Here is a 72,089-nt window from a genome sequence, read left to right as displayed (position 1 = left end):
TATATATATATATGCTTTCGTTGGTTAGGACAACACCAGTTACGAAATACAAACATAAAACATGTGTATAAAACAGTAAGTTTTCCAAAGATATAAATAGATCAGTGAGGTACATAAGCTTGAGAAATACATTATTCTTTTAAAACCGTCATAGGTGCACATAAAATTTTTTTTCTTCTGGTTTTTTCTCCTTTTAAAGCATGTTACACTAATTTCAAATTTTTAATGTTTACTATTATATTCTTACAAATATATTCTTTTATATATATATATATATATATATATATATATATATAAAAGAATATATTGATATATTGATTTACCTACTGACGAAACGTGTTAGAAACAGAATATTTCTAAGTAAAACAATTTTCAATCGTAATAATCAAAATTTGCCGGAATCTCGGTATTTTTTGGGTTTTAACCTCGGTGGAGAAGATTAATCTGGACGAATCAATATTTAAAACAATTTTGTTTCAACAGTAAAAGAATCCACTAAAAGTCCACTAATTGTCGTCTTATTTACCTAAAGTTGTATTTATCTTTACGTTAATACGTTCTTGGACGATTTTTTTGAAATTTGCAATAAACTTAGTATTATTATTTGTTTAAAACTTAAAACGTGTTATTTAATAAGTGTGTATGTTATCAATAGGCAGTGCTTTATAATAGCTAATAGGAAGGCTTACACGAAGATCTTAACATGATTTTTATATGAGGGATTAGAAAAACTATGTGTTTGTCTTTATTTTTTTAAGATTGTGAAACGGCTAGCTTTTACATTAAAATGATGAAGCTTTATTTATATAAAAATTAATTTTATTTTGACGATGATACAATGTTATGGGAAAGGGATGACCATTATCAAACAGTTGTACATTGGTAACCATAATGGTATTGAAAAATCGTAGATTGAATAAATTTGTATACAAACTAGTACAATCATTTGAAATGTTAATATGTGACATAGTACCATACGTATGCCAATGAAATAAACCATGTGTATATACATGCAATGAACCAATGAATCAATGCAATATTTATATCTTGCACTTAAATAAAAATTTGTCGTGGAAATGTTATGGAATTCATTTTTTACAAAACTGTGTAAGGCTTCATCGATGTTAGAGTATCCTTTGAAATGGATCCCACGTTACTGTAATCAACTGTGTGAATATGATAAATCGTGGAATCACTACGAACCTGACAGCAGTATTGTGTGTTGAATACCTTTAAGTCCCGAGGGATTATTTGATACAGCCATCAAACCCCAACGGAAACTAACACTGCCATTGTTACACTACATAAGCAATTCAATAAAAAAATAAAAATTCCAGGCTTATTATATAAATGTTTAATATTATTGACATACATTCATATTTATTTTCGTGATATTGTAGGTAGAATTCATGATAACAGAAATCAGTAAAGAATATTTTGTAGTATAAAATTAATTTGTAGTATAAATCAAATTTCAAGGTATTTACCCCGGAGTTATTAGGGACCATGAACGTATTTTATCGCACAATTCTATTCCAAAAATTGACAAGATTTTAAAAAGGAATATGTTATATAAACCTTAGAAGGAAGTGCGAGTCCCGCTCAGTTTCACGCTTCAAGATTACGTTTCATATTATAAATATACGAGAACATTTTTATTTTTATACATAAATCATTTTGCTGGGTACATGACAAAAGACTATATCCATGATGAGCATCGTTGGATAAAGCTTCCTTCCCAAACTCAAGCCTCAATCGCAGCATTCAGCTATTCTGCCCTGCACTGCGCTCACTCGCACCTTTTATATGAATTAGCTTGTTATTTAAATAATTTTGACTTCATTTGAATAGTACATTATGTGCAATCGAGACAGTTTGAGGCAGCACTCTTTAATGAAAAACTAGCAATTATGCGTTATTCTCTAATGCCGTCACACATTCTTTGGGGCGAATTAGTGAATCCTAGAGCATTGTGTGGAGCTTTTTAGGTGTATTTGTTCCGTCCAGATAAGTTATACCATAATAAACTAATGAAAGACTCACCAATATCTGGAACTTAGGCCTACCTTCCGTTGAGATCAGGTAACAACACCTCGACAAACGTGTCCCTCTTAAGATTTTAATTTAAGTTTAGAATTAAAATTTACTCCTAATTGTGTTATAAAGTACACATATTAAAAAGGTGATTAAAATGTAAGACTGATTTATGTGTGGTTTATCAACGATTTCCGCTTCCCTAACTTAGAGAAGAACTTAGAGAGAACATAGAGAAGAACATTCAATCTAAACAGAAAGTTTTTAGGGATTTAGATTAGGAGGCATGATCTTCCAACCACCGTTTAAATCCTTCAAGAACTGGTGTGATGCTTATTGAATTATTTTTTTTAAATTCCTATTATGATGTATTGCCCTCTACATGTATTGTATTTTGGTGTATTTTACTTCATATTGAATTAAATTAAATTAAATTATTTTCTTAATTACACATATTTAAAATTTATAATTTCATTATAAAATCACAAAATGGTTTATAAAACATTTTAAACACAAGAAGTATTCAGCAATACATAATATTAAGTATATAGATTGTCTGAAAAACAGATGTCTGACTAGACATATCTAGGTATTAAAAGGTTGTTAAATATAATCCAGTTTGTACATCAAATTTGAGTACTATTTATTAATATATTAAACTGATGTTATTTAAGTGTCTTTAATAACCTCGGCTTATGTTTGTTACATTCAGGCATCTGTTATACTATATGTATTATTATTATTAACGGTAGAATTTAAGGAAACATTAAAATAGAAACTTAATTTGTCGTAAGTTTTTCTTAAAGATATACGCATCAATAACTGTTTAATTTATATAAGTATGTGTGATAATACCCCTGTATATCAGTACTTTTAATACCAAACCTCAAGTGAAGTGTTACTCCAGTAAAACAAATAAAGCAGAAAACTGCAACAGTCATTACTACCTTCTCTGTTGCACCTGATACCGTATTTTCAGGGGTGAAATGGGCGGCGTTAACCGGAAGTGCTCACTCTGTTTATTTATATCCTTATTTGCGGTAAAATCTCTAACTATAAAAAAGGTTTATTGCAGGTTTATTCTGTTCCTCGCTCAATTGCACATCGGCCACATAGGAGAATCTAATAAAGATTGTTCATAAAATTAATTCGATGAGCAAAACTCCTAATGAACTGTTAATCCCTAATATTTATATCTATAAATATTAAAATACACCTAATGCCAGAACTATCAATCTAATTATAAATATTCAATGAGCAAGGTAGTTAAATGAGATTAGTGGTATTCGTGTATTGTATTGATAAATTTGTGACTATATTATATTGGTATATAAGTTTTTAACAATTGTGATCTGAGTAGCGATTCCATTTCAGTACAGTAGTTACAGTGTACCTGGTAGTTACACTAGTTACTAAATTTAAAGTTATGCATTGCAGCTACAATCTAGAGAACACTCTTGTAGACCCTAGGTATAAAACGTTATATAGTGATAAATTGATAAACTTGGAACTCACCTTGCTTGATGCTGAATACTATAATAATTACCTAATAATTATAGACAGACTAATAATTATGAAACTTAAATCGAAAAACTCCTTGACAAACTAGGAACTTTGTTAACATTTATTTATAATTACTGATATTGCGTGGTATTTAGTAGTTCCTAATTGAAAATCTATTTTTTTGTGATATATTTAACTTATTAGCAACCACTACATTAGTATTGGTTATAATATACACAGTTTAAATATAAAAAAAAACAATCAAAAATTGTTTTTAGGTTTAGTTTTAGACTTTGAAAAAGTTTGATACTAAAGGATATATATATATATATATATATATATATATATATATATATATATATATATATATATATATATATATATATTTATATATATATATATATATATATATATATATATATATATATATATTTTTTTAAGGAGAGACCGATCCTCTTTTAAGCCTTTTCTGTCCGTCCTCATCGGCCACCAGTCTGTGCGAGGATCTTATCAAACAGAATAAGGGGAAGAGTCGATACAGTACAAGATCAATTGTACTGATAAAAAGCGCAATGGTCACACACAGGATTTGAACCTGCTCTAACTATTATCTCTAACTCAGACCCAAAGTCCAACGACTTAGACCGCTCGACCATCGGCTATATTGAAGCAGTAATACCAATAGCTCCTGATATACAGATATTACACGAACCTTCAATTGTTTACACGAACTCAAATCATTGTTTTACAATCAGTTCTAAAATCTAAAAATTTTAATCAGTAAATAAATTCAGATTACTTATTTAGAAACTAGTTTCTACGTTGTATCTGGTATTAACAATTTTTGCACTGTGTGACAAAAATGTTATTTGTTATTTATGTAAATATTCAGTACTCATAATTCTGGGTATATCAAATGTACAGATGGTTGTGGAGCCAGTTTCGGGAAATATGATTTCCAGAGACGGAGAGCCGCCGAGAATTCAATGAATATTAAATACCAAGAGTGGTTGGGAGGGGGAAATTGGAGCCGTATTGGCCTAACCCAGAGGCGGTTGGTCTGTGGTGAGAATGCCAGTGGCGAAACTGTTCTACGCCCATAAACCTTTGATATAAGAGGGTTAAGCGATGGTCAAATTGAGGCCGGCTAATCGACACGGCTCTCAGGTTCATTTTGAAAGGGTAATCTAATGCGAGAGTAAACTTAGACTACATTAATTATCTTATAAACTTATTTAAACTTAAAGTAGTATAAACAAACCACTAAAATAAACATTGATTGCAAAATAAAAAATAAAACTTTGGTCTTAGCAAATAAGTTCAATTATTTTAATCCGTAAAAAGACTTTGTGAGGTTTTTGCTATAACTATTCAATTTATTCAAATATACAAATAATTTACTAAACCTGTGGCCTCTTCGATTTATAATTTATATCATTATACTAATTTAAGATTTTCCTCAGTATTGTTATGTTTTTAAAATAGAATTTATATTATATACAAATATTGCCATTCCAAATACAACAATTATTGCTTTTTCAACCAGTTACTTCCTTTAAAAAAATTAATCTTTTTCATTTAATTCGTTTACTGAGAATTACTTAAGCATAATTTTATTAAACCCTACAAATGGTAATGTAATAAAGGAAGAAGTATGTATGACGCTAAATATTGTCAAAACTTAAATATTGTACATAATTGTACGATTTTGTTTACATTAGAACTTAAACTGCGCAGTTATATCAGTGATTCAATTTACTATGATGTGATATGTATCGTATATTTGATATTTTGTATTAGAGGAGTGTGATAGAAAACGTTCATATTATAATCTATTTTAAGAATTAGCTTTTCTTTCATCGATATAAAATTAATTTGGTAAATGTATTTGCAAGGATAAATATTCTGAATAAACAATGCAAAGTCATTTTTTAATAATATATGTGTCAGTAAATACCTAGGTGTAAACTATACCGGCAACCAGCAAACATATACGTGAACGTAGTAGTTAAACATTTTTTAAGTCTATCAAAGTTCACAGTATTGCTTGAGCAAAACAATTACACTGGATATTTAAAAATAAGAATAAGAAACTCCAATGAGGAAACTATATTTCTGGATGCGTGCGTAAGAACAATAATAAAAAGAAGTCTTAAATATGTTTTTTCCAAGACATAAAGCATAAATGCTGTTTATAGTTAGGAAAATATTTTTTGCGAGTCGCATCTTAGACTATGAATAAATTCGAATAATATTGATTTGATCCTATTTAGAATTTAGTGAAGTGTGTATGTTAAAATTTGACTTTTTTAACTTTTTTTTAACACCAACCATTTGTTCTAAAATCCAATGTTTGAAAATAAATCATGATTTTAACTGTACGTTACTATCCAGATAACACATGTGATTCGCAGTCAAGACATAAATACCAATACATTATGGATATTACTTACATAATTATTAAGGTATCAATGTTTTATCTTTGTCTTACATGAAACATTTGCATGTAACCTACTGATTGTTTATTCTGACAGGTACAAGTGTTTTGCACCTTACAAAAATTTAGGTTGGCAATAAGGATAAGAATGAGAAATGAAAAAAGGATTGCCTGTCAAATATAAATATTTGAGAAGATAATGAAGGTTAGGTTTATTAATTATTTAAATAATATAGGTTATTTTAGTATTAGTCAATTTGGTTTTCGTAAAGGTAAATCTACTGAAGATGCTCTTGTAAACTACTTAACAACTATGATTTATTCTAGCTTAAATCAAGGGAAAAAATCAACTGGTCTGTTTATTGATTTTAAAAAAGCGTTTGACTTAGTTGACCATGAGATTTTGCTGTTAAAATTGGAGGCGGCGGGAGTACGGGGCGTAGCCTTGAGTTGGTTCCGTGGATTAATCACAGGCAGGGAGCAGCGGGTACGTGTCTGTCAGTCCGTCAGTGCACCACTTCCGGTCTCATCTGGGGTACCCCAGGGAAGCTTAATCTCATCTAAACTTTTCCTTATTTTTATAAATGATTTGTTAGAAATAAATTTTAATGGGAAGGTAAGTGCGTTTGCTGACGATATTGCTTTGTTCTATTCAAATAAAAAATGTGCAAGTGCTGAAAAATCTAATTTTAGTAGATTTATTATTATTAAAAAATTGGTGTACATTAAATAAAATGCAGATAAATTTTGAAAAAACACAGTATGTAAATTTTAACTTTACTGATTTTATTTTTGACCAAGACCTTAAGTATCATGTTTTAAATTGTGGAGAAATTGACTGTAATTGTAAGATAATTAAAAAACAAGACCATTTTAAATACTTAGGAGTAATTTTGGACAAGAAATTAACATGGGAAAATTACATTACAACTTTAAAAACCTAACTTAACAATCAGAAAGTTTTATTTTTTTGAAAGTTTTTGCGACCAAAATTTGTTAAGAACTTTATATTTCGCTCTGGTTAATTCAAGAATAGAATACGGTATTATTTGCTGGGGGGGAACATATAAGTACTTAATAGAGAAGTTAAGAGTAGTTCAGAACCAGTTTATGAGAATTATTTTGTACAAGCAGAGGGGAGATAGGTCTTTTCCACTTTTTTGTCGACTTAAAATATTGCCTTTGCAGAATTTATTTATCTTTAAGGTATTAAGAACTTTTTAACTCAGAAGTGGCAATTTGGGAACTACTGATCAATTTGGCAATACTGGAAATTTGGGAATATGAGACCAGAAGTATAGAAAATCGAATTTTCCGAATTCCTAAAGTAAATATGTCTGCATTTAATCATTCTTTTCCCTATTTTGGTCCTAAGTTTTTTAATAGATTGCCATACGAAATAAAGTTAGCAAACAATATAAATTCTTTCAGTTTTAAGCTAAAGACATTTTTACTATCTTTTGAAGAGTGTAATTGGTTTTATGATTAACTTCAAATTCAAAATTAGCACTAATGTACAGTAACTTTAATTTAAATAAAATAAGATGAGTATGTTTATGTTCTTAATATAAATGATTTTCAATCAGTGTACTGTATATTTGCCGGGTTTTATTTTTATTTTTACTTGTTACTGAGGAAGCATAATATTTTCTTTGTTTTATATTGTAAGCCATTTGTTATCTAGTGAGTAAGGTATAGAAGTGTATTGATAAGCCGAATGCTAGTGTTAAGACACAGATGCCATAGAGAGCGACTCGGCTGTTGAAGCACGTTAAGAAACTGGACTCTGACACAAACAGTGTATTTTATTTTGCTATGTTTATACTGGCCACAATACTTGTAAAAGCGGCCAGTTCATTCCAAGATGTTCATTTTTGAATATTAACTTTGTTGTTTTTGGAAGGAATAAAATCATTTATTTATTCATTTATTCGTCAAATGAGAAGAAGAGTAGATTTTATTCGTGAATTTCTCTTCAAATATCAATGAACACAAATACTAATAGGTTTATTTTTTAATTTATATAATGATGGCATGAAAATCCTCTAACGACTACAGTTTTGTACTTTATTCAAACTTTAGAAGTAGGTCCCACCACACCGAAAATTTTAAAAGAGTTTAAGATCAAAGCTCAATTATTTTAAATGTTTTAGGTGATAAATGTACATTTTTAAATAATAAATAAAGTATTTTTGATGTACTACTATCAGTTTCCCATAGCAACGGACTCAATGTCGTAGGCTTTGCAAGTGTATAAGCAATAGTTATAGTTCGAATTAATTATATCCCTTGAATTACAATGTTTTCTGTGTCATATTTGATTTTACATTCTTTCTCCGAAGAAAATACACGTGCCTATGAAGCATACTTTATGTATTTGAATTTATAGAACAAGTTAGATAGTTACTTCTTATTTGATATCTGAACTATGTTAATGGCCATGCATTCTATACTTAATATATAGTAAAATATAGAGTTAAAGGTAAACTTTTACCACCAAGTTTAATTTTATTTTCTGGATATTTTCTTACACTGTGCTCAGCATTATCGCAGAAATTTTTGTTATTATGAAACTTAATAATGTACTAGTTTATGTTTTCAAGACAGTACATCTTTTATGCCTTTGCTATTACAATTTTAGTTTAATCGGTTCCATTACCGATAGGGTATTATTTATCTAGTTTTTACGATTTGAAACAGAGTGCTGAATATTTTATACTTAAAGCTTAAATAATCTTTTTTCTAATTATAAACCTTTATCATTTGTGAAATAAATACAAATTACAGACAAAACTGTAATTAGTGATACTAAAAATAAGTAACGCTACGTTTCAGGATCAGCAATATGATCTCTTCCTCAGGTAAAACATTAATCTAGATCACAAGTACAATCTATGATAGTATAAAATAAATTATACTAGAACTTTGTGGCACTCTTAAGTCAAGAATCACATCAATCATTTTGTGTAAGCTCTAAGAACACTAAAAACTAATATTTGGGAAAAGAAAAACAGTACCTATTGAAAATTAAATAATAAATACACGTCACGATAGGACTGCACTCCCCGAAGATTAGCGGAGAATTGACCTGCGGCCGAATTAATAAAAGGCGATCTTGCATTCAGTTGTAATGTAATATGCATTCAAATATATTAAAGCAATATATAAATCCGTTATCCGTAAGATTTAATCATGCAAATATATCTTACTTCTGATAAATATGGTGCATTCTGTAACGTTATAAATTGCCGTCACAAATCTTCTTCAGAAACTAACAATACGAAATTACGTCACATAACTTAGATATAGTGTGAAGGGTTGATTTAATATGAACGTTGAGTTTGCCCCAGTTGATCTTCCTCCACGTGCAGCATCTGAAATATGACGATGTCAGAGACTTAGCTCCTAGAGTGTGGAGTCTTGTTCGTCTGAGGAAATAAATAAATTATGTGACGAGAAGCTCAAAACGAATTCATTGCAATGTTTGGACACGAGAAACCTAAACTACAAACTACAGGTGCAGACTAGTTGGAGAGGTAATAATATTGTTTCATGACTACACTTCAGTTTGTATACAGTGCACTACGACAAAGGTGAACTGCAGCAAAGTCAACATTGATACCATAGTGACGTTATGTGTAGAAAATCCGATTGCTCCACCATGCTTGTGGATCGAGTCTAAATCACCGTAGTGCATGCAATTATGACTCGTGGGGCTAGACAGATGTTTTCCTATTTATATGTACGCAAGTTTGTGCATGATACATGCTTCATTACAACATTAGAAGCACTGATTTATATGATGGTGCATTTACTTCATGGGATTCAGCTGAGCATTGGTGAATATTTAAAAGTAGTCTTACGAGTAACCATGAGCAAACAATATAATTTTAATTTAGATTAAGTCAATTTATAAACAAACTCAATACACATATTACAGATTCAAACATGTGAAATAAGAATAGAACATTTTATTGTGACTTATTTCGTAGACTTTTATTACTTCAACAATGGCATTCATTCCAATATAATGAAACAAAATCTGAAAGTAACATGTGGTATGATATCTCGAAAAAAATTTCATCTGATGACTTAAAATGTAGCATGAAATCACGTATTTTTACGTTAAACAAGAAGTCTATTAAAGTAGCCTACCACTAAAGGCCGAGCGTTTTTGAAGTCATCTCGTGATTGAGCTATTAATTTGAAGTTTTGTGTGCAATCTCAGGGAAGCTTTTTAAGACACATGGTGTGGTGTAAGCCTATATTGATTAATTAGATTTTTATAAGTTTTACATCCGATTTGTATCAACCAGAGGCCACTAAGTGCCAAACTTATGAAAAATTCTGTGCCTGAAGCTTTATTTATATAACATAATACTACAAAATTGTACAAACAACAAAATTATAAAATTATCTAAATAAAATTTTACTAAATACACCATTTAACTGAAAATATAACAAAAACCTAAAACTAGGATGTATTCGAATTCTAGTGTTATATGTGGACAGAATAAATTGATTGTTCAGTAATTTCAATGTAACTCGGAACTCATTGATGGTTATTGAAATTTACTATCACGTTAAATTCTATAGGTCCACAACTCCAATAATTCAAATTAGAGTGTATTTGGAAATTATTACTTAAAACGCGTTATACCATCCAAGATCATTGAACAAATCTAATTTGCTTTAACAATAAAAATACTTAAATATAACCATAAATCTTAGACATATTAATATCATAAAACCTATTTCAAAGTAGAATACTGTTTTTATGTCCTTATATTTTGATATCCGCCAACTTAAAATCTTTTAAATTTTAGCTCAAAAGCACCATTTTATACTCAATAAAAAATATTTTCAATTTCATGACCAACTTCAAAATCTTATGTGATAAAACAAATTATCTGTATTTACTGTTACCCAATAGGTAATTTAACTATGCAATGGTAAGAAGTTGCTAGATCAGGTGAGGTGCTAATCTAGCGATATACGGTATACAGACCTATTTCATTAAAAATATAGGCTGGCATATTATTTAACATTTACTTTTAAAGTATTGGATTTATTTCTGAACAATCTAAACGTGAAGAACGTTGATAATTCTGTAATCAAGCCGATTTAAACCACGTTGCAAAAATTACTTCTCTCTGTTTAAAACAGTCAAGACTTAATTAAAATATATTCTTTATGATATTGTGTGCGGAGAACCCTGTATTCAGAAGCATTTACTAGGATAGTTGCTCAGTCAATTAGAGCTTGGCTGAAATCTATCACGCCAACCGCGATTATCGAGTTGTCTAGCTGTAAATTTAATTAATAGATATTTGTAGTAAAGTTGTGTTGTAGTCTGAATATTGTTAATTGCTGTTGTCTGAATAGTTGTCTGAATATTGTTAATGTTTCTTTGACTAATGAACTATCATGACAAGTTGTTATACAAACGTGCCACATACAGGTTAGTTTGGGATATTTTCAGCAGCTACAATAGATATTTTGCTAAAATGATATACGTCTCATGCAATATTGTTATAATTGGTTATTTATATTCATTTTGTCGATATTATCACCGAGTCACTGAAAACATACAATTTCTGTTCTGATTTTTATCTGGCTGTCCGGTCCCACTACCAATGTACACCTCCCCCTGCCCAAATTTGGTGTAAAATATATTAAGTACTTAAAACTACGAAAATAAAATAATATATAATGTAGTAATACGAAGTAAAGTGTTAGTTCACAGTGAAGTGATATTTTATTTCCAGAGGAATGCAAGAAATGAAAGCCACGCGGAGAATTGTTTCTACGCTTCCTTTGTAAGCTTTTTCTGACAAAGAAAGTCTTTCTTTGTACAAAACTTTAAAATAAAAACTAATTTTAAATTAATTACTATAGTTGATAACGATTATTTATAATGCACAGAAATCAAATATAAATAATTGAATGGTTAATTTAAAATTTTACGAATTTCTAGTTAGAATAAAAAGCAACTTAAGAGAATTCTACATTATAGGAAATTTTAGTCTATAAAAACAAGTCACGTGATATTTAGTACGAGATAATTATAGATTTTTATATTTTTGAAATACATACTTCTCATTAAATTACTTCTTTAACTCGTTACACATTTGAAATTTCATCCAAGTTACAGAACTATTCAGTTAATGAAATAGCTGGAGTTTTTAAAAGGTTCAATATCAGACCGTAAAGTTGTGCCAAAATGTATCATCTAACACTATCTTCGTATTGAGGTTAGAGAAATATGGTAAATATTAAAAAATATTTCAGTTGTTAAAAACAATTATGTTGATTATATTGAATGGATTCTCACAGTATAATTTTGTTCCTTGATAAATCACCAAGCATGTGTCATTCCTAAGTGTTTTACAGGTTTAAATAAATACTTTAATATTCTTTTACAAAATTTTATACAATGAAATATTTGTACTGTAGTGGTTTTAAATTACGAATATTATATTGCAATTGGTTGAGGCAAGCATGTAGAATATATAAGATACATTTATCAATAGTTTCTGAAGATATCCTTGACGGTAACATTGGTTATGGATGAGTAAAAGATAGACTTGCCCGTTTACCTATCACTGTTACTGTAGTCCCAATTTTAAATGATTATAAAATTTATTTTTAAAGTGTAGTAAATCATTTCAACTCATGAAAAAAAGAATGTTTTCTTCTAAAACGGAAGGAAATACAAAATAAAAAAAAATATAACTTCACAAAAAATGAATAAAACCCAATTGGTTGTGTATATTAGTAAACCGAAATAATGGGTATACAAGAAAGATAAAGTTAAAATCTTGGTATAATTGACAGGTAAATTCGATAGTGTTAAAATATTAAGCAGGTAATATCCAGATGATCTCTGATGATAGTCAGAGCTGATGATTAAGTGACGAGTGTAGGTTGATAATTACTCCCTGTCAAGAACTAAGTGATAAACTTGCGGAAATTTTATTTAATCCCGTACGTGAAAATGTATTACTCTCAGTTATATTATAAAAATGTTTCGAAAATATTATCTTAATTTTCTGAATTAGAAACTGTTTTAAGAAGTTCTTTCAATAAAATCCAGTCACGGAAATCAATCAAGATTAAAGAAAAAATTTGCCGAATGCTTAATATTTACCAATGCTTGTGTGTGTATGTAGCTTAATAATGAAATATTTCGCGTGTCAGGCCAAAATATGCACTAAACAATTTTGTCAAATGTTTTATATCATGCAAATTAAGTTCATACTGTTTAAAGAAACCAATTAAAATATACTAATATGGTTGTATTAGTATGAAGGTTACATCGATGGAAAACCTAGTTTTATAAACTATAGACTCATTAAATGCGTGTTAACAAGGACAAAGAAATTAAAACTTCAGAATAATGCTCAGAAAATACTTTTATTTACATTTCAATACAGAAGTACAAATATTACAAAAATCTGTTGGCGATGTTTAAAACAATAACGTAAAACGATCCACCAGCCAAAATTATCATGTCCTTAGTCCTTAGGTAGTTTTATGGTAACACATGTTTGATACTTCGGAGTTCTCCGGAATAGATCCTGAAAAGTAATAAGTTATTTAATTAACAAGTAAAATCTATTTTTCTTATACATATGAATTTTTTTATAACTATGTCTGTTTACTGATAAACTGAAATTGGAAACGTACAATCACATCTTAGTTCCAACCATAAACATACTAACCTCAAATCTATACGACACTTTCCAGAACATTTTGTGGAGTCTGGGTCTCAGCGTGTCTCTGGGCGATGTTGGGACAGCTTCCTTCCCAGCCCACCACGCCCCAGGTCTGCATGCAAGGCACCTGCAATATAAGCAAGAACATGACATCATGCCTGGTATACATTCTGTGAGGTCTTGGTCTCAACGTTCCTGTGGGCGATTTTGGAACAGATTCCTTGTCAGCTCATCATGCACACTCTAATATTCCACCTGTCATTCGTCCTTTTCATCGTGGTTGACTTTATCTTCCCAGCATAACCATCAAGTGCTCGTATTTAAGTAGAAAGATAAACTTCTCCTCTTAAGCCCAAAATCAAGTTACCTTTGCCATATTTTAATATCTTTGTTTAATATAATCAAAACTTTATTGGAGAAAAATTAAGCAAAAATCATTACAATTATCATAAAAAAGAATATTATAATAAACCAATTATTTAATAAAACCTCATAATTTAGTAATACTTTATTTTAATAAAAATAAAACAAAGAGGCTAATGTTTGATGGATGAATAGGGGTAATTCGTAAAACTCGCTGATATTTACTGGGAAACAAAATATAATAATACGATACAATATTTACTGGATATAATGGCGCATACAACAGTTTGTTTAAATACTTTCCAAGTGAACAAACCAAACTTTGAATATAATCTACAGGTGATTGTTATATTGGTATTGATTTTAATTCAAATATACCATTCATAATTGTTAAAATAGAATCAAACAGTAAAAGTGTATTGTTCGTTATGTGAAATTTTAATAAAGTAATAATTAAAATAAATTTTAAATGAAATAAATAAAGAATTCATGGTAAATAATAAACTAACAAAATATGTTTTCGGCCACTCGCCATTATTATAACAAAAAGAATATTACGTACGTTTAAAGGACTGGTATATATTCTCTTCTTCAAAACCCATTAAAAGATTTGGTCTAGCATACAGAAAAGTAATTTATAAAACTTATCACGACATGAAGATGAACGTGTCAAGGTAGACGATAATAACAGTTCGTCAAAATACTCAAGCATTTGCGATGGGTTCCCGCGTGGTAAACCTAATCTTCAGTCAAGCCAATGTATAAAACAGGTGATCTGAACTACTCATACCACTCACGTCATCATCTATATACTATTATATACAAATCTAATGGTGTCTCTGTGTTTGTGTGTAACTCATTCACGTAATATACTACAGCACTGATTGTTCAGAAAAATTAGGTGGATATTGTTAGGGTCCTGAAAGGCCTTAAAACCTCTCATTTCGACTTAATCAGCAAACAGTAAATGTGTTTATGTCACCTCAATAAAGTCAAGAATAATAAATATAATAATTTATTCACATTTCAACGGGTGAGGGTAAATGTATGTTATTCATCTGTCACAGTCAGGTACACTTTCAAATGATATGTTACGTGCAGAACCTTTCCTTTGTCTGGGTTTGTTTTAATCTGGGTTTTTATGAACCGGGTAAATGTCATAATGTACTACCTCTTAAATGTATAAACTAAAAAGCTATTGATTTCGACTGTATTTTCTCTTCTGGTTACGCCAAATACATCAATAGCCTATAATAGATAAATTATTCCAGAAATTGTTCAAGTTGTTCAATTGAATCTCATTAAATATTGGAGAATAATTCGAGATATTTCAAAGGTGTTTCTACAACAGTTTCACTCTCCGACTTCATGATAGGGCATATTTTTAAACTTAATTCTAAATGGAATCAAGATTTAAATATACTGTCTATTAAGTTTTATAGGATTGTTTGCAATGGCACTTAAAAATTACGTGTTCATGTGATCCCGTTTTTTAACGGAATTTCCTGCAAAACGTAGGTAAATGCCAGGATAAAATAAAAGAAAAACTAGATTTTAATTTTTCTGAGGGGAAAAGACTAAAGGGTACACACTCGATTTTGTACTAATACCAGTGAGCAGTATTTTAAAAATATATAAATAAATCACTTTGGTCATGACGATATGTTTGTTATCATATTACAGTTTTATTGTTGTTCCATGACGCATATTATTATACTAATGACGTTGCAGTTTTGCTTAATCAAAAATTTCATACAATTTTTATATTTAAAATTTATAATAGTTTGATATGATATATAACTGATTTAACTTATATTTTGGCATGTGCGTCGAAAAGAGTGTTTATATGTCGGATTGAGTAAGTTGCGTATTAAACAAAAAATTGCAAAACAAAATTTAAGTATAGAATAATATATTTCACTTTGTAAACATGTTACCACAATAATTACAGAAGCGCTCTTAGGAAAGAATATGCAAGCATTCAGTGTACATTATACATTATTTCGTTCAGAAAACTCCAATAATTATGAGGCTATAACACTAAATTCAGTTCTCAAATAAATTACATATGTTTACTAAATTAAAAATACCCGTATAAAGAAAACATTAAAATATTAAATTATTAGGTAGAAGCAACGTAACGAAATAAACCGTTTATAACATATGACATATTGTGTTTTATTACGCAATCTTCTACTAATACATTCTACAATAAAATATTTTGTTAAGTCTAGCAGTATTTAATATTTCAGGATAGTTTGAATCGAATCGGATTTCGTGTAATGGCTTCCATTGCGGTTCGTAAAATTAACTTGAAAATATGTTTCAAAATATTAAGTACGATGTCCTCGTCAATGAGATATCCTCTTCACTTTTTTACCCATCTATACTAAAGAATATCATACAGCGTAGTATTTTGGCATTTGAAATGTTATAATAGTTACAGTACCATTCAAAATCATTATGTTACTAGGCACATATTCCTGCTAGATGAATTCAATAAAACTTGATGTCTGTGTGTGTTTATATTAAGGTTTGTACTATTTTTATTAATGTTAGTTAACCACGGTTAAATTAAAGGGAACAGTTGTTTTGTAGTATTTTTTTCAAATGAATTCATTATAGCACCAGTTGTTAATAGGAACAGTGTGGTAATTACTACATAACCCACAGTTTCTATATGAAACATTGTATCAAAACAACAGTATGTATTTCTGTATGATTACATTACTGAAAATATTTGAATAATCTAAATATTTCCAATGAATGAACTTACAGTTTGAGTGTTGGCGAGGTGGACTGGCACTGAGTTAAGTACGAGTTGAGATTCCCACATTAGGGTTTCCTTGAGGGGGACTTCTCCTTTTACTTCCAGAACTGTCATTTCTGCAATTTAATTAAAATATTTTAATATCCTCATATGATTTATTTTAAATATTTGAAGTTCAACACTTTATTGTGTTCTAGTTAAAAATTGTATTTATAATCATATATCTTATTACCTATTACCAATTATTAATCTGCATCCGGATTCAATACTGAGTCAAAATGCCTTATGCCTATTTACCAAACAAATCACTTCTTAATTATAACCCGTTTCATACACTGTTTTGTAAAATAAGATAGTAAATCATTCGCTTTCTTATTATCAAATGAAGAGATACTCGTACCTGTAGTAGGCATAAGAATAAAGGGATTGTAGAATAAACTTCTGAGAAAGGTGCCGAAGTAGTAAAAGAAACAAGTACGATCTGGCTTAACTTTCAAAGAACTACTAGTGTTGATTCCACACGATGTTCTGCATGTTTCCTGTTAACTTCGTACATCGTGCTAGTCTTTAAGGTGTACATGTAGAAAGAAATTATTAATTATACTGGAAATAAACGTTGAGTTTTGTACTTATTAAACGTAACTAATCCCTCTTTCGTGACATATTAATATCATAACTATAGAATACCAAAGGGTTGAATTTCGTCATATTTAATAACAGGAGAATTCCAATAGCAGAAAATTATTACCGGGAGGGATTTAAAAACAAAAACAAATTATTGTCAGTAGCCATTGTTACATAACACTTTTTTCGATACGATTATTAATTAAGTAATATGAAACTGTATGTCCTTTGAGTGGATTTTATTACATTGATTGAAATTATAATTAGTTTTTTAAATAGTTAAATAATATAAAAGGAGATAAATGTTTGTATTAACTAAGGAGACCTGAGTCTACTTAAATGTAGTTAATTAGTCTGTTTATACAACATGTATGAATTAATAGTTTCGATTCCAGTTCGATAACAGCTGAATTTGTTTCAAAGACACTAGATTAAATTTAGCATATACCGTGGCTTATCGTGTACTTAATATTTTATTAAATTACGTCATAATTTGTGATCTACGGGGATGACTGCTTAGCTATGTTCTTAATAGTTTGTAAATGTTACAACCTTATTGTTCCTTCATGTTTCATAAAAAAGGGGAATGACAAAACATATGAATGGCTTATGGCTGTAAGTGCATACATACATAAAGTCCAGGTTTAATGTATCGCTCTATCGGTTCTATATATGTATTATACACGTACCATTACTGCACGGAACAACATCAGGATTTCTGTCATCGTCTGATAAAGTGCAGGACTCGGCCACGGTCATCTGTTCTATCTTCTTCTGTTCTGGGGAAAGTTGCGGCGATCTCTGGTGTAGTCTCCTACACAGCAGGACTGCCCCAACGAGCGCTCCCACGGCCAGGATGCAGGACACGAAGGATATTATTCCCAGAAGCAGTGTTGAATCAACATTACCCGATGAAGATTCTACAAATAGTATAATTTGTACAGAATTGTACTCAATTAACTATGAGTACTTAATAAGACTTATACTTTTAACCTCTATATTTCAAGTAAGAACTGACAACGTACATAAGTTTAGCATTATACTTTTATATAATTCATATGACATGTAATACTAATTATCTAGATAATTCACCTATACAATGTATAATGTAGAATATGTTTACTTATTATTTCATTTAGACTCAAACTAAACGTTGTATCTATTTTTTATCAGATATTGTGTGTAACAAAATATCCCAGAAAATCCAATAATGTCTATATACCCATGGCTCTGTTACCAGTGAAACTTAACACATTAATAGGATTTTATTTAAAACAAGGTTGAACTTGATATTTTATTTTATGAAGTTAATTCCAAGAATTATTATACCCATTTTCATATAATTTTGTCAATTTATATCTCATATTGAATTCTACATCATGCAAATATAAAGAGAAAAATAATCTTTGCCAGTTTTAATTTTATACAATCCAGCACATCATATGCCAAGCGCAAATCAAATTCAGAAAACAAAACCAAAGTATGTCTAAAAGTAACTCCCAGAAATCTGTAAATATTTGGATCTTTTAAATAATACTGAACAATGCTTGCAAAAACTATTAGATTATGATAATAAACCTCCAATTTAATGGAGTTAAATATTTAAGGGAGCCCTCTAAGCCCTCTCTATCACAACCTGGGAACAAATGGCTTAAAGGTGACTTCCAAACCACAACCAACGGTCGGGCAGTTGATCTGCTTGGACAGCATCGCTCAGTAGTCACTTATCCAAGCAGTAGCCACGCTCGACGTTGTTTTATCCGGTTATCTTACGATAACGGTTGTAACCGCTACACTGCACCGTTGGAAATATACTTGACAGCTAAGCCATTGAATACGTAGGTATTATAATGACATATAATTTCTCATTTTCTTGTTTGTAACATCAAACATTTATGACATTGTATTGCCTATTTTCCCTTACATTCAGCTCTGAAAGTCCTTGAATAAAAGAAGATAAACATATATTGAATAAAAATATTTTATTTATTTAAAAGATTTAACTACTTTTTGGTTTAACGCAGAAAGTCGTGTCATCTGCGTAAAGAATCACCTTTCTATGCGATGGCAAAAAATTTAATTTGTTTAGGTTATTAGGAAACAATTATGCCCGAAATGGACCCCTAAGACACCATTGATATTTCTTCCACCTGATAAGACATTTAAGATCTGCACAAACTAGTCTATATATTTAAAATAGCAAAAAATAAATTTATGTGCCAGACACCAAACAACACATCTCTCAAACTGGTGCGGCAATTCTTCCTGGCTCTTATAGTAAAATGCCTAAAACGTCGAGAAAAATTATTAGTACCTTATCACTCCATTACATGTAAAACAATAATTATAGGGCAAAACTAACCTGAGGACGTTGTTCTTCTCTGGGTGATTAGTCTGCCAGTCGTGGCGGCCTGGAAGGTGACAGTCTCGCTGGAGCCTTTTTGATTGTGCGCTCGCACAGCGACGCCGTAGGTGACCCCTGGCTCCAGGCTGGTCACGGTGAACTCAGCGGTGCCGCTACGGCTTGTATTGGCAACCAACCTTCCCTCCAGCGACACTTCGGCCACAAACGTCTGAGGTAGGCCGCCGTCACTCCCAGCAAGGCACTGAATGGCAACCCAGGTTTCCCCACGGTCTGTGAGGCTGCAGTTAGACGGTGTTTCTGGGTTATCTGCGATACAAGAGTGCACACAAATTAAACCAGTGAAAACTAATAAACTAAGGGATTAAAAAAAAATAATATAGATACCGCTATATGCAACAGTACAAATGGCGTATACTTTAATTTGTGATATATTATACGTTACTCTACTAGTAACACATTTTAAGGCATATAAAATTAGTAAATCTGTATTTAGCGTGCGAAATGGGCAAGAAATCAAATTCCTGGCCAAGAAATCAAATAGCTAAATTTTTCTTATAATAAATACGACATTAAAATGTTATTGTAAAACCTTGATAATATTGAATGTCTGAAATTTTCTTTATTTATTTGTAACATTTCAGTGTTAAAATTAGTGTATGTTTTCATAAAATGTGTTTTAAATTAACTATTAAAAATAAATAAAATAGAATAAATTACATATTATTATCAGTACGGTAATAGAATATTAAAAATGTTACTAAATAATTCGGGAACTTTCAAAAACTGATATCCATTTAATGTAATGGCATGCAATACCTCGCATTAGTGGATCAAATATTTTGTAAACAAATAATTACTCTGTTATAGTTGATAGAAACAATATTCAGTACCGTTTAAAACTGTGAAACAGATCAAATTCTGAATGAATAAGAATGCTCAGCATTTCAAGCACTCAACTCTTAAGAGGCAGAGGTTATGTGATACGTCTCATTCAACATTCCACTCCAAGACTTGATGACGTCTTGAGTTTCCTTTCCTACTTAAACTTCTTGAACTGGTTGTAATCATTGTTTGAAAATGTTTTACTAAAATATATAATGTATTATACAATAGTAAAATACGTTAAACGACTAGGCATTTTCGATATCTGGCCACCCATGAAAACAAATTTATTGACAAAATTCGTTTTCAAAAATAGAATCTGTGTTTACGTTATGTCATTAATAAAATCCTGTATTTTTACATCAATTAAAATAAACTGCTCTGTTAATTATTTAATTTTAAAGCAGTTTTAAAAAATAAATCTAAATTTTTTAGAACTAACAAAATGAAAAATTGCGATATTAAGTGAGGTGGAGACCTGAGATTAGGGCACAATTCACAAGTTAAATTTACATCAAAACACTTTAGCTTTATACTATTGGATAGAGAAGAATTTTTCTTTACCATTTTTGACTTTTACGGGCAATATCTATACTTACAGTGCCATTGTTTATATTAAAAGGTGTTCAGATATATAAATATATATATATATATATATATATATATATATATATACATACACACATTAAACCCCTTATTTAAAAATCCTTTAAATAGGTCCAATTATTACTTAGTTATAGACAACGTTTTTGGTTTTCACAAATGTTTCACATTACGCTATTATGTTGTAATGTCGTTTCTCAATTAAAAGGATAAAGCCCAATCAGAAATATTTTTTAGCTCAGACCATTTAAAATGAATGACATTTTAGCTATTTTTTAATGTTAAAAACAATTTTAAAGTGATAAAAAATAAATTCATTTGATTAAAGTTATCTACAAAATAAAAAAAAAAATCATCAACAAAAAAGATAAATAAACTTGTGTAAAATACAATGCAAGTGATCACATTAATTCATTTGATACTAAATACCCCAAAATAAAACAAGTAGTTTTTAACTACAAAGATAAATACTTGTGTAGTAAAAAAAAAGTTTCTTCCTTACCTATTAATTTAAAAATACTAGAAAAACCAATGGTTACCTAAATTATAAATTCAAATATTTAACAGTTAGTAAATTTCAAGTTTGTACACATTTGTAGTATTTTATAAATCTTTGCGGTAGGATATGTTAAATCCATTTCACAGTGAACATGTAGTAGCCAACACATAACTATTACTCGTATATTTATTTGTTTCACTGATTTGTTTGTATATGCATACATCTTCTAATATCCTTATTATTATGCATTTGTCGGTCAATAAATAACATTCGCAGCAAATTTGATTTTAATATTAAATCGTTTAGAACACTATAACTGTTATGTTTAAACTCCTATAATAATATTTTCAGTACACGTACTTGCCAACACCACTCGGAAAGAACAAGGGATGCTTTGGTTGCCTACGTCGTTTTCTCCCCAACACAGGAGCGAAACCTCCCCCTCACTTCCGGACAGTGACACTCTGGTGGTGCTCACTCCCGCGCTACCGTTCGTCATGAAGACGTCGTCTCTGCCTTCGACAGACGAATTGTACCTCCACCAGAACTTCCGAGGCTGAGGGTTTCCTGTTGTCTCACAGCTCACGTTGGCCGCCTCGTGGCGGGAGGCTCCGTACAGAAGTTGTTTCGTACTTTTACACTTTGGTGTGTCTGAAACGGCATTAAATATTACAAGGATTATTCGGTACCACAATTAATTGTATGGTATTTTTTATGGGGAAAATTGCATTCCTCTTAATTGCATACTGGCCGGTGTAACTGCAATTTTAATCAGACCGTTCACATACTGTCTAGTATAACGAGGCTTACAACTACTGTTATTAGGGTACACTGTTTTGCTTATAGTATTCGATAAAACTATATTCATTACATTATTTTGTATCTATTGTAACTCATGCAATAACACTGGATATTACAAAACACCACGTAATTGCAAGCCATATTAAACTACATCGCACATTTAATCTGTCACATTTTAGAATGTTGTACGATATACCAAACTAACTGCTCGGATTTAGCAAAGGAATGAAACTAATAAGTATTTCCAGTGAAACCGTAAATATAGAATGAGAGGTCATCTGTCTAGACAGTTTCGATATTTATTCAATCATATGGGTTGACTTTTCACGTGAAGCTGCGGATCGTGAAGCGTAAAGCGTTGCGGTCGTCAGCCCAGGCTAATCCTCGTTAAATGTAACTTTCAGACAGAAAAAATAAATATAATAAAATATTTTTTCATTATTTCTTCCTCGAAACGAGTATATAAATTGTAATAACCTCCTTATGATTCGTAGAAAAAAGGGATACACAGCATATTTTTTGATAAATCTATCTTTATTTCTATACAAAAAGATGGCCACATTGTGTTTGGGAATTGAAATATTGAAGTATTAAACATGATTATTATGAGTGCATTTGAACATATGTCTCTATTAGTTAATACATTTTAATGTTAAAATTATAACAACTTAACTTTCCCAATAAGGAGGCTTTTTATCCATTTTTAACCTACTATATAATTTCCTGTGTTAGAGAAGGGAATCGAAACGTGTATAACAATTTGCTGTAAGCAGTTAATAACAACTTTTATTTGAGCATTTATAAAATATATATTTCAAGAATGTGCAGGCCTTTTTTGAATTACCAAATAAAAGGGAAGAATCTTTCTGAAGGGCATTATACGTTTTATTTACTGATTTTGCCTTGTCATATCTAAAAATGTATGGGTTTCATAAATAGTTACTGAATACCTGACCACCTATTATTGAAATACTCCCGATTAAGTGGTTAAAAAATATCAAAAATTAACCTAATGCTTTTGCATGCAATCTCACGATCTAATGAATTTAGAATATTGATACTTTATACACAACATGAAAAGAAAATATAAGACGTACTATCATAACCAGTGTCAGTAATTTAATAACCTAACAAGAAATCTGGTGTAATATATATATATATATATATATATATATATATATATATATATATATATAGATATTAATAAGCTATCTTAACAAGTCTCAAATAAATCGAGACCATTCTTAGGAAATAAATAATATACACAAATGCATGGTACCTTACATTTAACATCAAGATTGAACGGTGGGCTCCTAGCTTCGCCTTCTGTGTTCAGAGCCCAACACGTGTAGTCACCGCTATTTTTCCTGGTCACGAAGAACAGTATCAGGGAGTTGTTGGAGAACACCTGGTAGTCCATCCCAGTCTGTACTGGATTCCCCTGCAAAAGACTGTGATGACACACCTATACACACATTTACTTTTCAATTAGTGTTTTATGTTTTAATTTTGATAATGGTATTGATATTTAAATATATTCGTATTTGATACACGTTTATCGCTAATAATTGTGTTACGTGTTATCTACGCAGTACCTAAAAAACGGATACGGATAACTAGTGCTTTAAATATGGGTTCAGCAAAGTGGGCGCTCGGACGTACATATTTTTAGATACAAAGTTTACAATATGAGTCAAACATTAGTATACAAATATTTGCACGGTAAAAATTAAAGATTGTAGCGCAGCCCTATGTTCGAACTACAAAACTACCTTTAATCATCCCTTGGAACTCAGCAAACTACGTTTGAGTGCATGGTTTATCTACTATGTAACTAATACAATCAAACGTGCTAGAAAATTTTATTCGTATAATTTTTTTATTTATTTAAGATCTCGGCACTATTATTAGAGTTTCCACATTTGTCATCGGCGTTTTTTATGTACAACATTATTATTATGACAAATATTGTAAATGGGATTGAAATGTTTTATAAATTCACTTGATACGTCACCTTTCTTTATATGAAAGTTCCATGTTGAATTTTTAATTAATAATCTGCAGTTTCATCGTTTTCTAAGGGCTACTTATTACATGTAATAATATAATTATAATGTATAATATTTATATTTTGCAAGCATTTGTACAGAAAAAATATACCTATATTTTTTAATATTGGTGTTGGATAATAGCTTTGATTGCATTAGTGACAATACGGGCAAGGTTTGCTGAGGTTCTGGTGATTGTTTCAGTTTATCTGATACTCTTAATCAACAGAGACCAGTTCGAGCTCCCACTTTTCGGTGGCTCAGCTTTTATATTTGGATAAATCATATATTCTGTAACTAATAGAATGCAAGTTAATAGGACGAAGGGTCATAAACAAAATACTAATTATAAAATGGGATTAATGCTATTTAACTTACATTATGTAACCAGGTGATCTTCTCTGCAGGCGGATTGGCCCGCACCCGACACTCCAGGGACACAGCCATCCCTTCCTTGACCATGGTACTGTCTTCTGGACTCACAAGGACAACTTCAATTTCTGGAACAACTGCCGATGGAAGGTTGAGGTTATAAAATACCAACAGGAAGCCGCATATAATTACTAGTAATCAATTCATCAAACTAATATTAACACTATAGGCGGGATATGTTATTATGTCGTATATTAAAATATAAAATTATTGTAGTTAGTTTTATTTTATTTTATTTTATTGTATTTTTACTTATTCTTCAAAATTTTTCGATACCACGTATTACCCTTAACACCGATATCAAAATTTCCACTAATGCTTAGCTAAAATATTTCTTTTGGCATGTACTATCATCAACCTCGATGCAGATATGAAGCTTCATGTAAAATATCAAATCTTTAGGTCAGTTAGTGTTCAAGATATCGTAGGGACAGATACAAAGAAATTATTTTACTTCCATATTCTGGATTAAAACATAAAGCTAGCGCTAACGCTAATCCAGAAGTAGAACAATAAACGTGCTATTCTAAACAGGTCGTGTTTTCTACTCATTGCATTTGCTATTTATTTTCTGTATGTTTTTTTCAATTCAGGATTAGTATCTGTATTTCAAATTGGATTACTTTAAATTTTTATCTCCTAAAATAAATACGAAATGTCTCAATTTACCATCATTCTTTTATTAAATGTGTGTGGGATAAAATTATAAAAACGGAAGGAAGCCCTATTCCTGTGCAAAGCTTAAAATATTCTGTGCAACCAATCACCGTTACAAATTCGGCTAAAGGAAAATCTGGAATTTCTCATGCAGATTGAATTTCCAAACGAATCAAATGTGGAATAAAGATTCATTCATTCACAATTCCAGGTCTATAACGGTTGTGAGTCATTCCAGTGAAATGTGTCCAAATCTCTTAAAAAGTGTTAATTGTTTCCGTATTGCCTATAATGGTAACTTGAAATAGTATATGGTATAAAGAACACATTGTTGATAATATTAATTGTACACTATTTTAAAATTCTCTATCGGGTTAGGTACTTACTATATTTTAATATCCACAGATAAGACTGAAAACTAATAATCAGCTTAGTAGCTCGTTATCCTAATACCAGATGCGCAGCCTCAAGGGAAAACGTTTAATTCTTGCTATAATGTAATAGTTTCAGCTTCAATAAATATGCCCAATAAAAATAGAAAATTAAAAATAAATTCATCCATTACACGAGCAGCAAAAATTATATTTTACTTAAACCGATAAAGCTATAGTTAATAAAATTAAATCCAAATACATTACATACTTTCTTTTAGGGAGGAAACAGAATTAATAATAATTGTTACGTATTTTATTTAAATGATCTTTCTTATGATTTATTGTACTCTCAGATCGTGTTTGATAATATGTTACTAATTTCTAATGTCTTGTGAACTAGCCAAAACATGTCCGTACGTTTTAAAACTTACAATGAACATCCAACGTCCAGGAGGCCTCTAGTGCTTTGTTTGGAACCCGTGGGTTTGTGGCTCTGCAGCTTAGTTTGGCTCCGTGGTCCGCCTTACCCGGCCTCAATCTCACCGTACTGGTAGTTACGTTGCCTTCTATACTGGACTGAAGAAACAACACTGTCACGTATATAGGAAGGATCACTGCTATGATTACAGAGAGAAAGTTGTATGTTGTAAAAGTTCAATAATCACGTATTTAGGGAAAAGCTGTTACTTATAGATGAAGTTATATAAATCACAGCATATACACTAATGGGTTGTGCTTTAACGAAGTCTCTCGTTTCCATGGGTCAAACGTATTATTTAGGCTATTTTATCTTGTAAAAGCTTTTTCTATTTCAAGGACAATGAAGGTTATTGTTAAACTTGGTATTTTCTCTTTCTTTCATCCTTAAGTATTTGTTATTCCTATGCAACCATCTCGAAAGCTAATATGAATGCAGTAGCTAGAGGAGATTATGCAAACTAAAAATAAAATACCTCTATTGGGTAAACACAAGTCCCTGTCACAAAAATGCAGATTGCATACTCACTAAATCCGTCCGTAAATGTGATATATGGTTTGTAAGAAAATCGGTTTAGTTTCATAAATTATTTAAAAGCCAATATTATAAATATTGCTTTATATTTTAAGTAACTAAATGGAACTGAATACTTTTTACAAACTTCAGTATTATCTCCGTATTTCGTAAAATATGCAGGAACTAACACATTCATATACTATAAATATTAATTCAATGAAAGTATTGTAATTATATATTACATTAATACATTTCAATTCCAAATAATATTATTTTATTAAAAAGACCAAGATTTTTTTTTAAATTTGATTTTATAGCCTACTGCCACTTACCACTTCTTTGGCCGGCAAGTGAAGAGGGACGCCAGACTTCCACCAGGTGAGCGTGGCGGGAGGGCGGGAACCGGATGTCTGGCAGGCGACCTCGTACTCCGAGCCGGCCCCCACCGGAAGGTTGTCGCCGAGGAGTCTCACATCCAATGGTCCAACTGCAAAAGATGTTGCAGATATCAGGGAGTGAATAACGTGTATGAGAATCGTATATTAAACCCAAAGTTCAAAGTTCTTGTCTAGACCTATAAATTTTCGATGTCTTCCTTAAGTACAAACTATTATGTCACTGACTAGTTTGCTTGAACTACATCAGCCTAATTAAAAACAATATAGATCCATTTTGCTCGATATTAGACCATCAGCGAAACGAATTATTTAAGAAACAAATCCATCCAGAAAATATGTTGCCACAAGTTAATAATATTCACAAGTTTATCATTAAGTGAACTCGAATAGAAAATAATAGTAACACAGTTGTTTATTAAACTATAATAAAAATAAAAATCTCGTTGAATTGGTTGCCATTACTGCCCAATGAAGAAAAACTTATACGTACGTCAAACACTCCACGACCTTCTTTGTAGTTATAGAATTTTAAACTTCAACAGTATTCAAAAATACATTTAATAGGTCTCCAAATGCATTTTATGTTTCGCGAAATAATATTGGTTGCTTTGAAAAACTTAAACTATTCTGTAGCATAGTTCAATGACCATATTTATAGGATTATACGTTTATAATACTAAAATTTTTCTTGAGGAATTAAATTCTAGGTCTATTTACTGCATCGGGTTCTTAAATGTTGCTACAGAAACTTTGAGTTAACCATCATAGTACGTTCCATGTTCTTTGTTACGGAAATTTAGATCAGTTATTTCAAAATGCATTAAAGCTCAAGAAATATGCAAATAAAACTTTTGTTAATGTTTTATTTTCTTGACCACTGAAACCGATATATGCGTATTTTGCATCATATTAAATTTAGGCTAGTATCTAAAATGTTTTATGAACATTTCCCGTTGCGGATTCATCCATACTCAGTCAATATAGTTATTAACTAACCATTAAATTGGATGAAAAGCACAATGTAAAAATCTATATAATGTGATGCTTAATATGAGTTTTTATACTGTGATGTAGAATTAAAACAATCAAACAAAATAAAAACAAAAAAAGACAGACCTACAACAACAAAATAACGTTTAAGTTTGATCACTGGCATTATTTGTTTCAACACGAAATGCAGGAAGTATAAGCCAACTGAACATGCTTTATCGTATGTTATTTGTAAGAAAAGTTTTGCAAGGACACCCTTTTTACATGATACAGAGCGTATCTGAAGTTTCCTGTTGAATGAATTTACAAAAGTGTGCTGTTTCAATATTGAAATGGCTTCTACGATATGTTCTGGAGTTCAGGTGCATTTGCAGAAAGTGCAATGGAGACACTTTTACATAATAAATTCACAACATAAATGACCAAAGGGAGTTTTTTACGTGTATATACGAATTCAGATCCAAGCAATACTATTGGAACCAGTGCCTTACGACATTTATGTTGTAGATAATGCCAAGAATGGCTTGAAATAGTGACGTGTGTGCTGATAAGAACAGATAGGCAATTTAGTTTTTAAATCAATTGGAATTTGATACACAATCTATTCTTTTATTTTTGGAAGGTCGATTGTGATACAGACAGATCCATATTCTGAAAATTAATATTTTTTATTTGATTTTAAAATTATTAGACAATGAGGACTATATAAAAATACTAATTTAATTGTTTTAACATTCATTCTCTGATAATAACTTAGCAATACATTCCCCAACACAAATCCATCAAATTTTCTTGAAACTGAAACATAATTTATGTTGTGTTGCAAGTACATTGATTACTGAGAGGCTTTTAATCAATAATTGTTGAGAAATGATGTTACATCCCTTTCAATACTTTAATATACTTAAAATATAAAACAAAAAATACTTCATTGACTTCTTAATTAACAAATACACACATATTTACGACATAAATATATGTGGTTTATTGTAACAGTATTAATAAAAATTACAGCAACTCCTGGAACAATCATTCTTTGACTGTAGTACAGAAGAAAATATTTATTCGGAAATCAGATGCAAAAATATGGGATTTCTGAATTTTGTTTGGTTGCAAAGTACGATGTTTTTTGTCAGGATTGAGTCAGAACCAACACAGAACATTGCAATTTAGATTTTACGCAGGGTTAATACAGGTTCGGAGACCCCTTATTAATATTGTAAGGGATATATTGACTCCCAAAAGATAAACTAATATCGCTCACCTTTATGTCATATTACTACTATTACTACTCCATTCACAAACCCAAAATGTGGGATTTTGGCAAAGGAACACTCACATTGAGGGACTAATTTTAGAATTTCCTACCTATAACCTTACCTTAAGTAACCTTTCAGAGTAACTAAAATTTTGAGATTGTACACACGACTCAGTGACTTCTCATGTTTAAGTTATTAAAAGTGAAAATATAACAGCAAATAAAAGGTTAATTTAGGAACCATATCACGTAACAAAAGTGTTATAATTATTGGGAATTCATAAATTCAGGAGAACTATATTCCACAAATTATGGGATTAGACCAACCTAGTCAGTTTTTTATTCAAATCTTATAAGGTGCTTAATATTTTCAATAATATTATATAAAAAGTATAATACTCAGTAAAGTAAACATGACTTGTCTATTTCCTGAGTAAACTCTTAACAAAAGCAATATTGAACTATATTACTAGTTAATTATTAAATCAGCTGTTTTAAATGCAACAGTTGTTTATGATGGGGCAGCCGTTTATTAATGACAATACATAACAATTACCATCAGCGTATTGTCTTACCGACCTTCTACATACAGTTAATCGAACAGGGTCGTATTACATGGTTAATGATGCGTGGTTATGGTGATAGCATTCGATCATAAAATTAAGGATTTCTTAAATAAAATGTTTTCCATTAGAAACCCTATATAAAATCCCGCTGTTATAAAACAGTCACAATGAAGTACTTTTTAAATCTGGAACACCGTGATCCACAACAAAGACCATTGTCTTGAAGTGATGTTGAAAACCCACATATGTCAACTAATATTCTATTAAGGGAAATGGTGATTTCTCAGTGATTTGCTTGTAAGAAAAGATGAAAATCAATAAAAGACAAATTCATCTTGTACGAGTTGAACAATGATAACTTCAATCGAAAATTCGATGACATTTTAAGTAAAATAGATATCCAGATACTTACATGTAATGATATTGTATTTAATGTCCAAGCAACCTTCAAAAACTAAAACGAAAAATAACGTTTGGCTAGATGTTATTGGACCCTTCTTCATTAATTGTAACCTTACTGGTGATATGTACCTAAATATAAAAAAGATAATTCCAGAATGATCAAGTGTGGATCAAACAAGATAAAGTGCTTCCAAATGCAACAAGCCTGCCACTACTTAGAATTTGTTTTCCGTAACCGATAGGTTGGTATTCTTGGGTTTATAGGTGTCCTGTTAGATCACCGGACTTGTCACCACTTGACTACTTCATGTGGGTTGATAACAAGACCGAGAGTATAAATAAAAGCAAGAAGATGATGATGATCCCAGAAATTGTATAGGAAGTACAATGGGTTCCTCAACAAATATTACAGCGAGTTGTCACGTGTTTACATCACACTGGCTTCAGAATTTTTATAACCCTGTATATGCCTGTAGCTCATGAAGATTCTAAACCTAAATCTTAATAAATCATCGGTAAATAAAGAATAAAGTCAGTTCCACGAATCCTACTAAAGAATTTAATAAAGCAGATGGAAGAGTTGAAACTGTTTTTAATTAACAACGGAAACAAGTAAATAAATTATAGTAATAAATAATTATAATGCTTGCACCCAAAGCGTTATACATAATTTAAATAATCCTCTAAAAAGGTCACCAACCAAAATTAGATCTTCAATTATATGTATTAAGAGTTTTTTGTGTGTTATAAATGATAATATTATATTAAAACGTGTACATAAGTACATTAGTTAAATCTATTAAGAACATAACATGAAAATACATATTATATGGTGATGAAAGATACGAAACGTAACCGAAAGTTGATGAGGTAAAATAAACATGGTACAAACTTAAAAGTATAGTGGTGTTGGCTGTAATATAGTTGTGGTAGTCTAAAAGTACCAAAGTTAGTGTTTCCCTTTTGATACTTACTGCTATTTCCCTTTAACTTTTGCTGAGTATTAAGGAATAATAAAGATGTTATCAGAGTTAATTACGTTGTTAGTGGTTTCTCGTTTTCATATTATCATTTTTATCTCACATTCCTATTACTAATGTTTATACCATACTAATAAAGCTTACACGCCTTTACTACAAATGTAAGGTTATAAGCTTCTCCCTGAATGTTTAACAGCTAAAGTGCAAATCCAAAATTAGGGTCAATTTTGATGTTGACATGTAACATATAAGTGGTTTAATTTGTCTTTAAAAGGTCAAATGCTAAAGCCATTTTGGAGTACTTTATTTTAAGGAAGTGTTTATAACATAGTTACTGTACATATGCGTGTTGTGAGTAAACCTTAATAATTATGATCGGTTTGTCAAATATAGGTATCAATTTTGTTTTATATTACAAGAAACATAAATGTTGTTTATATAAACATACGAAAGAGCATATCTTTATATTGTGTCCTTTTGTAAGTACACCTCTCTATATAACATTATTCTCTACGTATTGCGTAACAAACAAGGAAGTCTTACGTATTAAATGCAATGATGTACTATAGCAAAAATTAATTATTATTATTTTATACTATATAAATAAAAATCACACACTTTTAATGTTTTATGTTGTTAAGTTGTGTCATCTTAGCAAAATTTCGAGAACTAATTTTGAAACTCGTTTAATATTTAGGAATTGACCATTGGAGTGATTTTAAAATCATTGTAATTACATTGAGATAATATTATACGCATTATAAATAAATTTACAAAAGACATAACAATTAATTCATAAGACCCGAGAAAGAATAGAATGCAGTTTACTATTAACACTACAAAAAAATTAAAGAATTCCGTAGAGTTATATATTTCAATATAATTAAATGTATAGTATAAATAAACTTTCCACACTTCTATGTAAGCAAATCAAACAGATTGGATTTAAATTTGATTAATAAGGTATTGAAACTTCATTCCTAGCAATATAGCAAATATCTATTACACATTTAAACTTTTTATTAGGTAGCTTTTATGTACGCCATGTTTGAAGAAAAGAACATTATGTTTATATAAAAATGAAACGCACTTCATACTACTTTGGATCATTGTTAACATTTTCCACGTTATTGTCAATAAGACAAGAGAAATACCAGGTAGGCCCAATGTTATTACATAGTTGTATTACATAAGATATCTTACATTTTGCAAGCACTACATGAGTACTACTCCCGAACCCATTTACTGCTGATATTTAATAAAACGTGAAATATCTCCGGTCCTGGTTTGCCTTTACTTTAAACGAGGTACGTGTACGTCATACCTGGCGTCACGTTATAATAATTTGATGGGGTTGCATGTAAATTACATATTTTTAGCACCGATTTTACTTTCGTAATTGCATATTTTACTCTCGTTATTTCTTACGAGAATACAAAGACTAAATGTACACACCCCAACTCAACAAAAGACAAATTGAGCCAGTTTGCTGACTGATAGGCTTTTTTGACGCAAAGCCACATTGCATGGTTGGAAATTATATACCTCTTATTCGTGACCATCTAAAACTAAGTGTTATTTAAAATTTAGACTCTAAAGAATATATATATATATATTATCCTGTGATTATATAAAGTGGTATTTTCTTTCATTAAGTTGGGTTACAAAGTAAAGTTTAAATAATAAAAGTCTACCCAACAGATCACCAATGAAGGTATTGCATGGTATATTTTGAAAAATTAACACTATACACGTTATTATAATAAATGTTAAAATCTCATAACTTGTTTCCAAGTTTAATTATTTTTGTATTCCTTAGTTGCCCTCACAGTTATTCATATGGGTAAAAGTATTTTGTAACTCTGAGCAAAATTCCATAGAATAACAAGACGCATCACCAGACTTGGTGTGGATTATAGAGAAATGAACCCATGCAAATTTCAAACCCATTGGTCAGTTAGTTTTCGAGATATCTTGTGGACAGAGAGAAATAAAATTTTGAAACCTCTACAACGGTAGGTTTCACTATTAGCAATTAAGAATCTACCTGTTAGACTTCAATGGAGGATTAAGAAAGTAATGAAAGTGAACAATAAAAGAAAGAAGTTGAGCAGATTGTCGGCGACAAAGGGTGCTTAGCTTGTAATCAGCTTACGGTACAAGTCGATGGAGACAGAAGTGGATTTCGGCACGACAAAAGGGCTGTTGAGCGCTTGACACGTGAGAACCCCATGGAGATGTTCCCGCTCAGTCTTGTCTAAAGCCAAGCTGTTCTGCACCCGGCCGTCTTGTAGCACGTCATACGAGTCATCTAGCAGCGTCAGGTTGTACCACCATGACACGCGAGGAATTGGCATTCCTACAGAGATGAAAAAGTTTTTTGTATGAATATTATGTACAAGTAAATATCAGACAAAGACGTTATAGTTATTTATTTTTTCTGACTCACCAAGAACAAGAGAAGGTATGTGAGAGGGGATTATATGGAAACAAATAAAATGTTTTCACACGAACACGTTCAATTACAGAGAAAGAATTTGAATGGAACATACACGTTTTATAATCATTCGTAGAATTTATACGGGAAATAAATATAAAATTTCCATAAAAATGCATAATACGTGTTTCAGCCTGCCTATTTTTTAATTTGTAAACTGACGGTATAAAATTGATTAAAAAAAAACTTTTAATGTTTAACTTTAAAAAAATAATATTATTTTTTATAATAGTATCTATTAAAGTTTATAAATAATATATAAACATGTATTTTTAATTTCAAGGTTCAACAGTTGGTTTTTTAACAAAAGAAACTGTTACATTCTACAAAAAAGACAATATTGGTCAACTTGAACGGCTGCAGAGTGTAAAAATACCAGTTGTATAACATTATGTTTACAGTACACAGTTGATAACACAACACAACACAACAGTATACACTTTAATGTAAAAGACGTTTTATCATTTTTCTTCATTTCCTTTTATCACACACTACTATTTTATTATAAAATATCAGTTTTGGAAAAAAGTACGAAAAGGTAAAAAAAAAAACGCAATCTACCTCCTGCGGAGATGCAGTTAATTTGCAAAGGCATCCCTTCCGGCAGCGGACCCAATGTCCTGGACGTGATGAGGTTACCTTCGGAGTCCTCCAAATGAATATCTTCAGGAGGAACTGAAATGTTCATAAGCCCCTTAGAAATAAATTTTAGGAAATAAATTATTTAGACAATCTCTCATTACTTTAGAATGTCTTTAAACAAGTGCTAATATTGTAATAATACATTAATAGAGATTGAAAATGTTTGAAGTGCATAAAAAACTATAGTTATTTATTGAAGTTATTGAACTCATTTTGCAAATTTAATGAAGTGAGTATATTGGTCGCATAACCTTAAATAACCTAAGTAGCATACAAATCAAAAGGTTGTGTTTCTATGTGTGAATAACTATTGTTAAAAGTTTAGATAATCAAGTTTTAAACTAATTGGATTTAAAATAATTTGTTGTAATTTTAAATGTTTAATCTGCAGTCGAAATTGGTCATATAAGTTCAAATTAAGTAGCGTACAAATCACATGTGTGAATAACTATTGTTAATAGTGTAGGAATTGGTTTTAAAATTAAATTCTATTGGCCAGTTTCCGATACTAGGCTATACTGTAATTTTAAATAACTAATTTTATAACGTATAGTTTTTCAATTTACAACTTAATTTATCATAATGCCATTGAATTTACAATATTTTTTTTTAATCCTTCAGGAGTATACACAAACAAATTAGATGGTTTTCGATAAATTAAGTTGTAAGTTGAAAAAATATACCTGTTATAAAATAGTTTGTTTCAACTTTTTTACCTTCAGATTAAGTAAGTTTTCATTTAAAACATCCTCTACATTTCACATCACTCATGTTATACTCACACACTATTGGTTGGTCGAAGTGTGATTAAATGTACATGTAATGAAGTTAGATATTGCAATAACTTTTTAATAGACATTTTTATCAAAACAGCCCAGATTGTTACAGATTAATCAAAGTTTAAAATTTTAAAGTCTACATATAGAATCTTTCGTGACACACTTCGCAACATGTTCCTTTTAGATTTTATTATGAAACTCTACATGTAATGTATACTAAAGTATTTGAAACACTACGTGTCGAGGATTTAAATACATCGTCAAGTTTCAAAAAATCATGACATACAAGTTTAGCATAGAACGCAATGGAAAATATGAATATTTTTGTAAGATATAACGATATATATTGAATAAAAAAGTTAAAGCAAAGTCGCTGATACGTGACTTATCAATATTTTAACATACAAACGATTAACATGTTTCTATTACTTTTCTCGTATATCAGAAAGTTATGAAAAAGTTCTTTAAATATTAAATCATAAAAAGTATTTCTTTTTGAATATTGTGTAGACTACTGTGTATGATAGACATACTTATGCTACAACTCTACCGTACATAATGTACTGTCTCGCCAATAAGTGTCAGAGAGAGGTTTTTTTTAGCCCTTACAGCCCTGTGAAATGAAAGTTTTCTTTCCTTTTTTCTCTTTCAACTAGTAAACACTAACATTTATAGAATACAGAGCGAAATCTATATGTAATACTAACTTCACTTGGTAAAGTAAAAATTCGTAAAAAATACTATTTTATTAACAATACATTCAAACTACACAACAACGACAAAAAATAATAAAACCATACAAAATCGAAATGAATAACAGTGTTGTCTTTTTGAATATAGTAAAGCATATCTCGATAAATTTGTCTTGGTTTAAATAATTAATAATATCCTATTAGCTATTTATTTCATTAAATTTACATTCTAGTATCTAACTCATTCGTACTGGTCTTTTCCACTTAGAACTTAACGAACTGGAATTAAAATTAATTGTTGTTGTGAGATTATTAACTTAGATATATTAAAATGTCTCATCCATACCGATCACTGTAACGTTGACCAAGCTGTTCCTGGTGGGAGAGTGTTTAAAATCCACCCGGCACTTGTATAGACCCGTATCCGAGCCCCTGGAGTTGGCCAGTGTGAGGGCCGCCTGGTAGAGGTCACTAGAGAACTGTGCCCGGCCCTCCAGGTCACCGTCGGCCCAGTGTATTCCTTTGTGTAGATCCCTCTCTCGCACATCCATGCTGGAACATGTCATACAAATCACGTACTGTTTTTATCCAGCTGCTTACAATGTATATTTCTTCATAGTTCTTGGTTAAAAAGTCGTTACCTGTTGAGTTAAATTATGAAAACCATTACTTATTTGTTATAGTTTCAACCTACATTACTTTATTCTTAAGAAAATTTATATAAAGTAGCCCCCGCCCCGGGGCGAAACCAGATAAAATGCTAGTGCATTTGTTAAAAGTATTATTATAATATGAACTTTCTTATTACTATCATAAAAATATAAACTATTGTGAGGATAAAATATACTAAATAAGTCACATTTGCTATAATATAACACATTATATAACCCTAAGGATAACCAGGATACCCTGATTAAAATTGATCTTGGGTTAAGGTATGAGTTGAATAGGAATTTTATTACGAAATTAGTGGCTATTCATAATAAGGCAAATTAAAAATAAACGTAACTTTAAGGATGGGACCTTGTTGTATCCACTGAGAAAAGAAATACAGATTTCAAAAGACGTAATCATAAAACTAAAGATGTTATTTGAACCGTACTATGGTTAATAACTAAACCTAGATTAGTGTTCTTTCAAATTAAGACAAGAATCTTCAACTAAGAGTTTGTTTTAGTTATTATATATCAATATATTTATCGTTAAACATCAATACACATTGATATTGTTAGATTAACTCTATTTTAATACCGTCACTTTACAATCTGTTATTTAATTATAAACTCAAACCCATATACAGAAAATAAATCTTTGTTTATAAAACTAAACATAACTACCAAACTAACAGTTATTAAAAATTATGTTATTTTTGTTACGAATAAAATATAATAGGTTGTATATGTTTCACACTGTCTAATACAAGCAGATGAATAATAAAATCTTAGTGCATTTCACAATATATATTTAAAAGTAAGAACCTACTTGCACATTACATATACACGCTCTACTTTTCATTAACATTACTTTGTCAGCAATGGAGCTTTGATAAGAATGTTCCTGTTAGCATGTAAGGATGTATATACTTTAACATTGTTTCACATGGATATCACATTGTTAAAGATATTAAAAATTGCTTTATTATGATCGTATTTTTTAAGTAATCCGTGATTAAAGGTTACCTTTCCAGAATAATGCAACCAATACCACAGCTGATTGTAATATAATCGATACCTCTAAAATCACTGTTTTCCTTATAATAGCATCATAAATCGTTTTATTTTAAAGATCTTCATCGAGATCCTTGGATAAAATTTTCGATATAATAGGTGTGTTTATTTATAAGACTGCATCCAGAAATTATAAAATGTCTAGATACTAAATAATATGGGGTTGACGATATCAAATAAATTTATAACATTTATATAAAACACATATATGATATAGTATTGAGATATATAACTTCAGTTATAATCTACCTACCCGTATAATAGAGATACGTTAAATGCTATTTTATGGTTGGAAAAGTAAATTAAATGAAAAATACATATATACAGTTTGACAAAAACTAAGAAAGTTATTTTTACTAAAACAAATATTTTCAGAATGTCCATCGTTAACGAAGGACGCCAAAAGTGACCCTTGTGTATGAGCCACTTCATGTGTATGTGGGTACTTAGCCGGCCACTTCAACTCATCCATACCTCACGCTGAAGTTCAGCACTAGCTCGTAAATCACACCTAACGATTGCTACTCCATTCAAGATACTTAGTTTGTGGATTAGTTTTTCTAGAATTTTTTTACCAAAGAATACTTATTACTTTCTAAATAAATGGTAAATAGGTTTAATGACGTTAATTTTTTAACTAATAGTGTCAATATTAGTTTTCCCTGTTAAATAATTACTGTATTTCTGTCATTGTTATTAGATAGTATGGGTTTACATCACTGCAAATAAGTAACTTCTTACAGTTGTAGCTACATAGTAGCCAATATTAATATTCATCGTATGAAAAAGTAGACCTTCGGTTGTAAAAGGCAACAGAATATTTACCTGCACATAGACCTCTTATCGTACTGTATTTGTACGAAACAAATAGTGCCACGGTATCGTCATACTCTGCAGGTACAAGGTCACATGGTAGCTTGCTAAAGGAATCCGTGTACTTACCTGTATACAGGATACTCAAAAAAGGGTATCAAAATCTTCTGTGGGTAATAGTATTAGTCATATGAAACGAAAAATGTCAAATAAACATAGGAAATATCTCGTTTAGCCGCTAGCCACTATTTTGTATTTTTTATAATTATGTAATATATTATTTTCTCTTAAACTAGTAAAACTAAAGAAACTTAATTGTTCACTTGGATTATACAGATAAGAGAACAATTAAAAACATAATTGTTTTATTTTCTTTTATATAAAAAATAGCGTTGGTTTAAACTTTTTAAGTAAAATAGCAAAATCACCGGTGCAGTAAAAAAAATGCATAATATAAAAAATAATTTATTTATTATCAAGTTTGTGACACCCTTTGGAACACCTAGTATAGGGATTTTATCGTCTTCCTTTGCCTAATAACTAGTGTATAGTCATCCTCCGGAGATACATGGTCACATAGTGGCTTGGCCATAGAACGTGAGGTACTTACCTGTATATAGGGGTCTTATCGTCGTCCTTATACCATATAACTAGGGCCACACTATCGTCATACCTCTGGAGGTACAAGGTCACATGGTAGTTTGGTCATGGAACCCGAGTACTTACCTGTATATAGGGGTCTTATCGTCGTCCTTATACCATATAACTAGGGCCACACTATCGTCATCCTCTGGAGGTACAAGGTCACATGGTAGCTTGGTCATGCAACCAAGTACTTACCTGTATATAGGGGTCTTATCGTCGTCCTTATACCATATAACTAGGGCCACACTATCGTCATCCTCTGGAGGTACAAGGTCGCATGGTAGCTTGGTCATGCAACCCGAGTACTTACCTGTATATAGGGGTCTTATCGTCGTCCTTATACCATATAACTAGGGCCACACTATCGTCATCCTCTGGAGGTACAAGGTCGCATGGTAGCTTGGCCATGGAACCCAGTACAACTTCAATTTCTTCGAATCGCACTGAAACAATGAGACGAAAATTTACAGATAAGACCATGAAAAGTGATAATATTCTGTATAACCAAGTCTATAAAATGATATAGTAGTCTCACAGTTTAAATTTAAAACATAAATCTACACATCATATAAACAAAACGTTAAGATATCAACAATTTCGTTATAAACTCAAAGTTGCTTAGTCACAAAACGATATATTTAAATTTATTTAATTTAAATGATACTAAATCCCTAGATAATGTCAAGAAAAAAGTAGCTTTGAAGAAAATGGCATACTAAATTTTATTACCAAAGACATCGTAGCTACTTATTAAAAAACTTATTATTTAACTTATTGATGTAAACTTATTAAATAAGTTTTACATCAATCATATTTTTCTTAACTATGTTTAAACAATCATGGTAAAGCTCGATACTTCCAAAATAACTCTACAGTAAATGTGTTTTATTGGGATTTTCGGTTTAACCGATTTTGACTAAAGATGGTTTTTAAAATACAGAGTAAAATAGAACCGTAAATTCTTGTTGCAATGCTATTCGTGGTTCGAGTAGAAAAAGTTATATAACATACTATAAAAAAAAATATAAAATATTCTCATGTATGATACATATGAAAAATTACTTTTAGAAGGATATTATATGATAAATACGTAATATGTACACTTAGAAGTATATGATGTGGTTTGTAGGTTTGTAACTGGCATGAGGTTATACACGAGAGATATTGATTTTACCATTATACAAACATACATATACACAATTATTAGGATCTGTGATTACTTAGAAAAAACAAATATTTAACTGAAAATGAAGAAAGGATTGATTATCGGTCCAGATCATTAGATTATCACACTTTAACTGCAACAATGTTAGTGTATTATTGATGTTAAAGTAACAAAATTGCTCAGTACAAAATCCAGTGAAAGGGTTAAAACCCAAATTTAGTCAGGCTACGAGCATTGCAAATGGATAGCATAATCAGGAAAACATTTGTAAGGCTTGTAGGAACAATAAATCTTACAGAAAGTGGAATGGAAAGTAATTAAACAGAGAGAGATACGCTGGAAAGTATATATATTGTAGAATGGACTTGATTAGAACATTTAATGAAATAGTTCAGTTTTATTTCTTGTCGGAATGAAACTAAGAAATAGAATAAGTGATAAGTATTTTGTTATTCCTCTTTATTTATAAACAACGGGTTCAACTGTATAGTAGTATTCTCAAAAGTTAGTTAAAAAGTACGATTGAGTTGTATTATTATAAAATATGGTGCAATGGTAGAAGCTTCATTACTCCGGTAGTATAACGAATATTTGCTTTTTTGTTTCGATAACTAAATCTTCAGAATGATAAAATGACTGAACTAATGCAAAAAAGATGTTTAGTGAATTTATATTAGACATTGAGTATACAACCGATCCAATGCAACTTACTGGCTTTATAACGTATGTTTTAATTTTCAAATTTATTTGAATGTTTTATAAAATAAAATGGAAACGCCCAAAATTATGGTAATTTATGCTATATTTAGTCAACATGTGATTTTAAAGATATAATTTTAGACTTACAAAAAGTACTTTTTAATTGAACTTTTATCAATTAATGAATATTTCAAATTAAAAAATACTCTAATTTATATTGCTGAGAAGAAGGTACTTGATTATTGCAGTTAATAATAACGACAGCGTTGGATTAAAAATATTGTTTTTATTTATCCTACTACACGAAGTGTAAGGAAAGATGTATTAAATGTTGTTATATTAAGCAAAGCATGATATAATAATACATAAAGATAAATTAATAATTAAACATTACGGAAGTAATAAATATTCCTTTTACTCGACTCTTATTTCCATAAGAGGGATGTAAATTCTTCTCCATACACTGAATAATACAAGTATATAAACTCAAAACATACTAAATGAAATAATAAAATGAATCTTAGTTACTAATTAAAAATAATTAGGAAGAAAACTCAGTAAGAGGTAAATGATTTGTGGCGGACGCTTTTTGAAATCGAAAATACTAACCATAAAACTTTCTCAATATATCCAGTGTAAATGACCCTGCAAAGAATAACTCAAACGTTAATGACGTCTGCAGGTAGATCGTTATAACACACTCCAGCGCTTTTTTGCCTAAGTTTATACTCTTAGCAGAATCCTCTCCTTCTGCTCTGATTGTGTAGCTTTTTTCGCTTTTGCAGTGGACATGACTTTTGATTTTTATGCAGAATATATAGGTACAAAGTTTTTTTTACATTAATACTCTTTAAAAATCATATATATTATATAGAATTAAAGAGCATATCAAATAAGTTTTTTAATGATAAGTATGTCAGAGAAATAATTTATATACAACCATATAATACTATATTGTAAGTATGAATAAAAGACTACGACATTCTAACTCTCCGTACATTTAGTAATGTAAACCTGTGTCATACTCATACAAATAATATAGGATACCCATGTTTGAGCAGAGTACAATATATTTCAAAGTTATCACATTTTAGAATGAAAAGTGTTAGTGCAATTTTAAATAATTTGAGTATTAAATACAGCACGTATTCCATGTTAATAACGTATGCACATAAAGGTTTACAAGTTGTAGAAATTTTCTTTCAAAACTACGTTTGTAATAAGTTTATTACAATGTAAAACTCAATATATATACCATATATATATATACATGTACAATGTGCAATAACAAATATTTACCACTTTTAGGTAAAATATTTTTTGCATTTTAAAAATCTAAATTTTGAGATTTTACAAAAATGCTTTGGATGGAGACACTTATTTATTTGCGATTTGTAGATGTTAATTTTAAAATACGTCTAATTTTTACATTATTTATGTTATTTTTATTTATTTATTCATGTATATGACTATATACACATACAATAATAAAGTTCTTGTAAAACATACTTTTTTCAACACATTTATCATCAAAGTTATTTTAGAATGGCCACCAAATTATTTACATTATCTTGTAACGTTGATTGGCAGTAAAATAATTGTATTTTAAAGTGGAACTTCGCCTTTTGGCATATCTGGATTATTTTGTACTAAATAGTTCTTTAGTTTATTTAGGAAATTTGCATTTTTTCACTTGTTTAAATATAATCTCACTAAATGTCGGTCTCGAACATTGTCGTATTTACTCAGTATTAGGGACTAGAGGCTAAAGGAAAGAGTTTGCGACTCGGTTAACGTCAGTATGAAAGTTCAGAGTAGGAATCTTCACAATAATATTGTAAGGAATATGTAGTTTACTAGTATACAAAACATCCCGAAAAGAATATAACTAAATATTATTAGAAGTGGGAGAAATACTAGAAGAAACTTAAATAAAGAAGGTTGTACAACCCTTGCATAATAAACAAAACCTGTTCATCCACAATTATTACTTACAGAAAACAGGAGTTAGATTTAATCTATAAACTTAAAATAATCTACCTAAAATTATTATAAACTGAACTTTCAATGTATGAAATATTGTGACTTCTCTTAACTTTCAAAATCCCACATAATATCATATTGACCTCTATGGAAATGACCTTGCAAACCAAGCATACTTCCTTCAAATCCTACCCAAAGCCATTATAATTTGCAAACAAAGTTGAAGTGTTCCACAACATCTTTTACGTAACAGCCTTTGTTCTTTGTTTAAAGGTTATTTTTGACGATGGAAGGATTGTGAAGGAAACAGGATTTTTGCGGACATTTGCCATCGTTCAGTGAAACAATAAATCAGTAACACTACGTTTCAAGATCTGCAGTCTGATCTCTCTTCAGGTAAAGAACTAACCTAATACATAATTACAAACTAGGTTAAAATAAACAAATCATACAAAAGCGTTGTTGCACGCCTAAGTCAGGAATCACAACCTACATGTTGTTTGTCAACTTCACTAACTCTATAAACATGCACTTAAAAAAAAAACTATACAAAACACTAATCATTAAAACTTAACTACGGAATACAGGTCACAATACGTCTTCACTCGTATACTAACCACCTACGATTGACCAGAGGGACTAGCCAATGGTAATCGTCACGGCTGGCTAAATTTCCATAGTTAAGTTTAATGATTAGTGTTTTGTATAGTTTTTTATTAAGTGCATGTTTATAGAGTTAGTGAAGTTAACAAACAACATGTAGGTTGTGATTCCTGACTTAGGCGTGCCACAACGCTTTGGTAAGATTTGTTTATTTTAACCTAGTTTGTAATTATGTATTAGGTTAGTTCTTTACCTGAAGAAGAGATCAGATTGCAGATCTCGAAACGTAGTTTTACTGATTTCTTGTTTCACTGAACGATGGCAAATGTCCGGGAAAATTCTGTTTCCTTCACAGCCTTTGTTCTATTACATGCAAAGTTCAAATAAGAAGCTCATTTTTTAAATAGGTTTGCTACAGGTATTACTATGTTGTATACTAAAATTGCATGTAATAGAATTCTGTTTGTTTAAAATTTGATTTACTGTACGGTTTTTTTCGTTTCCAGAATGTCAATTTAAAAATATTTGATAAAGCTCAGGCAAATCTCGTAGTGTGACGTGTACGATCATAGGCAGCAGTTTTATCCATATAGTAATGAAGCTTGATGAAGAAGTAAAGTCTATAAATCAGATAGTGTAGGCACACAGATAAATAGACAAACATTAATTTTGCCAAGACCCTAGAGTTATATTCCTTGCTGACGCTCAGCCCGTAACAATTTCGGTCTTAAAACTGAGGATGAGCTTATATAAGATATTCAGGAAGTGTATAATGTAATCCGCCGATAACTTCCTGGAGTTGCATGCTGCCCTAGTGACTAAGGGCACATGACATAAAGGGTTGTATACCGATATGATGTTGGGCCATTTAATATGAACTGTAGCTGAGACTAATCTAAAACATATTTTCCATGCCAGAATGTAATTATCCATTAAAAATTTATTTCCTACATTAGAGAGTGATCTTGATGTTTAGTAAAATTATTATGTTTAGTGACATAGGATCTCTAAGAGCATAAATATTTTCATGTGGGTCCTAAAGAGTTAGGTGGCACGAAACAAGGTTCCTAGTAAGATATTAGTTACAATCGATTAATTCAACTTAATATATTTTAGATTTAACAACATGTATATACTCAGACATAACCGCTACAATGGATTGGTACATAGAGGATGGTTGTATATAAAAGTTTCTGTACATTTACATTACACAAATTTAAAAACTGTACCTTTTAAAGAAGTTTGCAAACAGTTTATACGTTCAATGTTCATAAAAAGGTGTTTTCCTAGCAAAACAGTCGTATATTTAGTTTTCCTTTATACAGTATTTAATTTTTTTACTACAATAATTATGAAAGTATATGATGTCTGTAGTTACACGCATAATTGCATGTAGTTTGACTATATTTGTTCACTTATTCAATATTCTTATGGGTGTATTGATTTTGTTTAGTAAAATAACTATTATGGTATTTTATTGTTTTTATCATAGCTACCGATATAATTTATATAAAAATATGCGTTAACTCTCAGTTTAATTCTATTGAGTGGCATCCACCATCTCCAAATTAATGTCCCTCATGTATTCTATAGGCGAGTTAGTTTTCGAGATATAGTTCGGGCAGAAAAGCAAATAGACATACATGCATACAGATAGAAGTGTTATTTATCGAGTCCCACAAGTGATAGGTTTCGCTAAAGTTTAGGCCATGAATATTTAACCTCTCTCCACTGTGTACAATCTCTTCTCCTTCCCACACATTGCCCTGATATAGTCTTGTTTATGACATTCTCTGCAGGGGAACTCATAGTCTGGTACGTGAGTCAAATTTATATTAATTTACATTATTAGATATATGATCTTGGTACTTTTATTAATTCACATTTATGTAACACATTCAATATTGTACATTATTTATGTCCATTTACCTCTCTACTATACACGTCTCTCTAACCCTAATTCAACTCGGTATATTTTTAATTTGTTTTGGTTTAAAATATTCAGTATTTAATTTATGAAAAGACCGTCCTAAACTGGCAAATAAAAAAATTTAATTATTAGAATCGTATATAATAGAAGAAACCAAATTTGTCTTATGACCATTGAAATAGAAGATAAAACTTGCTATCATAATTGGTGAACGAGGAGGATATGTTAATATTCATAATTAGTGGGCGGGGAAAGTTCTGTTTTTCATTAGTAAAGACACATGTATCTTTAGTAAGGTTTCTTTCATAATTTATAAGGAAGGTTTGCATCAAAGGCTCCTTCAAGAAAGTATAGTTACTAGAATTTTGTGCTTCTTTATAACTAGTAATATGTAATGTAAAAAGGATCAAATTCATTCAAGATAAGTATAAATTATTTTTTCCTATAATTCAGGAAGATATACTACAAAGAAGCTGTTTTAATTATTATTTATTTTATCAAATTTATTATAAATTTTGTGTAATATCCTATTTAAAAAATTAAATTATTTATATCAAAAACATTTTTCGACTATGAGATTTTTATTTAACTTTGAAAAAAAAAAATATTTTTAAAGTATCGTTTTGTTTATTTTATAATATATAATCCTTGAAACGCTTTAAACTTCAAAGTTAAACTGAAATTAACAGGAATTAAAACTTAAAATCTCATTTAAAATAAAATGTACTTGAAACTTTTCCCAAAGAACTTCCAATACCTTTAATATCGTGGAAACACCTTGTTAAATGTATTTTAAGGGAGGAAGTTTGTACCAATGTTGGAGTTTATTGTTTTATTTTGAACAACAATTAAATAAAGTGATATTATATTTTCGCCGTGTCTCATGATTTCTTATCTTCCAGAAATGATAAATGTACTGCAATACTTACGCTATAAAGTGACTTATAAAAAGGTAAAAAAAACGTTAGAGAATAAATCTACAAATAATAATTTAACTACTAGCTCTGTGGATCGAAAAAATTATTGCAATGTTGCAAACATTTTTTATTTATTGGGAAAGATTTTGGTATAAGCGAAAACAAACTCTGCGCAAAATGATCAATTTAACAGTATGTATACAATATAAGTTCATGAAATATACATTTGAAATAAAAATCATTTGGACATGACAATTTAAATTATTTATCGAACTGAATTGTTACCTTAAACGTTATACTTGTTTTTTTTTTTTTCTAGTAGATAAATGAGATTGAACAGAAATATTCCGACACCGAAGTGAACTTTTTAAGATTACTGAACATAAGTGTGTACTAATCTGTTTTTGTAACAAGAACACAAATAAACGATGAATTTATCATCAAGCCGCATTTTCCAAAGAACGTGGATGGTAGCCATATTGTCGAGTGGTCTTCAAAAGAAGATATATTTGTCTACATATTGTGGAAAACAGTCGCCCTGAAAAATGATAGTAAAATTATTTTTAATGTTCTTTTAATGTGGTATTCACTAACGTGATGTTTATCCTACAATTAATATCAACCATTGAATGTATTATAAACTGTTATAAATGTTTTAAACAAAATGTATATTTCGTCCTATACCATCATTAAAAGTTGAGTTAAATGTTATAAGTATATGTAATATGTTATGCACATATTTACGCACCCCGAAAGAAAGGATCCAATCCTGTTCAAAAAATCCTATTTAGAGACTTGCATCATCTTAAAATTACGTATACCTATTACTAGGTTTCATGCACAATTTTAAATTGTGCAGATTACACTTTTTAATAGATACCCGGTGGACAGTTAGATGAAGCTAAGGAACAGCTAAATTACATGTACAAGCAAAAAAAATTAAACACGATCATATATATATAGATGTAGTAATGTATATCCTCAATTCGTTCTTTGGATATCCTTAAGAAATCATACAAACAGACACTATATAGAAAGATAGAAGAGGAATGTTTCAGACTCCCTGAGCGATACAATTTCAATCATTCAAACAATTAATTTTCAGGATCCACTGAAATAAAGTTTGATTATGCAATAAGTATATGCGCCATTATAATGATTTATGATAAATATAAAGCCTATTAATAGGCTAGGTAAAAAGATATTCTGTACGAAATTAGGCTATACTACCACTCTGCTAAATCCTATAGAGATGAATACATCATCATAAAAACTAGATATATTCTATATTGAAATAAAGATTCATGCTATATTTATAATTTATGATAATTTCTTTTCGAAATATTATACAGAAAAATAGAAAGACGCACATCTTAGACTGACATCCTTAGAGAACTGAAGGTTTTCCATCTCCTCAGAGTGCTAGGATTTACAAATAATCAACTAATAAATATGTACGTAGCTGATAAATAGCCGAATGTAACTAATCCATGTCATTTCTTTTTCAAAATATTCTTAGATATGTAGAGTTATTAAAATAGCAATAATAAACCGTTTTAATTTGATTCACAATGATAAAATTAATCTTACGTTAGTAATTACAGGAATGCTATATAATATAAAAATCTAAATAATATATATATACATATATATATATATATATATATTATTTTATATCGTAAATATCACAGTAATAGTATATGAATATAAGCTACGATATAGCTTATATTCGTAATTATCATTTTATGAAGTATTATTATTATTACTGTACTTATAATTTTAATGATGTAGACTACTATTACTGTACTGATTATTACTTCTGAATATACTATTATCGATTCAAAAATGGTTCCGAGCTGTTAATACCACAAGCACCTAATATATTCCAGTGTTGGGTCGAGGACCTAAACAAACACGGCATTCACTCAAGGGTCGTCGTAGGAAGCGGCTGAAATACTCGACGATGGATCAACTCAAACCAACTGACTAAATATCTGTTTGTTTCAAGTACTTCGTACAATTCCCAGAATTCATAGTACATACTCAGAACAGGATAACTATATATCATGTTCTAAGCAGAAGTTGGGAAATAGTAGACAATGTGTGACTTTTATTCAGTGAAATTAACCAACATTATTTAGTTGAAAACAAAAGAGCATTTAAAAACAATATTATTTTATGCATGTGTCAAGACGTGGAACATTCTTAATGAGGTTTCATGACGATTATATTTTCTTGTGGTACTGTGATGTATACAATGTATACGGTTGGCTATTGCATAAGATTTAACAAACACAAACACACACACACACACACACACACACAAACACACACATACACATATATATATATATTTTTTTTTCGTACAAATTATTCAATTGATGTTTTTATTTAAAACTACTTATTAAAATTGTGGGAAAATGTTAAACAAATCTCTTAAGGAAACTATGTAGCCTACCTTTTGTACATAATTAGTAACATTTGCTTAAAATGTTTGAATGAGTTTAAGTTAGGATTATAAATGTGCTAGTTTTTCGTTACTTGTTTTCACCAAAATCATATTCAAAAAATAATAAAAACAAACACATATATCATAATAATATTACAAATGTCACAGTGAGCTTTTTTTGTTAGGGTTTCACGCGTAAACTGTTCTACCGATTTCACGTAAATTTTACAAGGACTATTTAAGAGTCCATTGTATGAATATAGGACTACTTGTATTTTGAAAACCATCTTGGCTATGTTCCAATGTTCTATGAGGTTGCAAAAAACCATAATAGTCTATATTTACATTTTAGAATACAAATTATAATTTTTAAACGATCCTGTTAGATGTATTCAACCATTTTGTGTCTACATAGTTTTATGATAGTATAACCAAATGTTTAATAAATTTAACCAATATATTCAATTTGATTTTATTATAATTTAAAGCATATATTAAGCTTGATAGTAACTTCACTTCTTTCATTTACTTTTTTATGTATTTTCTTCATCGTGAGAACAAGGCAAAGAACATTAGCTTCAAGAATAAAATTCACTCAATCTATAAGTGTTCATGGAAGTGAAAACCTGCTAAATTGCATGTGAAGCCCTGGTTACCTGCAAATTAAATTCCAAAGTAATACACCACACTCTAGATGCAGTTTTTGAATGACATAAAATAATGGAAGGACATTGCTCCATTTTTTAAGCGATCGTATTATAACAAATGCTTTTACTAAAATAGCTAAGAACTAAGGTTTCGACGTGAAGCATGCTGGTCTAAAGAAGTTCGTCAATCAATTACATGGATTGTTAAATTTACTAAATTGCTGAGGAATTAGGGTGAAGCTATCTATAATTCTAGTATATAAATAAATGTATATATATATATATATATATATATATATATATATATATATATATATCACAACAATTTCCATACATATGTATTAATATAATATATTATATATATATTATACATAGTATATTCATGTAGTTTTATATAAAAATCACCATTATAAATATGGACTGTCAATATTAACTGTACTTAACGTTTGCTCAAGAATATTAAATCTGAGCCTTTATAAAAATAATAGACATACCATAGGAAATAAATACTTGTTTTAATGTTTTAGTCAAAACTCAAACACTATAGCAACATATTTCATAAATCTAATATTTAATTTATTTGTGGCATACATTGAATATATTTTTTAAAGTAGCAATGTTTTAGACGTATAGAAATAGTATATATTGAAGTAGTATAACATTTACTTTGTAGATTAACAGAGATTTGAAATTACAAAGTATTTAAAACTCATTGTAAAGAAAACATTTTCCGAACGGTTTTGTTTTGCTAGAAATGTTTGCTACAACAGCACCAGACGCAGTGCACTGAACAGTAACTGAAGTTGACATGGGTGTGGAGCTCTATAGCCGCATTGCCTGATCCAATTTCCCTAATAACTGTTCCAACAGCGAGATGTAGACGTATGGATTTACTTAAGTTCTATAACATGGGCACATTTTATTCAGGAACCATTTTTAAAAAACCGATTAACTGTTCGTTATAAAACAATTACCTGAAAATTCGTATGGTTGTTACAAAGTCCTTTTATATCGGTTAAGCTACGTTTGTTCTGGAACCAAACAAACAACTTTACTTGATTCTTTAATAACATCTCTTAATACCCTTTACAATCAAACCTACGACCTTTTATTTACAGGATCAACACTTTTTTTTTCCACTATGAGCAATCTTTAAACTTTTTGTATTGAACGTGAAACAGTGTATATCGTTTTACCTTGATATGAACCTTACATATATTTATACATTAATCTTAAATCTCAATTTATTTATTTGTCAGATTTATTTACAATTAATAAACAGCACTTTGCTTATACATTCGTCTAGACCTTTTCTCTTCGTTTCGCACATGTAACCTCTTATTTCGATAAAACACGCAATTAAGGTTCACCTTTAGCACTGCATTTGGCCACATAACACTTGCTGATGGAACATACACGAATAAACTATTAGTTTAACCATGAAAAGCTAGGTGAGGTTGTTCCAGTCTTAAGGAAAGCAGGATCCGAATCGGTATAACTGAAACTCCACTAAAGCGTTTATTCTTCGGCCATTACATTTATTTATAGACAAAAGATTTCTTCTTATTTAGAGTGTAAGGTTTCCACGTATCCGAGGAGCAAAATATTTCATATGTTGGAATATTTCCCGTATATGGATTAATTATTCCATGTACGGGTTTCGAGCTCTACTAAAGCGTTTTTGAGAAAGGAACCTAACCTTCGTAACCATTTATACTTTCCAGACACTGTCGAAACAGCACTAAAAGAACCTAGGCTGCGCATAAGATAAAATAACAACTGTTTCTGTTACGTTTTGGTTAAAAACAAATTATTATGTAACTAAAATGGAATATTTACCATTATGTCAGGTTACGCCTTACTTACATATAAATAATGAAAACAAAAAGGCGTTAGTTTAATATAAGCTCTTTATATAATTGAATGATAATATATATGAGGAATAAAGCTTCTTATACTAGCTTATTGTTATTTCTGAAAACTACATTTATTTTCGAGTTCAATTCGAATTATATTGCTAATTTACGAAATATACGTAACTCAAATGATCCAAAATACAAAAATACGATACCAAAGTCTCGATTTAATAACCACTGACGTTTGAGCGTCTATCCAAGTTACTTAACTAAGAAACTTTGGCTGACCGACATCTGACAGGGATAGCCTTGTTCAGCAGACGTCAGGACTAATATAACCTACTAGTGGCTGCTTTTTAGTTTAATCAAAATTTTAAATTCACTGTGCCATTAGGTGGCAGTCCATGAAAATATTTAGTGTGATATGATCGATGCATTTCACGATTAAAGGCTATTTCACTACCATTGTCTGAGTGTTAGCAAAATCTGTAACTCAGCGGTTTGGAAAGATTCATTCTGTCTGCATGTTTAACTGACTGTCTGCCAGTCTGTATATCTCATTATATGTTGCTCCGCACGATATCTCGAGAATGAATTGAACAATAAACTTAATGTTTATAACATTAAATTTGATAATATTTCATGTCACTCCATGTCATTTGGCTAGGAGTTAGTAAATCATTTTCATCTTATTCTTATAACCTAAGGTATCCTAATTATTATATTCTAAGGTAAACAAGATCGTAACATAAAAATTACAGAATAAATCGTTTATAAAGAAACTTATTACAAACAAATAAATGATACATTTGTTACACTGTAGTTTAATAAAATAAGCAAGTAACTAAATGTTTTACACAATAACAATGGTGGTTGTAACAGTTTATCGCATTATTATGTTTCTTTCGTACACGTTTGCTAAGTATTTTTATATATCATGGAGTAAAAAAGGAAACAATTTTACTACAAAAACTAAAGTTATATTTATTGATACCGTAGTAATGGATATCCAAATCTACATTTAAAATTAAAAAAATATCAGATGTAATAAATATGTAAAATATTTGTTGTGTTTTATATATCTTCCGAAAGCATTGTGATTTATGGTTCTGCAGGTATTAACAAGGTATTCTGTCGGCGGTGATGCATTGAACGATATAAACTTGCGGAATGAATGTGTGTTATGCGGAATACACAACAACATAACCATTCAGTTATAACGCTGAATAGATTTACAACCAATCGGCATTCCATACTTAATGGCAAATATTGAGCTCTCTGCCAGGGTGAATATCAGGTCAAAGGGAATAATCCGACGTGAATGGCAGACAATGAATTGCACGCAATAATGGAGTGTTTGCTTTGGCAGGTATCCAATAATTTCACATATCAAAAAGAATTTTTTATTTATATAAAAACCTTCCTTACATTTTATTTCTCTTTTACAGATAGATTTTTGAGTGGTGTAAAAACTACACTTCTATTAATTATATTGAAAGAAATCCATTTTATAATTTCATTACAATTTGGAAATTTTAAATTAGGTAATACTGTCACTAAATTAAGAGAATTTTGCCAACGGTAGTTTATATTAAGTAATAATGTTTTATAACCACTATAAATTATATAAAATTAAGTTGAATTTGCGTAAATGTTGCATAATTTGTATTTTTTTTTACTATTTCCTTCTAAAGCGATGAACTATTAAACCTGATAGATTAAAGCAGATTTGCTCCTAAATAATATATGAAATCAATAAGGAAATGAAGCCGCATAATGCTTCCTTTGAATCTAAGCCTAATTATAAAATATTCATCTTGAAATGCCAGTAATTACACCGTAATTTTTTTATCTTATAACAGATCAAATAATATTACCCCTAAAATGTAATGTCGTAACAAATAATTGTAACCACAACTTGCACGAAATTAAAAAAATAAATATTAGACATCCTTATTGTAAAACTAAAGTACAGTATAATTATTCAGCAATACTAAAAACCATTCATTAAAATACGAGGTTATTCAAAACCTATGTTATTTCTACGTTACTTAATAAAAGTAATGTATAATGTATAAATAAAAATTTGGACCTTTTAGATGTTTTTTCCGTATTTTTGAGAACACATTACTTATTAGTTTTCCACTAAAGGTTGTTGTATATGCTCTGAAATTCCTCATATTTATACATTATAATTGGTTTCTTAATGGTGTATTTTGATATTTTTTAATCTTTTTGTATTACAAAAACCTTCAAATTATAAATTTTTATTTTTTGTATCACATATTATTTGGTCTTTACCCTTTAAACATAATAGGTACGGAGTAATTTTTAGTATTTGTACCTATAACTTTGGATTTTCGTTCGTTCTATTTAGATGATACATCCTGAATATATCTACTCATAGTAATATCATACACCCATTATATACTGACATGAAAAGATTTGCTATATTATACAAATTCTTAATATATAACTCAAAAATTGTTATCTATTGTGCTTTGTTTAAAAAATACAAATGCAAATAACTTGTCTGAAAATGTATTTCTAATTAATTGTTAGTCTAAAAAATACACCTTAAAACTGGGTTTTATTTAGTTACTTGTCTATGTAATGTTTTACTTAGTTATCTCTCAATGTTAAATATCAGGGCAGCGTAGTATTTGAGGTTATTGCATCTACAGGGACATGAATGATGAGTCTCTAGGTATCCAACTCTGCTAACAATCTCCCTCCTCTTTCATCCATAACATACTCTCCATGACCAGTTTCCCTCAATCCACATATACCATGATCTCTGTGACTGTGATTCTATTATATAGATGTTTTGGCTCTTTTATTAATAGTGGATTATCTTTATGAATGAAAATGTATAGAAATTTTTATTAAAAATCATTATAAAGTATTATTTTTTAAGCATGATTACAGAAATCTTTTTAGAAGAACATTTGTGTGAAAATAGTATCTCCAATACATATAATATGAATTCAGATAAATATGAATTCATACATTTTATTTCTTGGGATAATTTTCCTAAATTGTAAGATTATATCGTTGCTTTTCAAATCGACAAACTTTTTCACCATTGAATCGGAAGATTTAAGTTGATTGTAAGGTTAAACAAAATCATGTTCACTCTCAATAATAGACTAATATTCCTAATTTTTATGTGAAGTGGTAGGTATTATTTAGGATAAATTAAGAATATTATATAAGATAATGGTGCTATCCGAAATTTCAAAAATATTCTATAACTATAAAGACTGATGGTTAAATTCAGTCACATACCTGCAAAACTCTATTGGTACATTACTATATGAATGTTGCTAGTATTATATAGGAACTGTAAAAATAAAATGTTTTGTAGGAAATAGTGTTTTTTATATTTTATATTCATTGTAAAGGAAACCCATGTTAATAAGTGTAGGTGTCAAACAAATTAAAAACAAATTAGGCTAGGGACAGTTCGATGCGATATCTAGCGCGATTATTAAAAATGGATTGGCACCTGGGTTCAACCGTTTTCTCCAAATAAATTCTCAAAGTTAACTGACCAGTAACTTTGAATAAATTGCCATAGCGTCGCCTGAAACTTGACTTGGCACTCAGCACGTTCTCTCTACTATGTTGATGGGCGCGTCCGTAGCAGGACCAATGCAGTTGCGGCTATAGTATAACATATTGATGAGTGCAGTTTTAGTTACAGTTTTCTATACTATTTATATGTCAAAAATTATAAGAGAACCTGCGGCAATATGCTCAACAATAATACGTAACAGTATAGATTCAGATATGTTTTCCAAGGCAAACTAGAATCATTCTTTTGTTTTCCGTTATATGTGACCAAATAACCATTGTTGATTTATTACACGGCCAACATTGTACTTTCATTTGGAAAAGATAGATTCATGAATTTCTATTGTTAGACCCAAGTAATTTGAAGATTTCCAAGCAGATTTTTCGCACATACCTCGCACAAATAATTATTTTACTCTATTTAAGTCGATTTATTATTCCCAATTCTCTGTCAGGACCCAACAGAAGGCAACTTAAAATACAGGCATGGACGAACAAGGGTACCTTATCAAAATAAAATTTAAAATGAACTAGCATTGTATCTGATCGTACCTGAATGTCTCTGGACTCCGTTATACTGTGCACCATGACCGTTCTCGCTCTCTTTTTAGAGAGATATCAACGCTTTGCAGTAACCGAATACATTCAATTTTGGAATTAGTTAGTTCATACAGCTTAAACACATTATTGGAAATCACCATGACGAAGTAATTACTGCCATTGGATATTGGATTGAACTGTAAGGCAGGCGGCGCTGTTTCGACTCGCCGGGTGACCTTGTTCTGTTGTCGAAAGCAGATAAGATACCAAACCAGTTGCAACGTCCGTTATCGATGAATGTCGTGAAATTTGTTTTTATTAGTCGTTTACAATGTAAATTAAGTAGTAGAATTTTTTTAGGACAAAAAACCGTACACAAAAACTTTTGAGGTCATATAACCAAATTTGACTAGTAAGTGTCATTTGATGTGCCCTATTATTGCAAAGTAACGGTTCGAGGCATTATGGCTCCACAGTCATTGTAAGCATACCATAATTTTTTCCACTTACAACTAAGGTTACACATTGTTTCAACGAATCTGTGAGCAGTGATTTCCATTCTGTAACAACCTATAGGATGTGTGAGCTGATTGAAATTTCAAATGTAACAAAGAATTCAGCATTCTGCTGTTTTAAATTATCTAACTAACTTCCTAATACAAAATCTGTGTCTATAAATAAAACAATCAAATCTAAGTGCAGCTGTAAATTTTATACAAATTATTTATTGTTTAATTCTGATTTAGGATACTCAGTTTTTCATTCGAAATAATAGTATTTTATATAAAAGATAATTGAATATCTTGCAAAATTTACAATAATATTTTATTAGTTTTTTTGAAGATATAGAGTTTTTTATAACATGATAGAAGTTGTTCGGATATTTTCATACTTAGTGAAACATAAAGAGTAACACTGCGTTTTAAAATCTGTGTAGAGATTATACATCTTCTACTAAGTTGTGTAAATCAAGAGCTATTACATTGTAAAACTTTGATTAGAAATTAGTGTAAAATTTACAAAATAATACCAAAGCCTTCCAAAGTTTGACTCATTTTCTGGAATTAACAAACTTTATGGTTGGTGTGGTATATGTTTGGTTAGTTATTCCCCTTGTACTGTTTTTCAAATTTTATTTTTTTATGATTTTTTCGTTTTTGTAAACTAGGGCAATCATTTTAGAGTATAAATTATCTGTCGTTTAGTACCTTTTAGGAGACTTTTGAAATATCAGCACAATATTTCTTAAAATATACGGTTTGAAAAGTTACTAGTATATTATAAATATATAATGTATGTTACAAAATGAATAGCATAATGTTATTCGAGGATTAATTTGTAACTATATTAACCTTGAAACGATGTGTTATACATTTTATAACATATAACGATCCCAAATTTCCGAAAATCTGATATTATTTCAAACCTCCTATCATCATTAACAACATTTTTCAGCTTTATTTGATTTTGAAGTAGAAAGCGAAAGATGAGAGAACGAATTTTTGTATGAAACGGTGTATTTCAGTATTTTATTGGTTATTGTCCATAATGATGTTATTTGTTATTAACACTCCTTGCATGATTACTGATTAAACATATATATATATATATATATATATATATATATATATTCTAGCAGAAATAGTAACGTGCATTCTTACTTTCATAAAGTCTAAAAAGTCATGTTAAATTCAGAATATTAATTATTTCAAACCTCGTTGAAAGGAAAGAATTAAGCATGATCTGATTACAGAAATGAAAGTCGTGAGCAGAAGACTGCTGCTGGCATTGTTATTTGCGTGGTGACATTTACTTTTCACGACTGTCTGGGATTGCCCGCTATATCTTTTATTTCTTACGAGTCATCCAATTAACACAAGTATTTACATAAAAAAAGGTTTAAAAATCACGAATTCATTCAAATTACTTATTTCTTTTTATACATGACTTTTCTTTATTAATATTTTCATCTAATTTTTTATATAAGTAGCGTGAGTATTGCAAACACTATACAATAAAATAACACGAATATTTAAAGTTTAACTCAATATGGGCATGATTTAACTAGAAGTCAATCCTATTAATAAAGTGTTGTATATGTTAATATGTCTATCATATTAACTCTCAACGTTTGAGAGTCCTTTGTACTGTACATATGTCTATTTATTTATCTCAGTATATAAAATTCAAATCTCTCATTCACTCACGCACTTTCAAATACTCCAAACTCGCGATATCAAATAAATTTCAATGTTGTGTAATCCTCATGGAGTAAAAAGGAAAACGTTTAATAAAGATCAAACATCCATAAGAACATGAATGTTTATGTGACTAGAAGAAAAACTATATAAGGTTTTTCAATCTCTTGATGTCTCAGAAAGAAGACATTTAACATACACTTGTACTGTGCACTCAATATCTAACTAAATATTTTTCTTGATTTCAACTATACATAGATGTTGAAATAGAATTTCCACCCCTAGACCAACTATGATTGTGTTTTTCAACATACAGATATTGTAGAAACATGGAATTCGACACAAATCTGTCTTACGACAAGGTGATCCCTGACCATACCCCTATATTTAGATATAAATAACCTGCCAAGCAGAATAACTAAGGTTATAATCGATTGCAGTATAACAAGCCAGGAGTCGATGTCCAATTTACATTGCACAAGGATACAAACAGTCTATTTTTAAATCGATACAGAAATTTTCTCTAAGAATAAAAACTATGGTCATATATGCTCTTTTCTTTTTTCAAATGGACGGTTGTTAGTAATAATCATTATTAATAAATTATTTTTTTTAATTTTCTTACGTTTTTACAGTTAAATTATATATGTAGTTATGACAGTATGAATTATGTGGACTCAGAGTTTGTCATTGTGTATAAAGTCATGCTTCAAATGGAAAATATCTATAATTTAAAAGCAGTTTAAAAGATATAATTAAGCACAGTTTAATTACGGAAATGAAAGTCGTGAGCAAAAGTCTGCTGCTGGAATTGCAATTTCGTTACGGACATTTACCTTTCGCGATTGTCTGGAATTGTTCGTGATTTCTTTCTACTTCCTTCAAAGTCAAATAACTAACTACATATTTAAATGGTTGAACATATCACCATTTTATTAACGACCTAACATTTAAAAGTTTTAATAATTATTTTGTAACTCATATACTACAAAAACATGCAATCTTCAGACATTTGATTCGACACAATCTATTATTTAACCACAAATTAATCATTTCATAAAAAGTTTTATGTCATTTAATGATTTTATTCTCAACGTTTGCACAATTCTTATACTGTAAAAATATCCATGTAAGATTTTTTTATAAATTTGTTCGCAGTATACTCCAATTAAAAAAAAATAACTCAGAGTTTATTAAGGTATTATGTGACTAAAAATACATTCCATGAAATGCATTAGTGACTTAAAGCTATTACTACGTTTTCAATTATCAATCAATTTTGTTTCCAGATAGAGTAAATTTAGAAAACCGCCATAGTAACTTTTAAAAGATCCATCCTTTTAAGATATATTGTATGTAACAGAACACAGTTCACAAAGTCGATGTCGATTACATCTAAAGCCTTGTGACGGTTTGAAGCTTATTGAAGGAGGCGGACTGGCGTCGTACCAACTTGACGACGAGAAATCATCCCTTCTTTCACTAAAATTAAAAAAAGTTCATTTCATGGTTTCTAAATATTTGTATTTATCAGTGTATAAATTTACCAAGTGCAGGGATCTGAAATAAATTATCTGTACATATGAACTTTCTAAAATGTTGAAGATCATACGTAAATAACTTATTGTAAATACTTATTGTCCCAGCTATGTTTGGGAAAAATTTCATTTTTTTATAAATGTGTCTGATGATACTTTATTTTGTGATGGTTTTATGAATCGTTGTTTTGCTTGCTTTAACTTAAGTGCTACACATGTCTGTAAAGCATCATACTAAAAAAAAAATATATATAAGCCTCCGTGCGATGATAAAACGTTTAATAGTAGGTTAATGATATTGAGTTTAAGGTTATTAACATCATGTTCCTGACTTTTTTCAAAATTATAAGTTTAAATTTTCATCAATAATAAGGAACAAACAGTTTGAAACGCTTTACATAAATCAGTGCAATGCACGAAGATTAATCATTAAGCATGTAGAGCTATTGAACTGTTTACATCAAAATGAATATTTCAGCCTGAAAACCAAATATATATGGTTAGTAGGGAATTTTTGAAATGGGGAAAATACAATTTACGGAAATAAATAACCTAAAATATACATGGTATCACTCCAGAGTAGTAAAATATCAGAAATATTTACTTTACAAATTCTTAAAGTTTAATCAGAGAAGTTAATTGTGCAGTAAAATAACTATTTATTTATAAACCAGCGTTTTAAATCACTAATTATTCAGAAAAGTAAGACTTTATAAAACAATCATTGCTATACAAAATAAACATTATAGATCTCAATTCTTGAAATAAAATTTCAAATAAAATGAAACTCCAAAGATCTTGTTACTTTTTTGTCCATTCAATATAGTTTTTTCTATTCTACTATTCAATTTGTATTTTAAGTGAACTGGTTTTTAAACAAATATCTATTTATTTACCGTGGATTATAAACCATACTAAAGTTTTTCCACTTAATGGAAGTTGGTAAGCCCAAGAATTTTATGTAAATTCAACATTTATTGAAAAATACAGATTAGAATTATATTATTATGATAATTTACAAATATTATTACTTGATTTGAAATATTTCATTTTGCATACTCTCCCACACTTGTTCTGAAATAAGTGAATTAAATTAAGTATAAAGAATTCCAATTTTGAAATTTACTGAAATTCAGCTACACAATCACGTTGAATCAACCCTTTTCAACTTAGCTACTCGTATGTTATGTGCAGTATAAAAAAGTTACAAACAGTAAATAATTATTTCAACAGGCAAACGTTTAAGCAAATAAGTAGACTGAAAATTATATTCAATTTCAAAGTCAAAAACCCACGGAAAAAATATTAGAATAAGTAAAGTTCATAATTAACCTCATTTCGTGTACTTGGCACAGTTCATTAGTATTTCGAAAACCTTCTTTGTTGAGTGTACCATGTAATCGTCATTCTTTAGTAATTCTTTGTAGACTGTGTCATTAAGTAAAATAAAATATTTAACATAACTTTTGATTGTGAAATATTAGATCAAATACTATTAGATCAATTATTAACGTACTGGTACGGTAATGGAATCAATAACTCTGTGGGTTGAAGTATATGAATTAAATTGTTTGAAATTTACTTTAGAATGTCATTAATACATATACTTAAGTTGATCATAAGGAATTCTGTTATAATCAATATATATATATATATATATATATATATATATATATATATATATATATATATATCGTACATCACCCATATAGAAACAAATGTGCAATTGGTATAAGCGAAGCTAAGAGATCCCTTTAGATCTGATATGTTATCTAAAAAAAGTTCTGCTATATAAAACATTTAATTTTTGCTCGTATATGGTGTCTTAAGTTTGTTTATAAGAATAATACGCATCTTTTTGTCCATCGGTCTTCTGTCTACACGATATCTCAATAACGAACTAGATTATTTACTTGAAATCTTGTACAAAGTTTCATTTCTATGTTTTAAACAGCTGCGTTATGGCGTTACATAGTACTGCATGCCACTCCATTAATTTTTCTCATTATTACAGAAAATATTGAATTTTATTTTTTTCGATACAATGATAACAATAATAACGAAGAATAAAAACAAATATACAAAGTGAGCAACACCATTTGACGTTATACAATGTGGCGTAAGGATTTGAAGTAGATGTACCTTTACTTTTTGACTAATTAATTAATTAACGGGACACGTGGTGGGGTGTGGCCCTATCTTGTTTAAATATAACAATATAGGATAATATATTTGTATGCTTTTTGTTTAATTTAAATGGGTTTGTAATGTTTCTAAACTCCAGGTGACACGATTAAACAATTCAGTTCAAGAACAGTTCTTAAATACACCACCTGATCACTATGTAACATACGATTATGTACAAGTTAATTAACTCAAACACGTTGTATTGAATTATTCCAAAAACTGAACTAAGCTGAGGATAGCCTAGAACTACAAGCTGACTGTGTGTTTAATAACTAATTTTGTCTCACCACACATATAGAAACAGTAATAAACAACAATACACTTATTACTAGAGATGTTTTGTTTATTGGTTTTGCATTTAGAAAAAGACATTTCATAAACTTAAATGTCATTGTGTTAAATGTGGAACTTATTTGTTGAAAGTCAGTCAAAATTTAATCGAAAACGAGGGATTTTGAATGAGTAATTAATCCATGTTTTAAACCACTGTTAATAAAATACTGGTATTGTGCTCTATAAAGTAAGATTCAAACAAAGGAAAGAAAGACCTAAATCACAAGTCTCTAAATCATGTAAATCAGTATACCCATCAACGCACCAGGTGCAGATTAAATGCTATGTAAATTTCACAGTGCCATAATATTTGAATGAAAACCAGATATTTTTACCATGGGCTTTCAAAAAGATTATTCTTTTGTGTAGCATATAATTAAAGTTTTAATAATATCAGTTATTGTAAAACGAATTGACGAATAAAGAATAACAAGAAATAGTAAATCTTTTGCAGGAGAATGAGCGTACTAAAATATGAGAAAACTATTGTAGATGCCACACGGTCCATGACGTCAGACGTTCGATCTGTGTAAGAGACAGCGCAGGGTAAAATTCTGTATGTGACGGCAGCACTTTTTATCAGTACCGTCGTCCTTTACTGTATCGACTGCTCTTTGTATTCTGTCTGATACTCGCACTGGCACACGAGAACGGGCTTAGAAGGTTATCAACCCATTCTTTCTTAAAAATTAATAAATAGCACTGCTAAATATACGTATTCAGTACTAAGCACTTTTTCCAGTAGAATTGAGTAAAGTAAACTGTTAGGGCTGACTATTAGTTTTAATTAGATCATAAGAATTGCTAATTTACGAGGTGTCTTTGCTTGTACAGTATCAAGTACTGAAGATCCAAAATCATTACGTTTAATCCAGCATTTAAAATATTCATTGTTGAAAAAAGCGCTAAATGGTTTCTTATAAAATGAAGTTTAACCTAAAAAATGTAACCATACAGATTAAGATACACCAATTTCCAAGATTTTGGTCTTAAAACCGTAACAAAGCTGACGCACGTTATGACAATCAAGTATAATAACATTCGTATTTTTAAAACAATTGATTAATGCATTATGTTCATATACTTTTTGTGATAAAACAGCAAGGACATCGGTCGTCAAATTACCACTTGCTTACAGATAGTTCTTTCAATATATTATACTTGTTAATTGTTGTTATTACTTGTTATATTTTTATATTGATATGACGTGGGCAGTGTTAACTCTATGTATCCAAAAACTTTGAAACCGAACTAAGAGGTGTGAGCTATTGCTATTCTAAAAATGGAATAATGATATTGTTAAAGTATGTAAAAAAAATTATAATGATTCTAGAATTTTCTAAAATTGAAATATTGTAATATTGGATATTTATATAGTTTTCCTTAAAAAATATATTATTCAACCTGAAATAAAATAATAAATAACTACATATAAATATATTTAATGCAGATTACACTGCGCTTGTTTAAAGATTTCTTTAAATTTAGAAAATGATTATGAGTAGCTTACGATGCGATATTGTATTGTATCCCAAAAAATTATCTATCACAAGAGTATTACCAAAATTAATGATTATTTGCTTAACTTAAAGTTGAGTGCTGTAAATATTTTTAATGTTTCTCCTAAAACCAAAAATAGCAAAATGTATTAATTTTATAATTTTAGTAATTTCTAGTAGTATATTGATTAAGTTTTTATAATTTGTAAAGTGCATATATAAATATTCTATATAAGGTTATCTTTTGTGATTAGAATTAAAACCCAGTGAACGAACATTTGGGTAAATGCAAAACTGAATCTGCTGTATGGTATGTGGCTCATAATTAATGAAAAGGTTAACGATACCGGCTGCGATGATTAGTTTGCATATTCAAGTTCAATGACTCGGTTCAAATGAAGAGAAACGGAGCTAAAAGGAAACGCGGTGGATTTAATAACCAATCAATAATATTGCTTTACGTGCTTTTTCTGTCCCTAACTCATATTGAAAGAGGTGAATATACTTTACCAGGTTATTTATCCAAAGCGACAACTTATTGGAAATTAGTGTTTTTATAAAACGTCAGCATGAATTACTTCATTAAACGTCAATGATATTCTTTAGGTAAGTAAATTCATGAAAAATTATTAATAAACAACTAAAGCATATGATCAATTTTATATTAATCAATATTTTTAGTTTGGTTAAATAACATAGCATTATTAAATGTTACATTAATTTTGATAAGGTGATGTTGTTGAAGTTAAGAAAATAAAATGCTTAGCATATATAAAACAAAAATTTACATAAATGCTTTGAACATTAAAAATTTATTTTTTCTACATACATAAATAAGCAACTATAATACAGATGTACTTGCGTTATCACAAGATGGAAAACAGTCGATGTATAAATTTTATATGTAAAGAATAAATACTTTTTAAAATATTACACATTTTTCAATTGCTTTGTACACTAGAAACTAATACTGATAGTTAACCAGTACAACGGTTTATAATATATATTGAAATTATAAATATATTATTATACTTCAATTTGTAATACATTATTTGATATATTCAGCTAAAGCAAATATAAAATCCCTGTTAATTGAAAATATTTATATTTGTTCTTCTAAACATAATAGGCGTAAATGCTACAATAATTAATAGGTTTTGAGTTGATAATACATTGGATTGCAAGTTATAGTAATAAGAGTGATTACATTCGACATTGTTAATTAAATATTTTGTTATCAAAGTTAAAAATATTAGTATTAATATTGCAAATTAGTTAAAATTGACTTGAAAAATGTATCATTTGTTATAGAATAATATATAACTATAGTGTAAAAAGTTGAATTATATAAAAAAATTTGTTATTATTTGTATAAAATTTTATCCTTACTGTAGTAGGGACCGAGTGGGGAGCTAGATTTTTAACGTAGATTTTCTAATAGATATGTATAAAAGTTATAAAGCAAAAATTGTACATATTGGTTGAAATTATCGCAAGAAGTGTATAATTAAATGACAAAACAGTTTTATAACATGTTTAATTATGTATACTAATGAATAAGAATAAAATTTATTCGTAAATGATATAAACAAACAAACTCACATTTTTCCTTAGAAGCAGGGTTGGCAAACAACTGGGAAGACACGCAGAAGAGTAGGACTAACCATGATCTCCTCATGGCTCATATTATAAGCCTTAGCATTTCTATCCCACTCTTAAAACCATCGTTACACCACTTCAGAGACAAAGAAAAGTTTTAGAATTAATTCAAATCCAAATTGGCCTTAATAACACATTCCACATTACTGATAACAATATTGACAATTAAATGTGAACAGTGTATGAGACATTGACTCAATATATTGGAAAATCACGTTTGAAACGTACAGTAGACACATAAAAAACCATCAATGATGAATTTATTTATGATAAAACCTATCCACGAAAATTATAATGATACAGAGTATCACCAAAAACTGTTACGAGAACTTCTGTTCACAGTGTATTTAACGGTGCTCACCGGGCGCTGCCGTTACTTCAACTGAACACCGCAAAGCTGTCCGCCTCTTGGTCCCGAACGTTTCCGACCTTTACCGAATGAATACGAATAATTTTTTAATGCGTCCCTTTAAATTTTAAAGTCTTTTTCGCCGAGTAAGGATTCATTCGAAGCTATTATCAAGACGCGCCTCATTAAATACAGTATTTACAAAATACTTTAAGGGTATTGGTAAACGAAATATATATTTTAACCACGTTTTTTACGATTAGATTTCAGAATACAGTGGGTTGTTTTCTTTTTGATTATAAACTTAATATATATTATAATTTTCAATTGGTATTGTTGCAGCTTAATCCACTCTTTTCTAGTTTGAACCTGTTTTGTTATTGAAAAGTCTATTCCGTAGTAAAACAGGTGTGGAGGAGCCTAACTACTACAAAACCATATCTAAACAATCTACTACTTAATAAAACCACACAGCTACATCTCAATCTAAAATTTTAACAAACCTTTAATAGGTTATCCTCTTCTTTTCTCCCACTATCTGTCTAAAAAATTCCAGAGATAAGGTTCAAGCATGTAGGACATCTGGATGTCGATTTTTAAAACTCTCGGTGTAACCAAATTCAACCTCTTCGAGTCATCGACTTTGTAGACTAGAAGTCTAGCCAATGATGGGTCGCATATTAAGGAAAGACCCAGCCCCTGAAGAATCTCAATTTCTTGAGTTGAATTGGTCGTTTCAGCAAATTATAAGCCATTAGACGATTCCTGGTTTGTAAGAACTTCGAGTCCCGAAAAGATCTTGGCCTCTGTAAGGTCTCGATTATAAAATTTAAATAATATTCATAGTTTCGTATATAAGAATTTTCATATTTAAAAAGTTTCGAAATGTATAAAAGCATATTTAATAAATAATATAACATTCTTAATAAATTTTTTTAGTAGCGCATTAGAATCGGAAAATTATAATAGATACGCGGAAATATATTTTCCTGGAAATTCCATACTGAAGATGATTTCTATACACACTTTATAAGGAAATCGAATGCAGGTTGCAATCAATACTCAATCAGGTATTTCTTATGAATAACTAATATATAAATACTATTCTTTTTTTAATATTATTTTTATATGTCCTTTACCTATACAACTGAACAGTTCTGAATATAGTAAAAACGTATCTCAAATTTTAGTTTCTTCAATTGCTAGCTATAATGGCAGAGATTAGCAATAAATTGAACTGCTGTTTCAGACCTAGCCATTCTTTGCTAAACTAATTTTTTACTTAGAAGATAGTTTAGCATCAGAATGCTAAAAATTAGTCCTGTAGCTACATTTTCACAGGGAATGGACAGAAAACGAACATAAAGGTGTTCCATAAATAATCTAGTTAAAGCAGAGGTTTAATTGTTACTTCATTGGGAAAACAAATCGTCTTAATTATCTCAAAGGCACAGTTTAGTCTTTTGACAAGTCTCTGTTGAGACAAACTTGTCAAGAACTCTCTTTCCTTTACAAGAAATCTCTTTTTTAAAAGCAACATCTCCCTGTGAGCTTTTCAATACAATAATAACACTAATTCCCAGTTTAAATACTTCACATTTGAGGAATACATTTATTATAATACAAAATTAAAAATGATAAGAACAATAATAAACGATTTGATAAAACCATTATGAAACGGCCGTATGTATACCACGAATATAGTTTTGCATGTAATTGTGTAGTGTAAACGCAAGTAAAACATAACTCTAGAAATTAACTAAAATGTTAATTTCTCTTTGGTTTTTCCTCATTTGCACGTTATAACTAATTAGTTGGAGCTCTAGCTGGGACAAAGTTTTACAACTTATTTTTACTTATTTGTCTTATAATTACACAATGCACGCTTATACTGCATCATTTGCAAAACGTCTTATGACTGGCGATAAACACTGTTACAAACCCGGCCATTGGTTCAATGTAGCGTGTACAGTGCATCGGTATCGCGGTATCGCAAGATACCGAGTCAATCAACACCGATCGTAGCTGCTGCTAGGATGGGTCCTTCTGCCCGGCCGTTGAAGGAATATGGGCTTCTAATCCGCTAATTCCTAGGTTAATATCAGAGAGGCTTCTTAGCCATAAGTACGTCTGGTGAAATAAAACATGTTTTACTATTATTTAAAGAGATAATATAGTTAGTTTACTTATAAGTCAAATGGAAGTCTACTTACAAGGCACTCTTGGACAGAGAACTTCCCATCACATCCGATAAGCGAAAACAACGTACATGTGGATCTTCAGCAAAAACCACCGAACCAAAGGGACGTCGTAACGTTGACTAATTTCTTTTATTAAGTCGTGATCATTATAAAGGAAGAAGTGGTGCAAAAGGCTATGAGAAATGAGTTGTAAGTATACTTTTTAATGTGATGAGAGGTGTCCTACGCTGATGCCTTACTATTAAAAAGATACAATTTATTATGAAATAGTTAAATGTTTTAAACTCAATATATTTACAAAAAATTCCAGAAAACAACTAGAAAATTATGTAAAATTGTTTACATACTAAAATTTTTATGCCAAAGTGAAAAAAGATAGCCTATATAAAAAATTTACAATATTTGTAATAACAATCCAAATAAGTACAAATATATTGTTTTGTATTTATTTCTGTTTATTGGTTATGTATCTTCAATGCAAAAACAAAAGTAACAAGATATGACATCAAATGAGGAAATAGTAAGGAATTTACTAAAACTCTGCATTTATGCACTAAAATGCTTAGCACTCTTGGGTATGGCAATGCGCCAGACCACTTAGCACTAAAAGGGTTAACCAGTATGATATCACGATAGTCCCATACCATATATTTATATAACATATTTTTTCGTGATTTTCGGAGAGTAATGTCTAAAAATGTAAAACAAATGTAACACCAATTACTCAGTCACATCAAATTTATAATAACCCTTAACCCAGTAGCACTTAGAGGAAATTTTCTTGGACTTTCATGAGGTTGGTAAAATATTTTGAAGCGTAGCAATCTAAATTTGTCTTTTTTATAAAGCTTTAGTCATTTGTGGTCACGGTGGATTTAATATTATAATTTTTCTTGGTAATATGATAGAGATAAGCTGATAATTTAATCTAACACAATGAAATTAAAATACATCTGTGCTCTTGATTTTATTTTTTTATTTATGATGGAAGGTTTGGAAGAATAAAGGAAGTTGTGACATTTGCTTTGCTATGAAAGAAAAATAATAACACTACAGTTTGAGAATGGAAATATAATCTCTTCTTCAGGTATAATAAGACCGTATAGAATCACAAAACTTAAAACAATGATAAAATGTACCTCTAATCAATGTTAAAATAATTATTCATGGTTACCTGACGGAACTGCATGATGTCAAAATTTTAGACAATAAACTCAATGGATGCCACTGCAAAAGATCCAAACAATTCCTAAGTATTATGTTTTGAACATAAACTAGTTAAATTAAGGAATTATTTATTGAATGGTACTGTTAATTCAAATAAAGGTTAAGTTTCTATTTTCGGACGCCAAATATATTTCAATTACAAATAATTTATTATAGCCTATTACAAAAATGGGTCCAGTAATAAAATATAAAAAAGATAATGAGACTCATCGGTCATATAACCAAAAGGTAGGAAACGTAAAACATTCACTGTTGATTGCAACATTTTATCTACAGTTTATTTCATTAGGCTACAATGAATGCCATAGTAAAATGTTATATGACTGCGCAAAATTTGTTTTTAAAGTAATTTATTCTACGATTTTCTCTTTGCAATCATGGTTACACATTAGACCAACGATAAATATTTCCGTAACGCTCAGCCAAATCACACTGAGTGACATGCACGTTCATCGAACTCAGAAAATATATAAATAAAGCATTGCTAAATATTACAGTTTTAATGATAAATGGGTCAATTCATGTTCGATATATCATGCAAACAAACAGAGAGCAATAAAACTATTTATTCTTTCCAATGAGCCTTCGCTGACCATCATTCAGTTCCTAAAAAAATACTGAATATTGCTTGCTTATAATATAACACACGTAAATTTACCTGCGCAAACAGACAGACAGTAATTGCATTTTACCAGCCGTCAAGTAATAAAGTACTCCAAGAACTTTATTACAGTACTCAACTTCTAAGCAGGTAATATACTTAAACTAGACTTTTGCTAATTAAACAGTGTGTTTCGATTAAATTTGCCGTAAAAAAATTTTAATAAACTCTAGTTTTAAATTTAACAGTTAAAAATTTTTATGAACTTGTCATAAAATTATCATTATGAAAATAAAATTCGTAAACTTTAGTCATTCCAAAATGTATATTTAAGTTAGATTTGGATTTAAATATAGAAACAAAAAAAATATTTTTAGTAAAAGTACGTGAAGTTCTATGGCACTTTTATAAATACTTATGACGTAAGGCTATCAAAACAACAAACATTTGTATAACCATATTGTGTAATTTATGGATGGGCGTATCTCCATATCTCTATTTTAATGTTGTGGATTTATGGCATGGTAATCTTTCTTCAATACCGTACTAACCTCACTAAGTACTATTTATTTATTAATGCAAACAATATGAATACCTATATTAAATATTAAATATTGCGTCCGGAAGATGAATGCGTAACTTCTGAAAGCCTGCTGAATTAATAACTAGGTTTCTTGTTTTGACAGAAATACTCATTTGAATAACAAAGGTACGAGGATACGATATAATCCAATTAGAACTAACGCAAGAAAGTTTTGTCTAGTGATGGGATGGAAGGTAAACTTACCGTCTTCTGGGGTTTTGTTGTATTAACATTCTTTCGTTAACTCAATAGTGCTTCGTGGCCAAGGTTCTAAATTGTTTTAACAAGAATGTAGTTAGTGATTTGTCTCCAGATAAATTACGTGTTCCGAAATCAGGTCACATACCGATACCCTTGGAAGAGATAGATTGTGGCGCAATGTTTCTAATTTAAACAATTAGTCCATCGTTGAATTAAGGTTTTTATACTTATACAGATCTAGCAGGTATCTCGACATAGCATGCATATTATCTATGAAATTACCTGTGAATCACTGTAAGATATGCCTATCTCTATACCTGTTTTAGGTTAAAGTGTAAATAAAAGTCTTTCGAGAGCATGCAGTCAGAGAGTCAAATAGTTTTTATAAATTCTCGTAAAATAACTATAATTTCTTTCCAACACTCAATGCTATTTTATAGAATAGCTCCAGCAATTCCCGTAAAGTTTTTTTAAATAATGTGGATTTTAAGTGTTTCGAATTTTACTCAACGAAATTGGTAGGTAATAAATTATTGGACTCTATGTATTTAGAAATAGAATTAGGCACATTTTACGTACATATAATGCCAGATTTCATGGTTAATGTATTCGGATGTTAAGCGAAATCACGCACTGTTATTATTTTAGGCTATGCGCGTATATGAGCAGTTCTGGTTCGAATGAATTATATTTCTTTCCACAAGGTTTACGTTTCCAAGCTTTCTCGATATAGAAAAATACGAGATATTTATAACAAGTCTGATAAGCCTACTTTGGTCGTAAACCATCTACTCTTGGTCACAATAATTTACGTGAAATCTAAGGTAGATCCAAACTGTTCTTGCTTTTATGCCCCGGTCAAGAGATTATGAACAAACGTAGGGCTCGAAAACAGATTGACCAATAAACTTGAAATAATTATAAATATTAGTACACCTCAGAGAAAAAGAAAATCTGCCACGGGGTATCACGAGAAGGAATTGAATGAACTTGAACCTTTTTCATGCGTAGGTAATATAGAATATGTTATTCTGTTGAGCATAACGGAAGCTGTTCTCGTGATAGAATTTAACTAAGTACTTTATTTTTACATAGGTAAGATCTAGTTTGATGACGGTTCATGCTTCTTCATGGGACTTATCTAATTCTAATCTGCATGAAGCCAGTTTGTAAAACATTGTCGTACCAACACTTGTACCTTATATTGATAACCATGTTAGAGATTTCTACTTAAAATATGCTTTGGTTGAATTTTGAATTTAATTATAGACCTTTTTTTAGAGTACTTTTTTAGAATTTTTTAGTGGACATTTTAGAGTATTAGGGAGGAAGTTTTAATCCATAATACAGGTAATTTCAATTATTATACATTGTGGTTGCTGAAATAAGATTATATTCACAGCTAAACAATCTTGAGGTAGAAATGAAATCTGCCAAGGGAGACTTATTCCACGTTTTAGGGCCTAAATCGTGAGATAATCTCAGCTGATGTAACATTGGCTGTAATGTATTTTACGGCTGAAGACTCTGGTCTTGATAATCTTCCACTTCCTTTTACAATCTTTATATTTTTTAACAGAACAAGCTTCAATGTATTCTAACATGTTTCTTTCAAAGTATAAATAGTTAAAAATTAACATTTATATTAATATTTT

At 29.8% G+C, this 72,089-nt stretch overlaps 1 protein-coding gene across 1 annotated transcript; it reads right to left on the bottom strand.

Moving 5' to 3' along the window:
* Positions 1-13,382: 13,382 nt before the first annotated feature.
* LOC124354752 (hemicentin-2-like) lies at positions 13,383-65,639 on the bottom strand. Its single transcript, XM_046805438.1, has 16 exons — positions 65,216-65,639; positions 39,804-39,936; positions 39,459-39,548; positions 36,655-36,860; positions 34,757-34,870; positions 33,854-34,057; positions 27,437-27,591; positions 26,542-26,686; positions 25,026-25,156; positions 23,884-24,040; positions 22,159-22,449; positions 19,812-20,120; positions 18,139-18,369; positions 16,832-16,941; positions 13,699-13,819; positions 13,383-13,554 (listed from the first exon to the last, which is right to left on the bottom strand). Exons 1-15 carry the CDS (start codon positions 65,289-65,291, stop codon positions 13,706-13,708), a joined length of 2,466 nt encoding a protein of 821 aa, XP_046661394.1. The 5' UTR covers positions 65,292-65,639; the 3' UTR covers positions 13,383-13,554; positions 13,699-13,705.
* Positions 65,640-72,089: the final 6,450 nt, after the last annotated feature.

Source organism: Homalodisca vitripennis, chromosome 1, assembly GCF_021130785.1.
Source record: "Homalodisca vitripennis isolate AUS2020 chromosome 1, UT_GWSS_2.1, whole genome shotgun sequence".
NCBI classification, from domain to species: domain Eukaryota; kingdom Metazoa; phylum Arthropoda; class Insecta; order Hemiptera; family Cicadellidae; genus Homalodisca; species Homalodisca vitripennis.
Note: the sequence above shows the minus strand (reverse complement) of the source record. Positions and strands in the feature narration are given on the sequence as shown.

Excerpts from the sequence above, each read along its gene's own strand:
- LOC124354752 (XM_046805438.1), bottom strand. The coding sequence starts at position 65,291 with ATGAGGAGATCATGGTTAGTCCTACTCTTCTGCGTGTCTTCCCAGTTG. Across the intron at positions 22,450-23,883 it reads GTTCAATCTTGATGTTAAAT|ACACACCAAAGTGTAAAAGT; the intron begins GTAAGGTACCAT and ends ATGCCGTTTCAG. Across the intron at positions 16,942-18,138 it reads TGTTGTTCCGTGCAGTAATG|AAATGACAGTTCTGGAAGTA; the intron begins GTACGTGTATAA and ends ATTAAATTGCAG.